We start from the raw sequence: 72,089 nt of genomic DNA on the forward strand, positions 1-72,089 counted from the left end.
TTAATTCAAAAATCCCATTAAATCATGTATTATAGATGTTCTAATAGTCATTGCTCATGTCAAAGTAACATTTTTTTGTTTTATATAAAAAATAATACAGTATGCTGTTGACACGCTGCCATTTGGCGGAGTTGGCGGAAGTGGGTTTGGAAGATACCATGGAAAATACTCTTTTGAAAATTTCAGTCATCAAAAGGCGGTGATGATGAGAGGATATCTTATTGATTTTGGGTTCAGATATCCTCCATGGAACAATAAAAAATTACAACTACTTAAATCAGGATTGCGGTATGATTACGTTAAACTTGTTTTTATTAAAATAGGATTGATAAAGAAAGCTTAAATATGGTCCTTGTATGCTAAATATTTTTATATTTAAATAATCGTGTGAATGGCAGTGGTTTTTTTTATATGTAATGACCGGGACTAAGGATATAAATATAGCAAATGTTACTTTGAAATTCTAAGCAATGGTTTAAGTTGTGAGTAAGTTGTTTTTCCCTAATCATGTGTTAATGAATTAATTAGGGTTATCAATATGGTGCCTTTGTAGTTATTTTGTAAAAAACTGTCTAATCTTAATGGAAAGATATAAAATGAGTCCTTTTTTTATAACGACGAGTTAGAGTTAGTATATGTCCTTTGTTAGAAACACATTGTTATATATCTTGTTAGTCAAGTGGGATAGCCATAACTTCTTCCCTTTTATATCAATAGATTATGTAGAGTAGGGATGTTATTCGATTCGGAATCGGACCGAATCGACCCGAACCCAAATAACCTGAAAACCGAATAAAGATAATTGCATGAAAACCGGACCGATTAACCAATATGGGTTCGGTTCGGTTCGGTTCGGTTCGGTTCGGATATTAATCTATTAGGTTTGATTATTACCCGAACAACCTGAATAAAATGTACAAGATGATTAAGAACCTAATATAACCGAAAAGTACCGAATAAACCGTATTAGGATTTTATAACCCGAATAGTAGAATAACAATATATTTTTATACATCAACATAAAACATTTGAAAACTAACATAACACAATAATGTATTGAAAGACTAGCATTTATATAGTAGATTAACATACTAAAAATTAATTTTTTACTTGAGTTTCTGGAGTTGGAGCCAAAATTTTCATGACTAGACAAAGTAGGAATTCGTGAATCCTTAGAGACAATAGGAAGAGTCAATTTTGGAAAGTTTGAAACAAAATGAAGGATTGACATAAGTGATTTCGAGTTTGAAAATAGTTAAGAATATTGGTTGATTTTGAAACGACGAGAACGAGAGCGTACGGTTTTTTTTTTTTTTTTCTGTTCTAAACGATAAGGAAAGAAGTGTGAATCGTGATTTTGATTTCTATCGATCAGAGCAGGGGGACGAGGAATGTTTATTCGAGTCGTGTATTTTGAACTGAATAAGCTCTTATTTGGGTAATCCAGACCGAATAACCCAACAACCGAATAAGCATAATATAGATACCCGAAATCCGAATTGAATTGCTTATTTGGGCCTAATTCAGTTTGGTTTGGTTCGGGTTTTTCGGGCCAAATTATCATCCCTAATGTAAAGTATAATATCTTATCGACAATATTTAATTACATTATAAGTTTTGGTCTCTTGTATATGATGATAGTTTTTATCTTGACATTGTTGTATAAAAGGTTAATCTTACATAACGAGGAATTTAAGTCCGTGCTACGATTAGGAGTGTTCATTTGGATGGATCGGTTTAATCCGATCCGATCAAGTGAATCCAAATTAATTTCGGTTTTCAAAACGTAGATCCAAATAGTCCAAACTAAATTCAAATCTGATCCGATCCAACCAAATTATAATTCGGTTGGATTGGTTTTTTACAATTCGGTTTTCAAGAATCAAGACATTGAAACAAATATATAACTTTAGTATTAACTTACTCTATAATATAAACTAAAAAATATTGTTTAATTAGTTGTGAACTAAAACTTATAAATAACTATCAAGAAAAATATATTATAGTTTACTACTTTATAGACAATTTTTTTTTATAAGAAGTACATATTAAAGTATTATAATTGATGAAAAATTTTAATATATTAAAAGAATAATTTAGTAAATTTATAATTTTTAAAGATATATATTAAAAAGAACAAAATAATAAATTGTAATTCGGTTTTTTTGGACTATTCGGTTTTTATTTTATAAACCAAAACCAATCCGAAATCCAAAATAATAATTCGGTTTTGCTAAAAACCAATCCAAAAATTCAAATATCCGAACCAAATAGTCCGATCCAAATTGTCCAAATGGACAATTCGGTTTTATCCAAATAGTGAACAGTCCTAGCTACGATAAGATGGACAATTTATATAATTTTGTTACACATTTATCGTTTTTTTTTTTTATTTTGATACAGGGAACATTTATGTAATTTTGTTTTATACATGAAACATTTTCATAGTTTTGTTACACATGGATTATTTCTGTAACTCTCTTATACAATAACCATTTCTACAATTTTGCCTTTCTATAGAGAGACTTTATCTTAGACGATGATGGTTGTTGTAATTTTGTTACACAATAATCATTTTGTAATTTTTCTCAAGCATTGACCAATTTGTAGTTTTGTTTTTTAGAAACATAATAACTTTTCTCTCTCTTAATTTTCAATCTCCTAATTTCTTTATTATTAGGGAACATTAAATGTGAATGATCAAAATTCAAACATATGAGCAAAGGATTTGCAATCTCCTCTTCGTTTTATCTCTATGTATCATGATATACAACAAAATTGTATTTGTTGTTTAATTAGTTAGAAAACTAATAAGTGTCAAATATCAACACTAACCTTTATCTTCTTCATTTTATCTATCCATATCATGATCCGCAACAAAATTGTGTTTGGATTATTTGTCTGGAACACCGTGCTCTAATTCTTCTCTATCCTCTTCCAAAAAATCTTTAAATCCTCGAAACCAGGTGTAATTAAGTCGGTCAACCAACAAGATAATAACTTTCGTTCATTCATCATCATCATCATCTGATTGAAATGACTTTCATTTATTCTTCATCGATGTTACTTATAGTTGTTTTGTACTCTATGTATACTTTAGGGGCCTTTCTGTAACATTGTAATATATATATATATATATATATATATATATATATATATATATATATATATATATATATATATATATATATATATATAGAGAGAGAGAGAGAGAGAGAGTTAGGTTCAAATGTTTCTACTATCTATTATGTGCATGTATGATTGGTTCTGTACCAATCATTTTAGTTATTTTAAAAAAGTAAGTAATGCATATTAAATGTTGAAGATTTAATTAATAGTCATTATATCTTCAACATGTAGTATGCATTAATTACTTTTTTAAAATAACTAAAATGATTGGTACACAATCAATCCTACATGCACACAATAGATAGTTAGAACACAATAACCTAACCCTATATAGACAGTTAAGGAGACTTTTACCCAAATAACATGGTATCAAGCTAAGGTTTTATTCCCCACATGCTACGTGAACCTCTAGCCACCGTTTTTTTTTTTGGGAAATCACGCTCTCCTCCGATGCATTTCTTCTTCACATTCGAACTCCACTAGTGCTCTCCACTGCTTCCAGCTGAAGTCTCATCCATGTCGTTGTTGTCCTTCTTTGCGGTCACAACGTCATCGTGGTTCCTATATCATTGTGGTTCCTTTTTTTCCAGCATATTGTCGATACTGATTGGTGTGTCTAGCAGTCCCTACCCTCATCGCAACAGCCCACCATGTTTCTTTCTTGTTGCCTGAGGTATTATTTCAATGACTACTTCAGGCTCATCTTCGACCCCATCTCCTTCCAAATTTAGTTTTGTGTGCACTCTAACAAATATTTACAATCAATTTAGATTCAAACTTAATGTTGATGGGTCTAGATACAAACTTTGGCATAAAACATTTTCCAATATGTGTTGTGGTACGTTGTGTTATGGTCACATAATCAGTTCCCACAAGTGAAGACGGTGAATAGTGGTATTATGTTGATACTCCTATCAAATCATGGTTCTATAGTACTTGTCATCCCAGTTTGTTGCAAATTTTCTCTAGTGATAATTGTATCGTTAAAGATCTTTAGGATTAGTTAGATGAGTTTTTTAGGAACAACAAGATCTCTCGTATATTGCAATTATAGGACCAATTCCACAATACTAAGAAGGGTTCAAGTTCCAATACTGAGTTCTGTCACATGCTCAAGAATCTAGCCGATGTTCTCAAGGATGTTGATTCTACAATAACCAACGTTGAACTTGATATCCAAATTTTGAGGCAATTACCGCCCTCATATCATATTTTGTTGATGTCATTACAAACGTGAAACCATTTCCCTCGTTTCTTGAAGCTAAAAACATGCTCATATTGTATGAACCTTGTAATGCGGCATCCAATCACCTTCTTGATCCATCAGTGTCTCAAAGTTCGGCTCTTTATGCATCCTCCAACAACTCGAAAAAATCTAAAAATATATGGACAAAGAACCACAACAATGTAAAAAGCAACTCAAAACAAAGCTCTTCCAGGAAATCTAGTGATCATCCCAACTTTGCAAGTGTACTTGGTCATTTTCCTGCCCCGTAACAAGCTTCTACATTTGGACTTGTTGGCTCCGCAACCTCGCTCCAACAACCTCTGTCGAACACACTGATGTTCAGCTCTTATCTGCATCAACATCATCCTATGCAAGTCACGCCTTCGAACTTGCTTCCTTCGCAGATTCTTGGCTTTCAGTACGCATGCATCGACAACGTTCATGGACCTCGTGAATCAGGTATGTAGACCGATGTTGGATCATTCTATGATCGTGTTTATTGATGATATCTTGCTCTATATTAAGAGACCAATGAAAAGCATGAGGAGCACTTGCAAGAGGTCCTCGAAATCTTGAGGATAGAGAGGTTGTATTCCAAATTCTCCAAATATGAGTTATGGTTGTGTGAGGTGCAGTTCTTAGGTTACCTCGTCAATCAGAATGGTATATTGGTTGATCTGGACAAGATTGAGGTGGTGATGTGATGGGAGTTCCAAGGTCTCCATCTGAGAATTCAGAGTTTCTTTGGGTTAGCAGGCTACTACAAGAGATTCATTCAGGATTTCTTCAAGATTACAGTTCTCTTGACTCGGTTGATGAAGAATAATGTTTCTTTTCAGTGGCAACTTAAGTAGCATGCAACATTTGAGGTTTTTATACAAAAGTTATGCAAGGCGCTGGTTTCGACCCTTCCAGAGGGTGTTGAGGATTTTGTGGTTTACTGTGATGCATCGATTTGGGGTTTGGGTATTGTGATTATGTAGAAGGGCCATGTGATTGCATATGCTTCGAGGTATCTAAAGCCTCATGAGGCAAATTATCATACTCAGACTTGGAGCTAGGGGTCGTGGTTTTCGCCCTGAATATTCGGTGACATTACTTATATGAGTTATATGTACTGTTTTCACTAATCATAAGAGTTTACGTTGTCTAATCTATTAGCCAAACATTAACATGTAGGTGGGAACACATATCGATGGATTTTATCACCAATATTCCGAAGACTCCTCGTGACATCGACATTGTCTGGTGATAGCTAACATGTTAACCAAGAGCCGCCATTTGTGTCTATTCAGGAGAGTTCCTCTGTGGAGAAGCTTGCAGGAATTTATGTTAGACATGTAGTTTCCCGGTATGGAGTACTCGTATAAGTAACTTCGTATTGTTGTAACATCCCATAATATAGGTATTAATCTGTAAACAATCAATTTACCACGAACCACAATGTGGTAGGACCTACGACGTAGTGCCTCGATGATTTCAAGTACAAATGAGATCATATTACTCATAAGTGCCTTTGGGATACCACAAAACGCTCGAAAAGTTTACCATCGTCATCAAACAAGAAGCAGTTCAAAAAGCAATAAGATCTGATGCCCTAAAAATCAAATTTTCGCATTTGACCTACATGGGGCCATGAATGATAATATTGGATAGAACATGTTCTCAGGATTCCATGGATATAAAGAATGTCCAAAACAGAGATCGTATAAGAAAGTTATGCACATTTTAAGCTTTTAAACATGTATATACCTTATTTTACCCGATACTGGACACTACACAACTCATTTTAAGGTATCTACACACCTTGTAAATTAATTTTGAGCACGTTCCTGAACTCAGGTTTCGGTCTAGTATTTGATTTTACTATTCCAGTATTTTTATCCCGGACCAAAATCAGATTCAGGAAAAGTGACGAATCTGAACGCGATTAACACGAAACTTCAAACGTCGTTTCACGGAGATCCGTACATCGGATTTGAAATCCATTTGTGTTTTTGGAACCATCATAACCAAGCTATTTAGCATACATTTTTTATATATTTTTATGAGGTCCGGATCGACTGGCATGCAAACCGAGATTACTTGTGTGTGGGTTAAATCAAAGGGAAAACAAAACAAAAAAGGGTTGCATGGGAAAAAGTCAGCTCCTGGACTTTGACTCATGTGAGGTCAACATCCAACCTTTCTCTCACGTCCCTTTTTCTATCTCGTACTCTCTCTCTCTCTCTCTCTCTCTCTCTCTCTCTCTCTCGCTCGCTCGCTCTCTCTTTAACAATCTTACTATCCCACACTCGATCTCTTTCCATCACTCTCTTAATCTATCTCATTCTCAGTACAAAACCCACAACCTGTGAGTTGGATGCCACCTTAAACCCACCATGAAACCACCACCCATCTTCCCACCTTATACCTCCAACGACCAACAGCCCAAACCTTATTCTCTTTTGCAATTCATTATTGCTCTTCTTCCCTTTGTTTTGTCATTGCAAACAACTAGAACAAGACCCATAAAGAGCCGCCGGAAAAGGGTGAATGCCCCTCTCGTTTTGCGATAGCCCAACCACCACCACAATTATTGTCGTCATAATCTTTTTCCTCGACCTCCCTTTCATCTCCAAACTCGCACTCTCTCTCATTCCTCACTCCACAGGCGAAGAGAGCTACCACATATGGTTGTGGTAGCCTCTCTACCTCCTCCTGTCGTAACCCGCCACCACCAAACATCCCAACATCGTTGTTGTTTTCCTTTTCATTTTCTCCTACCACGTGCTGCCAAACATAATGTAACGACCGAAAATACAACCAATTTTAAATTTTTCAAAAACATCTTGATTCCATTAATTCATTACAAAAAGGGTTTTCAATACAAAACATTTAACGTGTTCCCAGAATCACACACTACAAAATCATGAGGAGCGGTACGATCACGCCTTCGCCTTGCCACGATCTCCTGAAGAACCTGAAAAACATGAAACCACAACTGTAAGCCCGAAAGCTTAGTGAGACATCCCCAAAATACCAACCACATATACCATACACGCATAACATGCCATAACATATCCGATCACAGAACAGCCATGCACTTCGGGTCTACTGTGTGACTGGTCCGCCGCACCAGCCTACAGTCCACCTGGTCCACCCTCTGAGTCTATCCACATCCATCGAGTCTACAGTGTGATTGGTCCACCCGGTCCCGGGCCTTCAATCCACCTGGTCCACTCTCTGAGTCTACAGTATGACTGGTCCGCCCGCACCGGGCCTTCAGTCTATCTGGTCCACTCTCCGAGCCTTCGGCACGTCTGGTCCACCCTTTCGGGGCCTACAGCCTATCCGGACCGCTCGCTGGGCCTTCGGGACAACCGGTCCGCCCTGGGTATCTTGGCCTGCAGCACGCAGCAGGACCTGCCTCAACCCAACTCCAGTCCAAACAACCATGTGCACATATACATACAATCATATAGCAATTCACAGGCAACAAGCAGATCAAACAGATCACATAGCATATCATCATCCTAACCAGGATACCGACCTAACAAGTCACTAGCATAGCATCACCCTATCTCTCAGGATACCGACCTCAAACAGGTCTCTATATACCATCCTAGCTCTCAGGATGCCAACATAACATAGCAACAACATAGCAACAACTACCCGGATCTCAATCCGATAAGGGCCGGCCTTGGTGCCTTAGACCCTGTTGATATAGTGAGGATAACTCACCTCGAAACTGCCGACTGAACAGACAACCTGAACTGCCCCGATCACTGATTCGATCTCCACCACTGGACAACCGCCAATGCACTGAACTCAAAACAACAATCAATAATTACCAAAATGCCCCTGGAAACCACTGGTCAACCCTTGGTCAAAGACAAGGTCAAAGTCAACTCCTGACTGACCCTACTCGCCGAGTCAACCCTATGACTCGCCGAGTTCCCATAATCAGAACTTCACTCAATCTGTGACCTAACTCGCCGAGTCACCCCGAGACTCGTCGAGTTCACCAACTCTGAATCCACTCGCATAAAACTCATCGAGTCATCCCTTGACTCGCCGATTCTCGACTCGACCAGAAAATATTGGGACTCTTCGACAAGACTCGCCGAGTCCAAGAACAGACTCGCCGAGTCTAAGGCTATCATCAATCTACTCGGCGAGTTGTTCATACAACTCGCCGAGTTCCAGGCTATCTTCATCCGACTCGCCGAGTTGTTCTTCCGACTCGTCGAGTCCCAGCTCATCTTCAAGCAACTCGTCGAGTTCACCTATGTGACTCGTCGAGTACCACAGATCTGAATCCATTCAGAAGCATTCCAGGCCATGCAATTGATCCAAAACATAGATCTAGCCTCATACAACTCATCCATCACGTAAAGTGGCAAACTTTACGTGAATCCAAAGAGATCTAGGCCTTATTCACTTATAACTAGGGTTTGGGACATGCAAGCTTCACTAAACACTCCAACATAGGGACTTTCATGCTCTCTGATTCTTCTCCATTCCAGATCTGAGGTAGCAACCTCAGATCTAACCTCTAGACTTCCAATTACATCCATAGACAAGATCCCACAAACCCCAAAATGAAGAAACAACATACAATCAGTCCAAGAACGAGATATTACCTCCAATGGACGCCCCAACTGCTATAAAATTCGATTCCAAGCAAAGCCCCTTGCCCCAAGCCTTCAATCTCACAAAATTCCTTCAACAAACTCCTCAAATGCTCCAAATACACTCCAATCTTCTTCAATTGCACTTTCTAGGGTTTATTGACTTCAAAGGGGAATAAAGAGGCTGGGGGAAGAGTATAATGTTCTTTAAATAGGGCTCAACCCTGAGGATTAGGGTTTTCTCCACTCAGCGCCTACTCGCCGAGTCCATCTCACTGACTCCCCGAGTCGGCTACTTAACACGCGACCCAGTCGCGACTCTACTCGCCGAGTCCATCCATGGACTCGCCGAGTCACTCCTTCCCAAATAACACTTTTAGCCCTTCAACTCTACTCTTGCTATTCCGAGATGTTACAATTATCCCCCACTTACATTAGGCTTCGCCCTCGAAGCCTACATCAACTCAACTTCCAAGATACACCCGCAACGCGCCACCTGGCCTCAACCAGACCAGGTCCCTCAACGCATACCCAAACGAAACTCAAATGCACTTTCCCTTTCTCATGGTGTCCTGACCACCGTCTCAAATCGGGCACCAGATTCACCCTCTGATAACTTCATTTAATCACTGAGTACTACTCATAATGAAACACTACTCCAAATCACAACCATCACTCGACTCATAAGGCTAGAAAACCATGAACCATCGAATCCCCGATCCGAATCTCACTTTATCCATTCTGTGATGAAGGAAAGACTCCTTCTCTTTCTCAGAGCAACTCCCATGAGTTCTCCTCTTGCAATTGCATACACATGCTGAACTAGCTCTAGCACCCTCAGGTTTGGAAAACCCGATACACTGATGATATCCTCCAACATCCCTCAGGATGAACCACTAATACACACCCAATACCCTGATCAAAACCGCACTGAGAGCCCAAGACTCTCTCCCTGCATCCCTTCCGAGTCTCTTGGCTCTATATCTGCGGAACTCCCTTCACGATCTCAGCAAACATCCCAAACTGGATGAGCTTTTATTCCACTGCCTCAAACACGCTGCTCAATAACCATACTCGAATTACTCTATTCATGACTCTGCTCTGCCGCTTTCACTTCCGTGAACATGCACTCCCTCTCGGAGTTACACACTTCTCTCACTTCCTTTTCCAAGGAATCCACTTGGCCATATGGCCACTTCAACAAGTGCCACGGTGCTCGCCCAACGCTACACCACCCTTTAGCGTATCCGCTATCCATCCAACACACATACTCTGACTCTCGTCGCAGGGACTCTCAAGCCCATGCACTAACTCCACTATTCAAGATCACTACCCGGGGCCAAACCTTCTAATGCAAACGCACTGCAACGAACACAATCCATATCCTCAAGCTGATCCAACAATACCTGCAGAGTCTTCAGCATGACTGGACCGCCTCACCAGGCCTTCAGCCCATCTGGACCACTCTCTCAGAACCTTCAGCCAATCTGGACCGCTCTCAGTGCCTTCAGTTTGACTGGACCGTTCTCCGAGCCTTCGGCCTGACTGGTACGCCTACCGGCCCTCAGTCTATCCGGACCGCTCATCTAGCATTCAACATTCCGGGCTATCCTCCCGGAAAATCTCCCATGCATACCGTTCTAGCCCTCGAGGGGTTCCGAACTCTAACTCCATCATACATACTTGATCCCGGCCTGCTCCCAGTCCCTCCACAATCAAATGCCCTAGGTCTGTATCCTGCCCCACATGCTCGACACTTACTCCTATCAGCCTACACTCTGGGCTGACAGAATACTTGTTGAATCCCAACAGCTAAGCACCCTTAAATACTCATCAATCTCCCGGAGAATTTTCCAATTCTCCCCCACTTAAAGCACTGACCAGCAACCACCGGTCGCCATCAACGACCTTCCAGAACAACCCTGCACAAGAAGAGAACACTTACACACTGACTGCTTCCCACAAGCATAAACAACCCTTAGCAAAACACATCTCCTCACTGATCAAACCGCTCAAAAGAATCCGATCTCTAATTATCCATTCCACGAATGTAGAGGCTACCCGACATTCAACCTAATGCCGCATCTCCTACTAATAACCCTTACGAACGCTAACCAACGAAAGCACCAAAACACCAAACTATAATCATACCAAACCCTCAGGGAACAACGGATACCAAGACGAAAACCCGAAACACAAATTCATAACTCAAACCACAACCCGCAAAACAATAAATACCGCATCGAAATCCACACAAAGATACCAGCACAAACCAATACACCACAAAATCTCAAGATAACAAGATATCAAGAAAGGGACATACCCGCAGCTGTCTCTGGCACTGCCCTGACCTCCTCTGCAACAAGCTGATAAGCACGACCCTGAGCCCTTGGGGGCTCTGCTCCACCCTGACCTCCACCTGTGATCCTCAAAGTAGCCGGTGCTGGAGCCTGCACCGATCCTGCAGCAAACTGTGGACAGTTGGCCCTCAAATGTCCAGCCTGATGACAATGATAGCAGATCCTCAAATCCCGAACTGGCACTGACTGCTGACAATCCCTCGTATAGTGCCCATCCCTTCCGCACTTGCGGCATGCACCACCGGTCCTACAAACCCCGGTGTGACCCTTCCCACACTTCCCACAAGTATGGATGCTCAAATCCCCCACTCTAACATCAACGGTCTTGGACCGCTTTAGCGCCGATTGCGACTGCACCGGAGCCTGCCTCAACTCACGCACCTGCAACTCAATCTCTAACTCACACCGCCTAGCGGCCTCCTGCAACTCCAACAAGGTCTCGCACCTCTGTGCAGACACAAACTGTCTGATATCCCTCTTGAGCATGCTCAGATATCGGGACATCTGGGCCTGCTCCGAAGCGAACTCTGGGCAAAACATCGCCCTCTCAGTGAACATCCTGGTGATCTCAGTCATCGACTCCGAATCCTGCTTCAGCTCAAGGAACTTCTGAGCCAATCTTTCCCTCTTAACTTGCAGAACATAACGAGTACTGAACATTTCTCTGAACTAATCCCACAAAACCGCAGCCCTCTGCGCATCCGAAAGTGATCCCGTGGTCAATCTCCACCAATCCTTCGCCCCGAGCCTCAACAGGTTCAGAGCACACCTCACCTTATCATCAGCGGGGCATGAACACGTGAAGAAACACCCCTCCACGTCTGACAACCACCTCATAGCAACAATCGGGTCCTGAACTCTGTCGAAGTGGGAGGCTTCGTCTTATCGAAGTCCCGATACTGAAAACCCCGACTAGCTCCTCCCCCTGCCGCGGCTACAACTGCTGTAGCCGACGCGGCAGCCGTCTCAGTGAGAGCCGCATAACGCTCATCAAAATACTCAACCATGACGGTCTTAATCGACCCAAACAGCTCTGGCAACTCAGCCCGGAACAACTCAGCAATCTCGTCACGCAGGATCTCACGAATCCTCGCGTCCAACTCGCTCGTGCTCATCTGACCGATAACCTCGGGCGGCACCGATTCGCCCGGAACTTTCTCTCCAGATCCCGATCCTGACTCGGATCCACTCTCATCATGCCTCGGAATCTCCATATTGAAAAGAAACACCACACAAAATCTCAGACTCTTCCCACATCCTGGGATCCAACTCTCCCTCTCAACCCACCCTAGAGATCATGGTTTCCTTGATACGCGTATGGGTCCTGTGCTTTTAGTAGTACGGGCCCATACTACCTTCCACACCTACCCACATTTGTATGAAGTACTACCACAAAACCCTAGAGAACATGCATAACAACGATCAACCCTCACCACTAGAGAAACACTGAGAATCTCCCATAAGGGACCCTAGGCTACAGACATCACAAATCAGGCAACATATCATGAAATCCTGAAGATCCCTAGCCTAACACTAGCATGCTGTTCTATCAAAGCTCAAAAACAAATAACATGCATGGTATTTTGGGGTTACTTACTGGCTCCGCGTCCTCCTTTACTCATTTTGAAAACCATTTTTAAATACTCTTTTGAAAACTCTCCTCGATTTGAGACTGGAGTCACACGAATGTTTCTCCAATTCACTCAAACCAAGGCTCTGATACCAACTTGTAACGACCAAAAATACAACCAATTTTAAATTTTTCAAAAACATCTCGATTCCATTAATTCATTACAAAAAGGGTTTTCAATACAAAACATTTAACATGTTCCCAGAATCACACACTACAAAATCATGAGGAGCGGTACGATCACGCCTTCGCCTTGCCACGATCTCCTGAAGAACCTGAAAAACATGAAACCACAACTGTAAGCCCGAAAGCTTAGTGAGACATCCCCAAAATACCAACCACAAATACCATACAGGCATAACATGCCATAACATATCCGATCACAGAACAGCCATGCACTTCGGGTCTATTGTGTGACTGGTCCGCCGCACCGGCCTACAGTCCACCTGGTCCACCCTCTGAGTCTATCTACATCCATCGAGTCTACAGTGTGATTGGTCCGCCTGGTCCCGGGCCTTCAATCCACCTGGTCCACTCTCTGAGTCTACAATATGACTGGTCCGCCTGCACCGGGCCTTCAGTCTATCTGGTCCACTCTCCGAGCCTTCGGCACGTCTGGTCCACCCTTTCGGGGCCTACAGCCTATCCGGACCGCTCGCTGGGCCTTCGGGACAACCGGTTCGCCCTGGGTATCTTGGCCTACAGCACGCAGCAGGACCTGCCTCAACCCAACTCCAGTCCAAACAACCATGTGCACATATACATACAATCATATAGCAATTCACAGGTAACAAGCAGATCAAACAGATCACATAGCATATCATCATCCTAACCAGGATACTGACCTAACAGGTCACTAGCATAGCATCACCCTATCTCTCAGGATACCGACCTCAAACAGGTCTCTATATACCATCCTAGCTCTCAGGATGCCAACATAACATAGCAACAACTACCCGGATCTCAATCCGATAAGGGCCGGCCTTGGTGCCTTAGACCCTGTTGATATAGTGAGGATAACTCACCTCGAAACTGCCGACTGAACAGACAACCCGAACTGTCCCGATCACTGATTCGATCTCCACCACTGGACAACCGCCAATGCACTGAACTCAAAACAACAATCAACAATTACCAAAATGCCCCTGGAAACCACTGGTCAACCCTTGGTCAAAGACAAGGTCAAAGTCAACTCCTGACTGACGCTACTCGCCGAGTCAACCCTATGACTCGCCGAGTTCCCATAATCAGAACTTCACTCAATCTGCGACCTAACTCGCCGAGTCACCCCGAGACTCGTCGAGTTCAACAACTCTGAATCCACTCGCATAAAACTCACCGAGTCATCCCTTGACTCGCCGATTCTCGACTCGACCAGAAAATATTGGGACTCTTCGACAAGACTCGCCGAGTCCAAGAACAGACTCGCCGAGTCTAAGGCTATCATCAATCTACTCGGCGAGTTGTTCATACAACTCGCCGAGTTCCAGGCTATCTTCATCCGACTCGCCGAGTTGTTCTTCCAACTCGTCGAGTCCCAGCTCATCTTCAAGCAACTCGTCGAGTTCACCTATGTGACTCGCCGAGTACCACAGATCTGAATCCATTCAGAAGCATTCCATGCCATGCAATTGATCCAAAACATAATCTAGCCTCATACAACTCATCCATCACGTAAAGTGGCAAACTTTACGTGAATCCAAAGAGATCTAGGCCTTATTCACTTATAACTAGGGTTTGGGACATGCAAGCTTCACTAAACACTCCAACATAGGGACTTTCATGCTCTCTGATTCTTCTCCATTCCAGATCTGAGGTAGCAACCTCAGATCTAACCTCTAGACTTCCAATTACATCCATAGACAAGATCCCACAAACCCCAAAATGAAGAAACAACATACAATCAGTCCAAGAACGAGATATTACCTCCAATGGACGCCCCAACTGCTATAAAATTCGATTCCAAGCAAAGCCCCTTGCCCCAAGCCTTCAATCTCACAAAATTCCTTCAACAAACTCCTTAAATGCTCCAAATACACTCCAATCTTCTTCAATTGCACTTTCTAGGGTTTCTTGACTTCAAAGGGGAATAAAGAGGCTGGGGGAAGGGTATAATGTTCTTTAAATAGGGCTCAACCCCGAGGATTAGGGTTTTCTCCACTCAGCGCCTACTCGCCGAGTCCATCTCACTGACTCGCCGAGTCGGCTACTTAACACGCGACCCAGTCGCGACTCTACTCGCCGAGTCCATCCATGGACTCGCCGAGTCACTCCTTCCCAAATAACACTTTTAGCCCTTCAACTCTACTCTTGCTATTCCGGGATGTTACACATAAGAGAGACGAGGCAGTCAGAGCCGTCGTTGCCACCACCGCGGCACCGCCACCCTCTTACCATTGATGACCCACCTCATTGTCGTCGCTATTATTAAAAGTCTGACCATCACCATTGTACTGCAACTGTAACAAAACTAGACTCGGTGGTTCCTTTTAACGCAATGAATGTCATGTAGTGGCTTCTCACGACAAGTTTCACATCACAAATCCAATTCACGGTACAAATGTGAATGCTTACGACCCTTTTTTAACGTTTTATTATTTGGGGGGAGAATACATATGAAAAACATTTATTGATTATGAAATATGCATGCAAAAACTTATATCTAGTTATAATCGATATCTGATCAAAGTTTTATAACGTAATTAATTTATTTTGATATACCTATGACATTGTTGTTTAAACATGCTACAAATTAGAAAATATAACCTATCATTTTTCTAAACGATGTTATGACTTTACAAAATAAATGCATGTCATAAAACGTGTACAACAAATGTCTATCAATTTTGTATCATTATACCTATATCCTGCATGTTTTTATACATATGTTGAAAATGTATGTATCAATGATAACACTCATATATTGGAATTTATACATTCACTTGAGAAACATACCACCTATTTAAGCGAGTAAAATATACTTTTACGGATATATCGAACTTACTCAACTTTTATAAGGAACTTTACCGTATATCATAGTTAATGGCCTTTATATTGAGACACTATTCATTACCTAAGTTTAACTACTTAGTATACCCATTCGACTATAACTGTTAATCCTCAGAGCGAGATACGTATGTATAGATCTATACGGGTTGACACCCCTACCCGCGGTTGCTAGCTACAACCTCGACGGATCAATTGAAGCGAGTGATAGTTATGTTTAGTTTATCAACGACATCCAATGAAGCGTCGTATGGGATTACATCTAGTCACATAGCTCGGTTATAAAACTCACTATATACATTAACTGGACTCTTTATATAGAAACCACAAACTCGGTTTCTCTTTTTATCAAGCATTAATTGGATCATTTATCTAGAAACCATGGATTCAGTTTCTCTCTTTATCAGTCATTTTAGGTATGAATTTACGTATGATATATCTTTTTATCAAACATTTTAAGTATGGATTTACTTATGATTTATCCCCTTATCTAACGTTTTAAGTATTGGAATTACTCATGATTTATCTCCTGGTCAAACATTTCAAGTATGGATTTACTTATGATTTATTCTTTATCAAACATAGTTTTAACCATAGTTTTCATGTATCTCGATCGAAGGAATGCATAGCAGACGAGACTTCTACTGTTCCTTTAGATCATATGTAGGTCGAAAAGTGCTTGAACTATGTAGATAAGTCAGTGGATATTTTGGAAAGGAAGACAAAAAACTTGCACAACAAGGTGAGCAGGCTAGTGAAGGTGCAGTGGCAGCACCATTAGGGTTCAAAATAGACGTGAGATCCACAGGAGGAGATACAAAAGCGTTATCTAGAGTTGTCTGTAGATGTGGATTTCAAGGATGAAATATGATTCAAGTGGGTGGGGGGGAATTGTAATATTCGTATTTTGTTAAAAGTCTTTTATCTTTCCAAGGAGAGGTTTTAGGAATATTTTGCACCACAAAGCGGGAGACATTGATAAATGGTGTCGTGGTGGGGTCCTTACCACAACACGGTGGCGACTGGGGTTCATAATCCTAAACATCGGATCTTGAGCCCTATTTAAGGGATCTAACTTCTAGGGTTGCCTCATTTGGCAACCCCATACTCTGAGATCATCACCCTTGCAAACCCTAGCCCCCATACATGATTCTTGTGCTTTTGTTCTTGTTTTGGTGAATATTGAAGAATAAGGAACTCTATTTTGGTGCAAGGAAGTGTTGTTCTAGGCTTGATCTTGCTTCTACTTCAGATTTTGGGTCCTTTGGAGGTATAAAGTTCTAACATTGATCTTTGCTTTTCTAGATTTAGGTCTATGCATATTCTTGGTGGTTTTGAGTCCCTTTTCTAGATATCCTTGGAGTTAAGCAGCTCTAGGACCTTTTAAGTGACCCAAATGGTTTCTGGAGTGGAGTGTTGAAAGAAATGTGTGTTTGCATGTTTCCTCTTGAAGGCAAACATGTGTATTGGTCCATTTTAAAGTTAGGATTAAAGTTTGGGTATGTTTGAGACAAGACAATAGATAAAGTTAGAAACTTTGTCCATTAAGACCTTTGGAGCTAGGAGATATGAGCTTTTGAGCTCTAGAGATTAAGGGTTAAGTGTTTAATATATTAAGATGTTTTGGACGCTTACAACAACCTGGTGAGTGGGAGCTCGTGGAGCAACGATGCGGTTTGGTCGTGTCTGTTTTATCATCTAGTTACCATGTCACCACTATGGGGTTGGCCACATCGCGGTGGATTGTGATATCCCCATTTTCACGGCCAAAAAAGACTGATTTTGTTTATGCTTTATAAAAATTAGAGTACTTCTTTTCATAAAAATGTTGTGGAATTTGTTCCCAGAAAAATACGATAAAAACGTTATCAAAACATTTTCGAAAAACGTATTTTATTCATTTTAAAACGTTTGGGATGTCATTGTCAATACAGGAACATAATCATAAACGAAACTTACATTTATTTACACTGGTGATCTACATCTATTTAATCTCTCAGTGTAATGTCACTTCATATCGACACCTGTGATATAAATAAACTGAGTGGGTCAGGTTGGGAAACCTGGTGAGTACATAGGGTTTTCAACCCACAATAATATAATTATTATGTTTAATCATCAAACAGTTAACCCAATTACCCATCTTCATTATCTTCTTTATTTTTAAGGATTTACCCTAAGAATCAGCTATTTCTTGTTCGTTCATTCCTAAGGAGTATCCTTAGGAATAGGTACGAATTTCATCGTTGCAAATGACACATCTGTTAAGCACAACTACTAGTTCTGTCACTTAGGCGCGACTGCCAAAATTGTGACATTCTCTATGGGGCGCATCTGCCGGAATAGTCCTTTAGGCGCATCTGTCGGGGTTATGTGGTTCTCTATCAGACGCTTCTGCCGGTAGAGTCCTTTAGGCGCATATGCCAGGGTTTTATTGACAGTATCGTTTTCGAGAGTTCACTCTCAATACATATCAATGGGTTTTTAGAGTACACTGGTGAACACATCATTCACACTGGACTGTCTAGAATAGTCCGTGGTTGTCATCCATACTCTGCTGAATGACGGGGCCATCATTTGGGAAAAAGGCTTCTCACATCGTCCACCTCTCACCCTTACCTCACGGTCTATTTCACCTCTGAACTCATCATCCAACTCATATTTCATCTATTAAATCTACCCATGTCTTACCCTAACATTTCCGTAGATATAAAATACATATACAGTTTAAATCATTTAAAACGTGTATAAAATCGTTCACCCAGCATAGATAGCAAGTATTCAGATAATATGCACACATAGCACGTGATTTATATAAAATACTTCATATCTATGTGTAAGCTGAAAGTAACTATGCACTCACTTGAAAGGTGGTGACTCAGCACTCGGACAACGCTTTGATACTCTCAAAACAATTTTCCTTCGTTAAAATCTAGTACCAATACCACTAGGGTTTAGTCTAACGATAACTGCGACAAATTAATAGCCTGGCTATTAGTACTATTATATAAGCGTTAAATAACACTCAATGTAACTCATAATAATAACCCAAATAATTATTTTAAGGACCTAATAACATTACTATAATTATTTGGAAGCTATATTAAAAATTGTGTAAGCGTAGCTCAATTACAGTGAATTTTAAAGAAAACCGGGCTTTGCTCGGAGCAGCATTTCGAAACCGAAAGACACTTTTTCTCGGGACTCCGGGAGCCTAGGGGCTTCCTTCGGGTGCTAGGGCTTCACCTAGACTTTAGGGAACTCAAAAGGGGCTAGAGGGAGAAAGTTCTTAGAGAGAGAATGGGATTTAGTGCAAGAAAACCGGCTACCCTCGTTGCCTTTTTATAGCCTGCGAGGCCTCGGTTACGCTAGGCGTAATTTCGAGGTACGCTGGGCGTACTCTCCCACCGTACAACATGTGTTGCGGCTTCGGTGGGGCGACGTGGCTTCTTCTGGATCGAGGGAATACTACTGTATGCGGCGCGCAATTCTTTCCGATGCGGGGCGTACTTCGGACGCTAGGCGTCTCTTCGCTACGCTGGGCGTAACCCTCGCACCAGGTGTCACCATCCGAAGCGAGTTCATCCGACGGCTGGGAGTTCGGCCATGTCATCATTTCATGTATCAGCTTCGCAAGTTCATGCTTCAACTTTAAAAATTCGTAACTTTCGCGTACGAGCTTCGTTTTTGACGTTCTTTATATCCACGCGAAGGTGGGAACGTACTTTACAACTTTCGCTTAGACTCCGTCAGCTAATTTTGACTTTATTTTAAAATTTATATTATTAACAGGCCGGGACAGGATTGGTCCGTTAAATCCTCATAACTTCTTCATCCGACGTCCGTTTTCGCCCATATTTTTCTCGTTATGCTAATCTTAACGACATCTTCGATTCTCGTTTAGGTCATGTTGGCTAAAAACCGCTCGATCTAACATTCGAATTTCGGGTTGTACACTGCTAATCCGAAACTTCGAAAAATCATAACTTCCTCATACGAAGTCAGATTTGGGCGTTCTTTTTATCGACGCTCTTAGTTTAACATATTCTATGAATTTCGTTTAGATTGCTAAGGCTAAATCTTGCTCTATCGTAAATTCACTATTTACGCTTCCCGGTGTCGTGCCGGTTCCGTCGCGAAACTTCGACGAGTCGTAACTTCTTCGTTATAACTCGGATTTTGGCGTTCTTTATATGTACGGAAACCTTGTGACATATTCTAAAACTTGGTTAAGATTATTTATTCTAAATAATCTTTTGTCGAAAAGTCGCTTCCGACCCCTATTGCCTCTAAATTAACTAGCCCGGATCTGCGGACGTTACATGGATTAACCGTTGACCATTAACTTTTGACCAGTTTGAATTTGGTCAATCTTTAGGGTTTTAGGTCATAAGTTCAGAGTTAATCTTTTATTTGATGTTTAGGTGGTTCTTAGTACTAGCTTATATGTTCTTGTGAGTTGTGGTGTTTGTCTACTTGACTGCGAGGTAATTTTCACACTATATTATGTTATGACATGGGGTGTCATTGTATGCTTGGTTTCTTTGTGACTCTTGTGTAACACCCATAAATCCAGGGTACATATAATAAGTAAAAATTATTAAGATCAAAATCCTTAAATAGAATAATTTATAGTCATGCGCATTACAGACTATTTAATATAAGTTTCGTATTAAGAAAAATAGGAAAAAAAATCAATTGAATCGTCTGTAAGTCGTAAAATTAGTACGCCAAAACACACACACACACACACACATATATATATATATATATATATATATATATATATATATATATATATATAATATTTAGAAAGTAAGAGTGTCATCCCAACCTTGAAAATATAAATTTCATAGAAATTCGAGTTCATATGAAAGAGATGAATTTTATAAGATATAAAAATCAACCGCGTAATTAAAAATTATTAATGTCAAAAACTACAAAGAGAATGGTTGACTTTTAACTAAAGTTGCAAAAAGGAAAATTATAATACTCTTTAAGGTATTAATTTTGGTAAAAGGAACGTCAAAATTGGAGTTTGCAAAAGAGTCATGATTCTTGCAAAATCATTAAAAAGGAAGTGCTAAAAATAAAAATTAGCAAATACAATCTAAGGGAAAGTTATAGATTTCGTCGAGAGCTTTATGAGGATATAAATAATGTCAAAAACAGTGTTTCTATGAATAAGTTACAAAATTTACAAAATCTACATTTTACGTGGCGCACGGTGCGTGCCAGGTGCATGCTGGGTACGTGAAGTGGACTTCTAGAAAAGTGGAAACGTGGACCACAAAGAGGCTGACATGTGACACAAATGGTTGGGGAGATTCCGCCTTAAAATGCACTACGTGCACGCCATTTGTACATCGTGCACTCCAAAAATCGCCTATAAATAGCTAATTTGTGTTCGTTCTTCCCCACATTGATCTACAAACCCCCCCTCTCTCTCTCTCTTTCAATTTCTCTCAATTTAGTCCGGTTTTTCTTAGAGTTTAGGGTATTTTGGCAACTTCTGAAGTCCATTGGAGCCTGACATCTAGTAGTTATCAGCCCGAAGTTCCACCAGTGCAATTTCCGGACTTTTTTGTCTAGGGAATCTCTGTAAGTTAAATTACACTTATCCTTATTCTAGTGTAATGTATATTTATAGCCATAAACATTTTTATGAACTTATAAATAAGATTTATCGGTGATTTCAAGTCATAATACTAATTTATCTACTTACATGAAAGGTATTTAGAATGGTCATGTTGGCTTGGTTGTTGGATTTCAGAAAAGTCATATGCCGAAATGATCATGCCTCCCAACTATCCTGCTTGGTTGATCTTTACTTGATAGATCTTAATGTAGACATTGAGATTAGTGAGGATCTAGACTATTATTAGTCACCAAAATCATTAGACTAAAACTATGTGTTAATCATACTTAGCTCACGTCAAGGGAATATCTAAGGTAATAGACGAAACTCTGACCAGATCACCAGTTACCCACTTAAGTCAAAGTGAATGCATAGTTCGTTTCTGCTCACATAAATACATGTATTCTAAATGATTAATTTTTATGTGTACTCTTTAGATGTGTTTAATATATCTATGCAATATGATATACTTATTACTCAATTAAACCATATATAAATTATTATACTTAAAATACGATTGGGTAGTAAATGGCAGTGTGAAATAATATATGAGAGGCTGTGATAGGACTTTGTGAACTAGTGATTGTGATAAGTTAGTGAAAGTCGTGTGAAATAATAAGTCGTGTCTATCCCAAGTACTTTTGTACTATCGTTGTTATCCCAAGTACTTTTGAAGATATACACGATGCAATAAGGTTGTATCATATGAATTGTTCACACTGTATACTAATAATAAAATATGTTATTTGTTATTTAAAAAGTTAAAAAAAAATATTGTGTATGTAATTGAAAAATATTAAAAGACTTATATTTTAAATTAATTAATGATGAAAATAAATAACATTAATTTGAAATTCTATAAAATTATAAATACATAAAAATAAAAATCATATTAACTTGATAACGATGGTTGGTGTGTGTGTGTGTGTGTGTGTATATATATATATATATATATATATATATATATATATATATATATATATATATATATATATATATATATATATTGTAACATCCCAAAAATACGAGCCAAAAATTTCATTTTCAAAACATATACTTAGCAAAACATTAGAAATAAAACATTCACCGATCATATCATTTCAGAAAAGATGTTGCATGTCTGAAAACCAATTTATAAAACATAATAAAGTCAGAGTAACAATCCCCAGGAAAATCTCATAGTGCGGAATACAAAGCATGTATGTGATGTGCCGCTACCGTGCCCGCTCTTTCCCCTTCGAAGAAGAGGTACCTGAAACCAAAACTGAAAACTGTAAGCACGAAGCTTAGTGAGTTCCCCCATAATACCTCATACCATACAAACATACAATCAACAGCTAGGAGATACGGGCCTTCGAAGAAGAGGTACCTGAAACCAAAACGGAATACAGAGCATCCCTTAAGAAGATTTGGGGTTCTGGGACTATTGCTACACGTTAAATTGCTAATTCTGCATGCAGATAAGAAGGGTTGGACCTTCAACACTTAAACCCCTCTTACTCAGTGAAAGTTCATATGACTCGCCGAGTTTGAAGAACAACTCGTCGAGTTCCAGGCAATCTTCATAGGACTCGTCGAGTTGTTCATCCAACTCGCCGAGTCTAAGACCATCTTCATAGAACTCACTGAGTTCCACTTTGGGACTCGCCGAGTCCCTTCGACCCACTTCCCATACAGACCAAATCTGAGACATGCAACGCTTCTAAACCATAGATCTATGCTCCTAGGGCATGCTTATCACGTAAAGTTGCAAACTTTACATGCATGCATGACCCTATAAGCTCAAGAAGGAAAATCCAAGCTCTTTAAGAGGTCATACACTCAATAGGGACCTCAATAACCCCAACCACAGAGACTTTATACTTCTAAGATGTCCATAAGATCCCAATCTGAAGTCCTTTCAGAACTTAGAGCATAAATACATGGAGTTTGAGGTTTTAGGGCTTGAAAACCACTAATCTGGGACAAAAAGGGGATCTAATAAACTAATGATCAAGGTAAGAACTTTTCTACCTGAATGGAAGCTTCTCACAGTGTAGATTCCGGATCTACCTCCCCTCCTTGCACACTTCAACCTCCTCTTCCTTCCTCTAAGCTCCAAACCTTCTCCACAAAGCCAAAATCACTCTCAAGAACAATATGGGGGCTAGGGTTTCTTTCTACAGCTCTCTGGAAGTGTTAGGGACAAGGGAGGCCAAGTTAGAGCGTTTTTAGGGTTTTTTTTTCCAAACAGGGTCTACTCGCCGAGTCCAAAGTTCAAACCCCGCGCCTTATCCCGCTCCTACTCTGCGAGTTGGTCCTTCAACTCACCGAGTCCAAGGCAAAAATGCACTAAATTAAAATATTAATCACAAGGAGTACGTACCAGGAACCAGGTGCTATATATATATATATATATATATATATATATATATATATATATATATATATAGAGAGAGAGAGAGAGATGATCATATATAACCATCAAATATTGTGTGAATGTATAACTAAATACAGACCAACTATCTAATAAAGGTATAATAGTAATTTTAATTTTAAATAATTATGGTAAACACTTGCAATTAATAACCATATAAAATTAGATATATCAATACCATTAAAATAGGATATCAGTTTCATTCATCGTCTTTATCCCACCCCTATCGACATCAAACTCCAAGTCTCTAAGCATGTCTCCGTTCAGAAAATCAAGCACCAAAAAGGACATAAGATTGTCTTTCGACCAACAAATGCAACCACCACATGTCGCCCTTTCAACCATCAATCACCTCTTTCATTGTTGATGCATACAACCAACGAAGATAGGTACAACGTCTCTCTATCTATGGTTTTCTTTCTTTCTTTCTGCAATTTAGGGCACTCTAAACTAAAGATGGTTCGACCTTTAATCTATGATTTCACCCTTGAAAATTCTGAATTTGGTTCATTCCATTGGATTTTAGGACACTCTACCACAAATAACTGTTTTAGATATGCAAAATCAAGTTTATGCATCATAATTTTGGTTCATCAGATGTTGAACAATTGCTACGTTCAGTTCCACATCCAAATGAATTGCCAAAACTCCAAATGCTAATTGCGACTTAACAAATGAATATAACAACCAAAGATGATCAACATATCCCACTTATATGAACTTTTTATCTAAATAGTTATGCCCAGTTTCATTGGAATTCTCGGTAGCAGTGATGTAATCTAATCGACTATTAAGTTGCTAATTTCTATAGAGTATGTGAACCCTAGATCGCAGCATCAACAATTTCTCGACACATCACCTAGCTCAAGCTTCCATCGAGGTTTAACTTCTCAATTTCTTAATTTCATATTCAATTGTTTGACTTTCTTTGGTACCTATTTGTATCACTAAGCCTTGTGTTGGAACGATGTCCCCACCACCCTCTGTCACCCTTTCTATCTTATCGACAATCATTCCTTCTCCTCTTGATGTTGTAGTTCATTTTGAAACAACACCTTAGTTATCACTCGCTCCTCCCTGCTTTTTTTAACTGATATAGAGAATTGTAATTTGGTTCGTGGTGTTAGATCTTGAGTTTTTGTGCATAAATTATGAACTTCTGAAGCACATTTCAAGATTATTCAGACTTAGTTGATTGTTGGTGATCCTCGTTTTTTCCTTTTTTCAAATCCTATAAACACCTTTTGTTTATTTTTGTAGGTTTATGGTATAAAAACTCTTGCCCCTCAACTGTTTGTGAAAACGCTATGTATGTGTTCTTGTAAGATGCATTAACATATGTTTTTGTCATTTTTATGGTATCATTATGCTAGTTATTTTTCTTTGAACTCTACAATTAACTTCATGCAGTTAAATTAAATTAGTTTCACTTAGTACTTTTATTGGTATCATAGCAGAACTTGGAATGGTTTGAGTTTCAAGTTTTTTGTTGTTTGTTTTCTTTGATTTGGGTTAAAACAAAAAAAGCAACTATGTTTGTTAAATGTTTTAGTTTGGTCTTAGTAATGAGCTTTTGGTTGTAAGATTCAAATGGGTAAAGATGTTGGTTTTCTCATCCATCTAGAAGCGAGTTGCTAGACTAGACATCAGATGGTTATTTCTTTGTCATCCATGACCGTTTATTGGTGGTATTATCTATTGTAACTTAACATGTTTTAATCTATAGTTTAAATATATGCTTGAAATTTTGGATGAAGTTATATTTTACTTTGTGTTTATAATTTGTACATGAATTGCAGGTGTGTTGTCTATAACTTGGTACGTTAGTGCACCTTGTTGAAAATTCTACTAATGAGAATGAAGATGACGAAGAAACAAGGGCGTGTAAAACCCTTTTTAAAGACATGACATTCTTCTTGAGTCATGAGGTCAAAATTAAGTCAATGTTTGTTTGCGAATTTTTTTTCCTAATTAAAAATATATAATCTTGGTACCAAATGTTCTACCTTTTCTCTTTGTTTTTTTTTTTTTGTAAGAGGAAAACTTAGTTTTAATTGAATGTTTTGTGTGTTTAGGTTAAAACGTAAAAAAGTAAAAATAGAGTCATGTGACAAGCATACAATTGATTCTTTAAAAATACAGACAAATTATTAAAAAATGGTGTGTGTGTGTGTGTGTGTGTATATATATATATATATATATATATATATATATATATATAACATATTAGTCATATCTTGAATTTTAAGAGGTACAGGATACAAAACATTTTATACAAATCAATTATGCATAACAAAACCATTAATACTTGCAAAAATTTTGAAGACTACAATTAAGGAATGTTATTAAAAAATTAATTTGGAGCAAAATAACAATTTTAAAATATTTAATTCATCAATATAAGTTAATTTATTAAAAAAATTAATTGCAAAATAACATGCAATAAAAATATATGTTCTAAACATAAACATTTTAATTAAAAGTTGTAATTTTTATTATTACATAATAACTAATAACAAAATCTAAAAATTATTTTCCCGTAAGAAAACTATTCGTCCAAAAGACTATTTATCGATGTTGCTTTGCGCGGGCACACATCTAGTGTGTGTTTATATACACACACACACATACATACATATATATATATATATATATATATATATATATATATATATATATATATATATATATATATATATATATATATAGGGAAAGGATCAAATGAGAACGCCTAAAAGGTTGAGAACGCGAGAACAAATCGGGTACATTAAATATTTATAATCTAAGGATCTCATTGATCATTAATTTAAAGAAAATAATAAATGAATTTAATTGTTTTTTTAATTAAAAAAATATAAAAGGGTATTCAAGTAATTTTATGATGTCATCCAATTTGAATATATCGGGTAAGTTTGAAAATTAAAAGAAACCGTTCCTATGTTTTAGTAATCGCAGTTAACTTCTAATCTTTTGGATGATTCGATCATATCTTGAATGAAAAATAGCGTCACAGATAAACGATTATACCACATGCGATTAATATTGTTCATCCGTGAAGAGGTATTTTGCATTCAGAACTCTGTGAAGCGTCGAAGGTGGAGGAATGTCGTCGTTGATCAATTGAAGTGGAAGAAGTAAGGTTTCTAATCTTTATTGAATGTCGATTGACTGGAAAACGGGTGTATTAGTGTGTTTAGTTTTTGTTAATGTGTACATTTAACGATTCTTAAAACCCTAGAAGTTGGGTCTTTCGTTTTTTCTTTATATCGTCGATTATGAACTGTAGTGATTCTTCATCTTTGATGAATGTTGATTTAAATGTTGTGTTTTACAAATAACACGTTGGTGTATTTGATTGTTTAAATGAAAATGGTAATTATAGATGAGTTCCGAATTTACGGTATTGTGATATTGAATGTGCTTAAAAGTCAATAGTTTATGATTGTGTTTGATAGTTCTAAGATGCATATACATGTGTAATCGTAGTCGACTACTTTGAATTGAAATAAGGTTACGTAAACCCAAAAATTAGGGCTTTTTTTTACATTATAAGTAGCACAAGAAGAGTAATTGATGTTAGTATTCGATTGTGAATGTTTTTTAGTTGAAAAATAATAACGAAGGGTATAAATGTCATTCAGTACTAATGATTACTTGTAAAATCCGATTGTTTGTGCGACAGAAGTGATGGGTTTTGGTCATAAGACATCCTATGTGCTCATACAAACCCTAATGCTTGGATCTAGGTTTCTCTATTGTACATGCTTTGAATCCAAGACTATAAACCCTAATTCTAGCATATGGAAATCGATATTAACATATAATTAGGTTTATGATATTACCTTGATTGTTATGTAGCAATAACAATCCCAATTCCTCCATGAATTGACTTTGGAAGGCTTAGAGTCACAAATGTCACTCCTCTAATGGCTTACAAACACCAAGAGCAAATGGAGAAGGTATAAGGAGAGACGAGAGGTATTAGAATTCGTCTCTAGGACCTCTTGGGAAGGCATGGACGAATTTATAAGCCTTAGGGGTCTTTATATAGGTGTAGAGATTAGGGTTTTAGTCCTTATCCTTATCTAGTTGCTTGCCCACCAAGTAACCATAAGATAAGCCTTGAAAACCCTTATCCTAGTCGAATTCTAAGGCCTTATCACCTTAAATTCGTCCAACCTATTAATAAGATAATCCTTACCTTATTTTGTAACTATCACATAATTACAATTCAGCCCCTCTAGTTTAATTAATTACATTTGATCACAAAATTAATTCTTAATTAATTATTGACCAATATTAATTAAACAAATATGATTTCTCCTTTAATATATTATTCTTATAACATATTAATAAATCATAATAACCTCTCTCTTTATTTATTTCTCCAATCAAGTTGCTTTGGTGAAGGCAACCCAAAAGGACCATGCACCATCGGGTCAAGTACATACCAAAATAGTTATGGACTTAGACACTAATCCAACAAGAAGTAATTTTCTAGTATTAATCCTTGTTGTTGGTTGTATGTTTTGTATATTGTTAAAGTGATATTCAGTTGTGAATGGGTACTTTATTGAGTATGTATGTGGTTTTGATCTTGTACATGATTTTGTATGTAAAGAATAATGATGTAGGAGTGCCAACTGTTTTATGTGAGTAAGTTTTTGTTGATGATTATTTTAAACATTCCTCTGATTTTAGGGACAAGAGGAGTAATTGATGTTAGTATTCGATTGTGAATGGTGTTTAGTAGAAAAATAATACCGAAGGGTATAAATGTCATTTATTACTAATGATTACTTGTAAAATCCGATTGTTTTTGAGACATAAGTACTTTTTCTAGTATTATTCCTTGTTGTTGGTTGTATGTTTTGTATATTGTTAAAGACATATTCATTTGTGAATAGGTACTTTATTGAGTATGTTTTGTATGTAAAGAATAATGGTGTAGGAGTCCCAACTGTTTTATGTGAGTAAGTTAAGTATACTGTTTGTTTACTGATGATTATTGTAAACATTCCTCTGTTTTTTGGGTATGTGTTTAATCGTGTTTGTGTTTAGTACGTATAATGGATGATTATTTGAGTTGTTAATGATTCAATTATGAGTTATAAATGATTAAGGTATTTTAATTCTATTATTAGGTAGAAAGAAAAGCGAGAGGATATTACTAAAGACGACATTCAGCAAATTCACTAATGAAGAATCCAATCTATTGCTTATTGATATTGAAGATGAAGACAATGAAGGAAACGAACTAGTACAACCTCAGATTAGAAGAGAAGGACAGAAGAAGTGTTCAACACCTAAGAAGAAAACTAAAAAACAAATTGGTGGTGATGGTGATTATATGAAATTAAAAATGTTAAATATCAATTTGAAATTATAGTGATTATGTGTCTTATTTTTTGGACAGGTATGGGGGAACGTGTTAATCGCACACCAGCTCATTCAATGCGAAGGGATCTTAAAGTTGTAGTTTTGAGCTCAGATTCAAGTAATGTACTTGTTTAGAAATAAATTTATTTAGAGTTTGATGTTGTAGTTAGTTTTAATAACTTGTTTGTTTTGTATTTATTAATAGAAAAGAACAGGAAACCCAAAGTCAATGTGAAGAAGTTTGATGGAGGAAATTCAACGTTTTCAAAAGCTAAAAAAAATATACAGAAAAAAAGGTATGAATGATGATTTCATGTAATGTAACTTGTATATTAAAGTATCTTCAGTGATGATTATGTTGTCTAATTATTGGCAGGTTTGATTGAAAGTTATGACTTGACAGAAGACAGTGGACTAAATAGGGAAAATGAATTGAGAACAAAAAGACGTTTTGATAGATGTAAAACAAAAGGTGATGAAGTTGTTGTTATAAAGTCATTTTCAGGTAGTGTTATTTTTTTTAATTAATTTAGTATAGCATTGGTTTGGTAATTTATTTATAATCATTTATTGTGTTAAATATGTCTTAACAGGAAAAGATAATGTTACTGTCAAGAATCTTGACGAAGATGAAGACTCTGATTTTGAAGCTGACAAAACTGTGGTAACAAGGAAAAAGAGAAGGCATCATACTTCATTCAAAGATGATGACAAAGAAAATGTGAAGAAATTTAAAAGACGAAGGAATAAAGAAGGAAATGTATTGAAGCCAAGAAAACTGCCTAAAGTTGTAGCAAGTGGTGCAGAAGAAGCTAGGTGAATACAAGTACGGACATCTCCAAATGTTTTGTACAGTTGTATGCATAACCTTAGCAAGGAACAGGAAGCTTATATTTCTTCTATTGGTCTGGGGCATTTATTGAATATGAAAGTGGATGGGTGTGCATCAATTATGGGGCATTATATCGTCAGGAATTTTAACGCAGATAGGATGGTACTCAAACTTCATCATGGAGAGATACCAATCAATTGGCAAGTTATTCACGAAATGTTGGGTCTGCCTCTGGGACATGTTACAATAAAGTCCATGTCTTATAGAGAAGTCACAGATGACACGATAACTGTTTGGAGAAAACAATTCGAAGATGAAGATAATATTAGACCAATGGCAGTTCAACAAGTTATTATGCAATCAACACATGCATATTTAATGTTTAAAGTAAACATCTTTGTCCTGTTGTGTAATACACTAGGTCAGTCGATGAGCATGGGCACATGTGACCTGTCGATGTTATCAAAAGTGACGAAAGACCTGGATCTAAGTGACATTGATTGGTGTGGATATGTTTTTGATTGCCTTAAGGAGACAAAAAGTGCATGGAATCCAAATAGCAAAAAAGGATTCTATGTTGGGCCAATTATATTACTGCTGGTAAGATTTCTTTTAAATTAAACTGTCATTCAATATTTGTAGCCTTATGTGTGCAGATTCATTAAAGTGTATTTAAGTAATACATTTTTTATTTGTCTTTGTTGTAGTTGCTATACGTAGAAAGTGTTCGATGCGATTCAGTGAAGATTGTACGATGCAGACCAACAATATGTTGTTGGAATGTTGATAAACTACGTGAGCGAGAAAGAGTAGAGTGTAGGACAATTGGTCTGGGTATGGGTGAATTGCAAGATCCATTTCAAGTCATCAATGAAGCATCGGGAACTGGTAATGTAGGGCAAGAAAAAGTTCAGGTAATATTTTATTGTATTGAACAATGCATATGAAATTTATTATTTGTTTATTTGGTATAGTATAAATTAATTACATTCATACATTATTGACAGGGAAATGATGCAGGAGATGTAAGGTGTAAGGTAGTAATATAATATAATCATTACTAAATAATAAGTTATTAGTACAACAACTAATATTATGTTGCTTTTCGTAGGGAAATCAAGGAGATGATATTTTTAGTGGAAGTGGGGAAAGTGTTGAGGTAGTTAATTACCTATTCACATTTGAATAATGAGTTTCTAAAGTATTAATTAATACTAACTGACATATTAATGTTTTTATTTGGTTTGTAACATAATTCTATTGTGGTGACCTAATTAGACAACTATTTCAACAATAAAGGAGATGTACGACATGATATTGCAGCAAAAGAAAGTGTTGGAAGACAATAAATGATGCTGTTAAGAAATATCCTGATAATCAGTTGGTCAAAGAATGGAAAAACAAAGTAAATGATTTGTTTACTGAAGTTTCTGCATCAGAGGAACCAGAACAATCTCAATGGTGGTATGATAACGAGGTTGAAATTGAACGTACGCTGATTCTAGCTACAACTAACAAACAGTTTGACAACTCCCCGATAGCAAAATGTAGTATTCAAATGTCACAGGAATATGCAGACTTCGCGAATAGATCTGGAACAAAATCTTTTAAGAATACACCACCATCTAAAATGGAAATGCCAATTCCTTTGTTTGTAGTACCATTCAATAATGATGAACATTGGGTTAGTAGAAGAGGGTACAGGCCTCGCATGAAATCCGAATATCTAAAATCTCCTTACGTTATGCGGGCTGTTGATATCATCAAAGGAGTTCCACGGCAGGAAAAACGTGTAGCAGAATGGATATTCACTCTCCAGGGAGAGCCAAAGTAAGTTGCATTTAAAATATTTTTAAAATTACTTAATTTTATTGTTTGCTTATTAAAAATAGTATTAATTGTTCACGTCTTTTGCAGTGATATAGTTTTCCACACTTTGGATGGTTTTTCTGCTCAGAGGTTTCACATGGAAAGTTTTTTTCCAACATGTGAACTATTTGGCCATGTCATTGATTGTTGGAGTCAAGTGTTGAATCTTGATGAAAGTAAGTGTGCACCTGAATCGCCTCTGAGAGTTTATTGCAAGACAGATGTGACGGTATAATTTAATATTGTTCAATGTTGATTATACTATTTTTTAAATACAACATATAAAAAAGTTAATGAGTTTTTAAAAATCGATCACAGAATTCGTATCTTGAAAGTGATTTAACAGAAAGTCAACGTAAAGATAAATTCATTGAGAATTTGGTGCTTTCTATTGAAGATATGGACGCAAGCCTACGTTTTGTTGGATTGGTAAGAGATATATCTCCATAGTTTACTTACGTGTGTATTTATCATTGATCAAATATGAATATTAAATAAAGTGAATACAGTTGTAATTAATAAACGTTGCAGCTTTTCCTACCAATCATCCGTTCCTTCCACATTTTCCTTTTTGTGATCAATCTACAACAACCAGAGTTTGTAATCGTTGACAACAACAAAGTTGATGATCCTGATGGTGAGAGATATGGTCAGTTGCCCCAAATCATTGTAAGTGATTAATAAAAATTACTTTACATACTTAATAAAATTTCATATGTGTTGACAATGTTTTTTTTACATTTTCAGAAAGAGTACATAGTTGATTACTTAAAATCTCAGAATCGTCCAAAAGCTGAGATGTTTTCACATGTGATGCCACATAGACTGGAAATGCCTTGGAGAACAATAAACAACAGCATTGATTGTGGTGTGTTTACGATGCGTCACATGGAAACATATATGGGTGGAAGTATGAATGAGTTTAAAGTTGGGTTCAAGAACGAGTCTTCTGCACAAGATGATCAACTTGTTAAACTGAGGACAAAGTATTTATACAAAATCCTCACTCATGAATATAACGTGCAAAAGGATTATGTGCTGCAAAAGGTTGATGAATTCCACAAGATTCCTTCAAAACAATGTTCTCAAATGTTGGTCATTGCAAAGGAAGAAATTTTACTGGAGATTGGATGATTTAAGTTAATTATGTTAAAAAAGTTATTTTAGTTATGACTTCAATGGTTTCTTTTGGATAGTTTAAAAACAATGCTTTTGTATGCTAAGGATGTTAACTTGGGTTGCTGAACGTACAATACTTACTTTTGGTTTGCTAATTTTAGTAATGGACTAGTGATATTTTAGTAGTTATAATTTTACATTAACATTTGAAAAATTAAGTTATGTTAAAAAATGATGATTAACATTGATGGTATAGTTTTAGTGTATATTTAGTAATGATTCTAACTAACAAACATTTGTTAATATGCTATTTTACTATCAACATACAATCAGAATTTTTAATAATTAAAGTGAACATATCTATATTATATAATGATTGTTGGTGGGTTTATATCTTAAAGTATGTTGTTATTTAAATATTTAATAATAACATAAACACTTACTTGAATTATTCCTAACATATTATACTTTAAATGCAAATTGTTTTATCTTAAACAGAAGAGTATTTAACAATTTTCATATCATCAATATGTTGAAAATAATTAATGTATTTATGATGTTATTCATTATTGACTATACTTAAGGGTTTAAAGTCGACCATGGTTAAACTTATGACTAAAATTTACCCAAACGCAAACGTAAATCAATATATGATGTATAGCTGTTTTAAAAGTTAATCGTACAAACATTTGTTATTAAGATATACTACTAACAACATACAATAAACTATGAATACTGCTTGGATTGTATATGACTATAGTATATAATGATTGATGGTTTTATAATTTCAAGAAAGGAAAAGTATATATATTGTAAGTGCGAACTGTTTTAATCTAATAAAAGAGGTTTAAATGCCAGATAATATCATTAATCTGTTAACATTACCAAATTTGGCATTGCTATTATTCATCTATGAATAAAACAAAAACGTTAAAAATAATGAAAGTGGTTTAAGATAACATAACCTACTAAATCATAGAAACATATTCTTATTCATAAATGTAATAGAAAAGTAAAATCTATTGGGAAAACGACTGGGCAATTTTAAGCTGCTTTTGACTCTCGTGCAAGTCTTACTTTGCAAGTCTTCCAATTATGGTTAACATATTGATTGCAACCTGTGCACATTCTGGTTTTTTTCTTTGCAGCTGCAACGACTTTCTCAATAGCACTAACCATTCTTTTCTTAGTTCCACTACCTTTGGTACGTATAGATGCAGGTGGATGGATATTTATTTCATCAGGAATGTTGCTTATTCCAAGCATCCAGATAATTTCTTCTTCATCGTTATCAGATGATGTTTGGTTGGAACTGCCAAACTCCATTGCTGCCTGCTTCAACGTACGTGTTTTTTCAACAAATTCCAACAATTTCTCTTTGCTTCTTTTGAAATGATCCAAGCAGTATTCAATATTGTTGTATGCCTCTGTTAGAAGTTTAAAGGTGTCATCTTCTATTTCCATGGCAACATGTTTCATGGCAAGCAAATGGCTGGAAATTGCATCCCTTCTCCATCTTCTTAGAATATACTGCTCTGGAATCTCTTCAATATGGTTGTTTTTCAATACAGCAAAAATATGACGACACAAAATGCCAGTACGTATGAAGTGATTGCATGAACATTTAACTTCTTTTTCAGGCAACTTTAGTTCAACCTACATTGTATAATAAAAATAATGTATGTTAGTAACTGATTGAAGTAACATATTAGTTGGTGGTTATTGCATAATATTGAAAAAAATATATGTAATTTAAAAATAATGATATAATATACGTGTATGATGACTAATGAAAAGTGTTTAAACGATGAATATAACCTTGCATTTTATCTTCAACTGTTTGCTCTTATCCGTTTGTGTAATCATAACAACTTGCGACCCATCAATCTTTTCAACACTGTCGATAGAACAGTACCAGGATGCTTTAAATATTTTCTTTTTGACCTCATAGAAATTTTTTTTAGTGTAAACCGCAGCTGCATGTTCTAGTAAGCCACTTGGAAGCGTCATTTCATGCTTTGCATTTTTTGTATCATGTTCTAGTTTCTGTTGAGCATTTCGTTGCTTTCCAATTGCGGTGTCATAGTTCATCATGAAATAGATAAGCAAATTACCAGAGTTAGAGTATTTATTAAAAAATGAGTTCACGCTTTCAGACCTTGAAGTAGTTTTCATCAGACCGTGTAGTGGCATGTCTTTAAAATAGGCTGGAATCCAAAGTTTTCGATTCCTCTACATGTCTTTGAACCATCTTTTGTCTTGTAGTTTGAATTTTCTCATAAGCAGTTTCCACCTTGATTCAAACACTTCAGGCTCGATATAGACATTCCAAACAAGCTTTGTAAAATGCTTACGAAAATTAGTGTTTTTCAAAAAATCGGCTGAAACCTAAAAAAAAATAGAAATTTATTAGATTAACTATGAATAAACAATATGTATGCTAATCGTTATTAAAAATATGTAAAACTGTGTAAATCATTGATGAATAAAACATGTTGCGTGTTAACTTAGACCAAAATATACACACCTTGGCTTGTAGTTTTTTCATAATGTGCCACATACATAAACGATGATTAGAAGTAGGAAATATTGCTTCAACGGCCTGTAGAATTGCTGGATCTTGGTCTGTTAACACTAATTGAGGGTGTTTTACATGTGCTTTCAAAAAAGCTTCGAGCAACCAACGATAAGATTCTATTGACTCGTTGCTTAACAAACCTGTCCCAATGTTTATTGAACGTTTGTGGTTATCAATGGCTGTAAACGGCACAAAAATCATTCCATACCTGTATCAAAAAGGTAATTAAAAACAGATTCAATATTGATTACAAAGTCAAAAAAACATCAATATTCATACTTAAATAAAAAAAAATGTGTAATGAGTATAAGAGCATACTTATTTGTTTGGAATGTAGCATCAAATGATATCACATCTCCAAACTCCTTGTAATATAACTTATCGGTTTCATCCGCCCAAAACATTGCGTTTAACACACTATCAACACATTTATACCCAAATGTGTAATTATGTAACTCATCTTTCCTCATGTTCATTTTGTCAACAACCAGCTGTGCATCCTTGTCACCTATAATGTTTCCCACCTTCTGAAATTTTTATAATCAATTGCTTCAGGGCCAACGTTTTCATAACCTCCTTGCAAACTAGCTTGTAACTTGTGTGCCTTTGTTGCACCAATGTTAGATGTTGAAGAACGCACTATAAACTCCTTGTCTTTATAACTAAGTCGTCGTGCACGTTTGGAATACCGTCTTTCTTCTTTAGTCTCTAGGGGGTGGTTGTGATTCTCTTCAAACTCATATATTTTACAAGCATTAGTTTGCATATGTAACCTTTCAAACTTTATCAATGCCTTGCAGTCCGTAATTTTGAAGTTTGAGTTTCATTTATTCCTTCCACTCCCCTCAGGATCCGAAGTGTCAGTTGATCTGTTAGGTATTTTACCCATTTTGTTGCACACTACATACCTTTTTTTAATGGTTTTGTAACCAAACCTCGTTACTGTATTTAACCTGACACCAAAACCTGCTTTATCTGCATATAATTTATACATTTCAACCGCCTCCTCTAATGATTGATATATAGCATCTACATCTGGCATAAAATCTTTAGGAACAATAGGTTTCCACAACTTGGTTTTCCCACCAGGCGAGTCAACAACATTACTATTGAATGATTCCTCTTCAGAATCAGTTCGATTTGTACCTGTTTTTAAGACAACAAAAAACAATAATGCGACATGCAAGACCTGATATAAATTTCTATGAATTACGTATACATAAACTACAAAACTTTATAATCATAATAAACGTCTGTGAAACAGTAACCAGAGTTGAATTGTTTACTTATTTGAGTCGTATTAACGCATAATCACCAATGATTATCAAACTTAATCAACATTGTATTAAACTTAAGAAAAAATCACCAACGAGGGACTCCTGTACAACGATATGTGATATAAACCAGCATTACGTAATTAATACATGCAACGTATATGACTAATCATATACAAATATGTACTCTGGTCTTATTCAACATATAGAAAAATTCAATAACTATTGAAAAACACGATCTGTATTTACAAAATATTGACATTGTTTTCATTATTTACCTTCACTCGCATAATCAGATAATTGATTTCTTCCGTTGTATTGATCATCAGAATTATAAAAATCGTCGTCATCATATTCATTACAGTTGATTTCTTCTTCGCCATATTGATCATCATCTTATGTATCATCGTTACTGTAATCAAAACAGTCCGACATCGATATTGATTTGAATCACGAATGGCATACTGCGTTGTTATCTTCAAACGTAAATGATTAACAATATACAAAATTCGACTGAAATCCCGATTGCTATACTCGAAATCGTCCCTGGAAATCGTATCTTCAATTTAATATCTCCTTGAACGATAACTATGGAATATCCCTTAATTATAGGAAAATATTAATGGATAATATATTGATTATTAATTGTATTATATTAATTAAAAAATAGATTAAATATAAATTTACTTAAATACCCTAATAAAATGATTGCCTGATAAGTGTTATTGCGTTCTCAACCTTTTAGGCGTTCTGATTTGATCCTACTCCAATATATATATATATATATATATATATATATATATATATATATATATATATATATATATATATATATATAGGTTGAAATGTTTCTCAGATCCATTGTGTGCTAAAATGCACCAATAAGAATTTAGTAAAAATTATATGTATATTAAATAATATTCATACTTATAATTCTTTTTATGGAAACTAATTAAACTTTTCATTAATGAACAATAATATTCTTTCAGAATTAATTTGTATCTACAAGAATGAGAGTGCATTATAGCAGAATGGAAGTGTATTATAGCAAAATTTACTCTCGTTGTTCATATTCAATGCAACTTTATTGTATTTTAACCGAGTGAGTCCTAGAACAAAAAATGAACCCATACATAAAAACCTAAATGCGAATTCATTCTGAAAGAATGTTATTGTTGATATCAATAACGGATTTAATTAGTTTTCATAGAAAGATAATTATAATTATGGATATCATTTACTATACATACATTTATAGAAATCATTTAATTTATATCTTTATTTAATTAAATAATTATTTAATTTTACTGAATTTCTATTAGTGCATTGTAACATATATATATATATATATATATATATATATATAACATTTTTATAACATAAAATAAAAAATATACAATAATCTGAATAGTATACAAAACTTGTTATATTATATTATTGAAAAATCTGTCATCATGCTTGAAGAATATATATATATATATATATATATATATATATATATATATATATATATATATATATAGAGAGAGAGAGAGAGAGAGAGAGAGAGAGGTTCAAATGTTTTTCACATCTATTGTGTGCTAGAATGCACCAATAGGAATTTAGTATTAGTTATATGTATATTAAATGCTATCCATACTTATAACTCATTTTTATGGAAACTAATTAAATTCGTCATTAATGTTAACAATAACATTCTTTCAGAATAAATTCATATCTAGAAGAATGAGAGTGTATTGCAGCAGAATGAGAGCGTATTCTAGTAGAATACACTCTCGTTCTTCATATTCCATACAACTTTATTGTATTTTAAGTGATTGAGTCTTGAAACAAAGTACGAACTCATATATAAAACCTCGATGCAAATTCATTCCGAAAGAATGTTATTGCTGGCATTAACGACGAATTTAATTAGTTTCCATAAAAAGAGAATTATAATTATGGATATCATTTAATATACATATAATAATGGAAATCATTTAATATCTATAATTATTTAATTTACTAAATTTCTATTGGTGTATTGTAGCACACAATAAATGTGAAAAACAAAATAACCTTGCCCTATATATATATATATATATATATATATATATATATATAGATAGATAGATAGATAGAGAGAGAGAGAGAAAGAGAGAGAGAAAGAGAGAGAGAGAGAGAGGTGGGTTCAATTGAGAAAATAAAAAAGGTTGAGAATGGGGGAATCATTCTCAGCCACTCATTTATCTAAGCATAAAAAGACACGGTGGCAAACTTGTAAATATGTTAATAACCTTCAATGTCAAATACGTAACTATAGAGAATTCGATAACAATTCGTTAATCCTCAAAATTTCTCCTCCAACCTTCAACAATCATCCAAATTTCTTCAACTAAATCATCATCAATGTCATCCAATGTTAATCAATCATCAATATTCGTAGATGGGAGGTTCGTCGTTCAAGACAAATTCGCAACCCAAATTCATCAATTTCATCGATTTGTTAAAGTTTGGAACTGGAATTTCCCAGATTCGCAAACGAAATCAGTTGGAATCGGAATTTCTTCGTTGTTCATGAAATTGGAATCAGAGTTCTTGACTCGCAGTCACGGTCGACATTGAAGGACTCAGAATCGGTACTCGCAGGTTCCCAATCGGATTTTCGGAAATCAAAATCAAAATGAGAAATCGACCAGACATAGGTGTCGCATCTGAAGTCGAAATCGGAAGTATATGATGATTTGGAATTGATAACTTGATGTTTTTAACATTTTTAAAATAGTTAACTTGTATGCACTCCAACTGTTTGATGAAATGCATAAACTAAATTACCACGTTATATTCATATATGAATATGTTTTCTTACTTGAATCAGTATATGATTATTAAAATAAAAAAACGAATATGCAAGTATGTATGTTATTCATATGTGAATAACATTTAAAAATTATATATATTTGTGAAAACATATTGTAATATTCATATGTGAATATACTGTGTAATATTCATAGGTGAATATATCATCTAATATTCATAAGTGAATATACTATGTATTATTCACATGTGATATACCATGTAATATTATGTAATATTCAGATATGAAAATATTATTTAATATTCATAAGTGAATATATCATCTAATATTCACAAGTGAATATACTATGTAATATTCACAAGTGAATGAATCGTCTAATATTTAAATATGAATATACTATGTTTAGTATATGTTATATTCATATATGAATGATATTTAAAATGTAAAAAAAAAATTAATCATAGTTTTTATTCATAAGTGAATAACGAATGTACTGTAGAAAAAATTTGATTCATTTTTATTCACTTATGAATAACGATAGCTGAAAATATATATAAAAAAAATTATTTTATTTTAAAACTATATCAATATGGATGTCTATTTGTAGAGAATAAAAAATCATGAATTTTGGTATATTTAAAATAATTTTTCGATAAAAATAGCTTTTAAAAATTAAAAAAATGAAAAAGACTATGTTTTTGTATATATATTAAGGTAATTATTAGCATAGTTTAAGGAAATATGTTTTGTTGGAAAAAACATGTCTATTCTTTTCCCATTTCCGCTGGTACGACGGAGGCTTTTACGGCAAAAATAAATGAGTGGCTGAGAATGATTCCCCCATTCTCAACCTTTTTTTTTTTTTCTCAATTGAACTCTCCCCTATATATATATATATATATATATATATATATATATATATATATATATATATATATATATATATGCAATAAATCATATAATTCAATATAAATGTTATAATATAACTTTTAACTTTTCAAACCTTTTAATACACATTTTTTTATAACATTAGTTGTTTTTAACGATATATATTTTTCTAAACTTTTTACAATAAAATTTTATTCTATGCATTGTGTTCGACTAGTTTTACAGCCATGGATGCTAGGTTTGAAAGGAGAAACGGATCCAAAAAATTTGCTCATTGAGGGCATTTATATAGTTATATATGGTTGGCCTGAGTCAATGGTCAACGTAATTAAATCCGACTAAAATATCTAGTTTTAATTCTAATTTAAAGAAATAATCCACAAAACAATCAACTTTTTCGTTACAATGGTTAAAAACCAAACAAAAATCTTATGGTTGATTCATGGTTCCCAAAGGAATCAAAGGAATTGGAATGAAAAAAATTCATTTCCATCAACAAATCAAAATATTAAATTATGTAACTAACTTAGATTATCATTTCTATTCCTTTTATCTGTTATTAAGAATACAAAATTAATATTCCAAACTTTTTTATGTAACAATTTACAATTACATATGTGCTTCAAACCAATTGCCTTTTGATATATTTGACTATTTTTTATAAACAAAACACAAATAAGCTAGGAGTATGCAGTAAAGACAAAATAATAATGCTTATATAATTTTTTGAAGTTGTGTATGAAACAAAAAAAAAAAAAGTATAAAGCCTCTAGGCTCAAGTAGCTTTGTAAATGGGCTAGTATATAAGTTTATAGAGGTAGAGGGCCTATTAATTTACAGTCCAGTTGACAGCCGTTTGGGCTTTGGGGCAGCGTATCGGCGGATCGCCCCCCTCTTGGCATCTTCTTTGTGTTGCCTGTAATTGAAAGAATGGCGGAAATTGGAGCCTCAAGTTCCCGCCATTTTTCTCTCTACAAGCTCTCTCTTTTTCTCTACAACTTCTCTCTCTCTCTCTCTCTCTCTCTCTCTCTCTCTCTCTTGACGTCGTTACCTAACGCTGCAATATCTCCATGGCGGAAACACCGAAGAAGCTTAGGCAAACCACACAAAGAGCACTCAACTCGTCTCCAAAAACTCCCATTCCTCAAACACCACAAACCCTAGCATCACCTCGGCGCTGCTCCCGCTTCATTTCTTCACCACTTCAGCCAGGTCAAACCACATCACCTGCGAACACTCCCAAAAGTTCAGTTAATCGAAAAACCAATGTGTTGAAGAAGAAGCTAGACTCAGACGATTCGATCAAGGACGATGATGAGTTTTCACCTGTGTCTCCTGATAGGACCGAGACGAAGAAGAGGAAAAGTAGATTTGAGAATGTAGCTATCGAAATAAAAGCTAAGGTTTCGAGAAATGATAAACAGAAGGGGAAGAAGAAAGATTCCACAAAACCCAAACGGAGAGTATATTATAAGAAGGTATCTTATGACGGGGGATTGTTTTCAGTTGGAGACGATGTGTATGTGAAGAGGAGAGAGGATGCGAGCTCAGACGATGACGACCCTGAAATTGAGGAGTGCAGGGTGTGTTTCAAGGCTGGCCGACTTTTAATGATCGAGTGTGATGATTGTTTGGGCGGTTTTCATTTGAAATGCTTAAAACCGCCATTGAAAACAGTTCCTGAAGGGGATTGGATTTGTGCGTATTGTGAGGCGAAGAAATTGGGGAAGAAAGTAGAATTACCAGCGGCGCTGAAAGGGAAGAGAAGACGTAGAACTGCAAAAGAAAAGCTTCTTTCAAGCGATTTGTGGGCAGTCCGTATTGAAAGGTACAATTACTCATTTCTGAACTAGAACAACTCGTTTTACCCTTTTGTCATTTTCAACCAGACATCTGGTGTTCTAATTCATGGAGTTTATCAGTTTATGGAAAGATGTCGATGGTAGCTACTGGTTTCGGGGTCAATGGTATATGATTCCCGAGGAAACATCTGCAGGCAGACAGCCACATAATCTGAAACGGGAGCTATATAGAACCAATGACTTTGCTGATAATGAGGTAATGCGTCTTCTCAGTTGTACTGTTGTAGGTTGATAACTTTGTGTATCTTCATTATTGCTTACATTGTTCTTTTGAGTGTCGTCTAGATGGAAACTATCCTTCGCCATTGTTATGTCATGTCTCCAAATGAATATGCCAAGGCTGGAAATGAAGGTGATGATGTGTTCTTATGTGAATACGAATACGATGTGAAGTGGCATAGCTTCAAGCGAATTGCTGAAATAGCAAACAATGAAGAGGTAAGTAATTTAAAGAATTAAGAAATTTGAAGATATCAGAAGACTTGACCACTTCTGATTTTTTAGGATGATGAAGAAGCTGAACATGATGAAGATTGGAGTTGTGATGAAGATTCAGATTCTGAGACTGATGATGACATGGAATATGAAAAGGAAGATACATATAAATCAACACCAACTCACAAAATGGCTGCTGCAGTAAGGATACTTCTTTTATCATCCCTCTTTTTAATCATGTTCTTGATTAAATTTTTAAGATAAATTACTTTCTATTATGCAGAACTCACGAAAGGGCTGCACCTTTGGACTTCAGAAAATTGGGACAAAAAGAATCCCAGAGCATGTGAGATCTCACAAGCAGACTGAACTTGAAAAGGCAAAAGCAACACTTCTGCTAGCAACTTTACCTAAATCTTTGCCTTGTAGGAACAAGTAAGTGATATTTTAGGTGATTTGATTTGATTTGATTTGATTTAGTCTCATTATCACCACCTAAATTTAATGACTTACATTCTCTTATATTGTAGAGAGATGGAAGAAATATCCACATTTATCAAAGGTGCTATATGTGATGATCAATGTCTAGGTCGTTGCCTTTACATCCATGGTGTTCCTGGAACTGGAAAGGTAAAATTTCTTTGCTGCATAAGTATGATGTTTGACTACATTGTTGAGTTTAATGCATCCCAAATACTAATATGCCCTTATTTACAGACAATGAGTGTGCTTTCTGTGATGCGGGGTCTTCGGTCTGAAGTTGATGCAGGAATTACTAAACCTTACTCCTTTGTGGAGATAAATGGCTTGAAATTGGCTACACCAGAGAATATATACAGAGTACTGACTTGTAGTAACTTTAGATGTTTTTGAATTTTAACTGTTCTACATTATATATCCATTTCCTAAAAGGCTAAAACCAAATTCATGGCTGTTTTCAGGTTATTTATGAAGCTTTGACTGGACATAGGGTCAGCTGGAAAAAAGCTCTAAACTTACTGAATGACAGGTTTACAAATGGGGTCAAAAGCAGCAAAGATGATGATCGCCCTTGTATTCTTCTCATTGATGAACTTGATCTTCTAGTAACAAGAAACCAATCGGTATAAACAACGACTCATAACCATAGATCCAAAATCTTCCCTGGATTGATTCTGATACTTGTTTTTCATAGGTGTTGTACAACATTCTTGATTGGCCTACAAAGCCAAATTCCAAACTTATTATAATTGGAATAGCGAACACCATGGACCTTCCAGAAAAGCTGCTTCCAAGAATTTCAAGCCGAATGGGTATACAAAGGCTTTGTTTTGCTCCATACAACTACATGCAGCTTCAAGAAATCATTGGGTGTCGTCTTAAAGGAATTGATGCATTTGAGAAACAAGCTATTGAGTTTGCTTCAAGAAAGGTCCATATTTACACTAATTGCCATCAAATGGATTTAGCAATTGACTTAAAAAAGAAAATCGACTTACACATACAGTGTATTGTTCTTATGTAGGTTGCAGCAGTTTCAGGAGATGCACGTCGTGCCCTTGAGATATGTCGACGTGCAGCAGAGCTTGCAGACTATCGGGTTAAGAATTCAATTTCGATTCCCAAAGCGGGTAAGAATTGTTTTGTTGGCTTGTTGACATATCACGAGTATTCTTAATTTCTTATATTCTACTAAAACATAGTCACATACATAATAAGCTACTAATCGAGCCTAAATTACCATTTTAAGCTTAATACCCAAAAGCCTAATATGTCAAACACACCCAATTATAATACTCCAAGATAAATCCTTAATAATCTTACAAAAACAACTATAGGGATGTTATTCTTTTTCCTATCAAGTCTTATATGTGGTAATGATGTCTGTCTGGATACAGAGCTGTATACATAAGTCTCTTTTCTTATATGCTAAACTAGCAATTATCACAATATTCATCAATTTAATTGTGAGAGGAGCTGAGAGAAAAAGAAGTGCAAATAGGTAAATGGTTAGTGTTTGAATACATTATGTCTGGTTTCTTTTGACTTAATCCATTAAGTCGTTATTTATAGATCAAGTAAAAAAGAAACAACTATATATAGTTATCCAGATTAGGGTGGTGTTTCTTTTTGACTTAATGGACTTGATTTGTAAAAAACTTAACCTAACCACCTATTTGTACTACGTACTGACCTAATCTATCTAACGAGATAATGATTAATGACCATATTGCCCTTAGTAACTAACTGAAGACAAACTATCAAGACTAAACCCAGGCCTACTTAGAAGTTAGAAGTGTAACATGTGTCTGAGTGGGTAAAGTGGGAAGGTCACTTTAGATTTTCAGATGTTACATTTTCCACTTATACCCTCCTTTTTATTCTCTCTCCATACCTTCTACCTCATCTGCTGCTATCTTTTATCAGATTATATACACCAGCAACATTGTTTTAACTTTTCTTATGAAGGATTCATTTTTTTTTTCATATTATTATAATGATCCAATATAGTAAAGATTAATGATTACCAAATGCTATAAAGGAACATTGAAAAAAATGAAGGGAATTTTAGTTCTAAATTTGAGTTTATACTATGCTAAGGTTGGTATAATTTTGATGTTCGACAAATTGTTTGATTAATGAGTACGTTTGTGAGCTTGATAAAAAGTCTTTGAAATTAGATGTTACTAATCGACAGACATTGGTTTATGTTTGTTTGATTTAACATGATACACATTTGATTGTTTTTTTTATCTGTTTGATCCTCAATATGTTTATACTTCAGGTATGCAATAAAATGGTGATTCGAACAATTTAGATTTTTAATTTTTTAATGAGATCATTTACAATGGTTATCAAATAAATGGTCATTTGTTATTTGACAATTTTAAATAGAAGGGTAAAATAGTCATTTATTCAGATTCCGACATTGCGTTCATTTCAAAAAAGAAACAATATTTACAGAAACACTTTATCCTCATTCGGTACGCTTTATTAATTCATCAATTCAAGACTTAATATGCAAAAAAAGAAACAAGGCCTAAGTTCTTAACACATTAAGTCCATTATGTCAAAAATGAACAGCCCCTTATCTATCAACCTATATCATTATATACCACAAACACTATATAAAACAAAATATGTGAAAATGTGATTTCTTCATGTAATGTACCTTTATGAAGCATGATTTCTTTCATTAATCTATGGTGGGTGCATGTTTGCAGGAAAAGCCCTTGTAGGTATGGCTGATGTGGAAGCAGCCATACAGGAGATGTTCCAGGCACCTCATATTCAGGTCAGTAATGATGAATTTTTGGTCAAATTGTAAGCTTATGTCTCTCCAATAAAACCATTATGAATCCTACCATGTCATATAGTTAAAATTCCAATTATGCCCTTTTTCAGGTAATGAGAAATTGTTCTAAACTGAGTAAGGTTTTCTTAGCTGCAATGGTGCATGAGCTTTATAAGACAGGAATGAGTGAAACCACCTTTGAAAAGGTCAGTTTTTTTTTTCTTTTCTTTTGATGATTCATAAATCATAGTCTGCATATTTTTCTTTCTATATTCTCTCTTTTATTTTTCTGATGTTTGTTTTGTGGGTACAGCTGGCGCAAACGGTTTCATGTCTGTGTACAAGCAATGGAATCACATTTCCTGGATGGGACACACTACTGAGAATTGGGTAAGCCAGATTTTTATATTCAAATGTTTATTTGAAATAAAAATTTGTTTTTACATAATTTCAAGATTGTTTCTTTTATTGGCAGGTGTAAGCTTGGTGAATCAAGAATTGTTCTTTGTGAATCAGGGGCGAGTCACAGGTTGCAGAAGTTGCAGCTTAACTTTCCTAGGTTGGTTATTGTAATTACCTTTAGGATTAAAAAGATTTTATATCAATTAACTTTTTATAAACGTTCTGATTTTTCTTTATGGTGGAATGAATGGCAGTGATGATGTGAGTTTTGCACTCAAGGACAGCAATGAACTACCTTGGTTGACCAAATATATGTGATGTGATACGGAAGGCTATAAGTGATTATGAGTTTAATTTATATCTTTAAATTATTCAACACACCACAGATTTTTAATACATTCTTATTTATTTTTTATGGTTGAAATTTTCTCCACAAATGTTTCTGATTAAGGGTAAGGCTATTTGCCTTGATGTTGTCTGTACTTGAATCATTTGGATATTTTATTTGTTTCTTTTATGGATTGTTTTGATAATAATTTTGTTTTGGTTGCACTTTTTCCATTTAGTATTTCTTTCTTATTATTATTATTATTATCAGGAACATTAAGTTGGTAAAAAACTTGAATATTTTTGTTAATATAATAGAGTGAAAGAATGTTTTTGAGCATCTTGAGGTTGATGCTCTTAATCTCTGTTGATGTCTTGTGGCTCAATGCCAATATACATACATTTGTAGATTCTTCATCTGTTTGCTACTAGGACAAAAATTGTTTGTTTGACTTTTTAGTAAAGTCGTCTTTTATAAATCATACATTTTATATTTTGAGAAGCGTAGACTAAACAAAGAAAATGAATTCCCCCAAAATATAACACAAGGTGAAGGCACCACTCACCAGTGCCCAAGAGCCTTCAGCCCACTCCAAACCAATAATAGCAATAATAGCAATGCACTTTGAAGTCTCTCATAGTGATAGCAACCAAGTTTTGAATAGCTTCCAAAATCAAACATCTCAAATTTGGCGCGTTTCACAGAAAACCTGGCATTTGATTTGCGGTTTTAGATCTAGTAGTTATGAAAAAAAAAAAAAAAAAAAAAATTTAAAACAAAATTAAATGTGCTAAATTAGCATGCGAGTCTCGGTTAACGAGCAGGTGCCGAGAATGTCGGGCGATCATCCATTCGTCATTCCCCAATCTCTCTCCAATTCAAACCTTTTTCCGTTCTCGTCCTCCTTACGTCTTCTCTCATTCTCCCGTCCAAATCCACACCAATGGCCATCGCAGCGGTGGTGGTTTTGCCTATCGGCTTACTATTTCTTCTATCTGGACTTATCATCAATTTTCTCCAGGTATTATTTCAATTCATTCATCCAATCTATACGAATTTCGCTTCTACTTGTGTTTTTCTTTTCCTATTGCTTATAAATGATTAGATACACAATTAGAAAGATTTGTTGTTGGGGTGGAGATCGAAGAATTATCAGTATTTGGTAGCAACGGAGGAAATTTGTTATCCAGCGTCGAATTTTCGGAATTCAAATTATGTTTCTATACTTTTTTTTTCGTGTTGCGTTTCAAATTCTGTAAATCATAAAGGCAATGCTCACTTCTAGTGTTAATTTGCTTTAGTTTGTAGGAATTAGGAGGATATGCTTCATTTATTTTCTCCAGTGACATGTAAGTCTAACGGTTACTACATAACATGGTGTCTCTAGGGACACGTTAGTATGTATAGCCCTTCTCCCTAAAGGGATGGGAGCCATTTAATGCTTTATATTGAGGATAAAATTAAGAATATTGTTGCCTTGAATCAGAAACAACTCAGCTTTAATCTCAAACCAACTGGTTTCAACTTCCAAATTGATGAGTTTATGTAAAAATCTTGAGATCCAATTCCAATTCAATTCATTCCACATCATACTTATAAAGAAAATACTAAACTATGGAGGGCATTTCAAATATCTCATTGGTAGTCAAACAATCTCACTAAACTATGTGTTCAGACAAACATTGCATTTATCTTGGGAAGAAGGGAGTAGTAGCTAAGTCTGAAGATTTGAACCTTTATTCAGATCATGTTTATTTGTTTAATGCTAATAATTTGGTTAACTAGTTTATGATTGTACTTTTCAGGCATTCTTCTTTGTCCTTGTTCGTCCATGTTCAAAAAATATGTACAGGAAGATCAATGCTTGTCTTGCACAACTCCTGTGGTTGGAGCTCATATGGCTTTTCGACTGGTGGGCACACATTAAGGTATTGGAAGTTTGATGCTTATTATTCATTCATTGTTTCTTACTCTCATGGTGCAAACTCTACTTCCAGATAGGATATAGTATTTTCTAAAATTTTATGATCATCTTTTGCAGGTTGATCTATTTATAGATTCTGAAACACTTGAATTAATGGGTGAGAGCTCTCCTTAGCCGCTTGTGGTATTATTTCAATAGTTCATATAGTTAGTTACCTTATCACATTTGTATGCAGCCATTGAACAGATTTTACACATCAGCTTATTTTGATTATATATATCTTCAGGTAAGGAGCATGTACTCCTTATTTGCAACCATAAAAGTGACATTGATTGGCTCATTGGATGGGTCTTGGCTCAGGTAATTGTTTGAAAAAATACTTTGACTTTGTCTCTTTGATATTAATATATTATTCATTAATTTTGTTTTTGTTATTGGCAGCGTTCAGGTTGTCTTGGTAGCACTCTTGCTTTGGTTAAAAAATCATTAAAATTTCTTCCGGTATGTTTAAATACATTTTAAATTAGGTCTCAGAAACTCATCGTATATATCATCAAAATAAGAAAAAGAGTGTTTTTTTTTTTTTTTTTTTTTAATGCAGGTTATTGGGTGGTCAATGTGGTTTACTGAATATATCTTTCTGGAAAGAAACTGGTCTAAAGATGAGAATATACTGATGGTGAGATTTCATCATTTCAAGAATCTTTCATAATTTAAATTGGGAATGAATAACGAATGTTGATGATATTTATTTTTTTGTTTTTGTTTGGGGGGAGGGATGAACTGCAGGAAGGCTTTGAAAACCTAAGAGATTTCCCAATGCCTTTCTGGTTAGCTGTTTTTGTAGAAGGGACACGGTTTACACATGCAAAGCTTCTTGCTGCTCAGGAATATGCTATTGCAACAAAGTCACCTGTTCCTAGGAATGTTTTGATCCCTCGAACAAAGGTTTAATTAAAATCTATTTTCTTTTTCTCTCCAAACTCTGAATATATATATATGATATCTGTTGTTTGCTTCTCAAAAACTAATACTTATGGTGTATCTATCATCTAAACTAAAAATGTAAGTATTTTTGTATCTTTCAGGGTTTTGTTGCTGCAGTCAATCACTTGCGCTCATTTGTTCCAGCAATTTACAATTGTACAGTGGCAATTCCTAAAAATGAGCCATTGCCAACAATCTTGAGAATGTTCAGAGGAAGATCTTCCACAGTAAACCCATATATACTTGTCCTTTTTTTTTTTTTTTGATCACATTGACATCTTTACTTTCCCTTGTATAGTTAAATTAGTTTTTTTAGGTTAAATCATTTTCACAAGTTTTGAAAATTAGTTGAGATTATTAGAAGACCATTTGGGAGTCTTCCCACTTGTTATCACATATTCCAGTGTCATTATTTGTTGTAGGTACATGTGCATGTCAAAAGACACTTGATTCGTGAGTTGCCACATACTGATGTCGACATTAGACAATGGTGTAGAGACATATTTCTTGAAAAGGTATTATCAACATTTCACCAAAGATTAATCCCATGATGATTATGAATAATCATGTCAATGTTTTGGATTTTCAGGATGCTTCATTGGAGCTACATCAGTCTGAAAACACATTTGGTGACATGGAATGTCATGGCATTGGTAGACCAAAGAAATCATTATATGTAAGACGACTTTATAACTAATTATTTATTTATTTATTATTTTTTGTTGCTTACCTTACCCTCTTGGTTTTGTTTTTATATCGACAGGTTGTTATTATTTGGTCATGTCTTTTATTATTTGGAGTGTTTAAATTCTTCGAATGGTGTTCATTCTCTTGGGAAGCGATAACATTTTGTGCAATACTCTTGTTGTTTGTTATGATCTGCATGCAAATCCTCATTGTTTTTTCTCAATCTGAACAATCAAATCCTCCCGAAGCATCAACACTTAATACTGAAGACGCCATGAACCAGAAGCTCATTCCATGAAAATTTTGATATTTAAAACTGTCAACCACAGAGGTTATACAATTCGTGAACCCCTAGATAGGCTAACTTTTTCCAACTGTGGTTTGTAAATTTTTTATATCTTCATTCATTTATTCATTTCTTACTCCAAAATCAGGGAAGATTTATTTGACTTCTAACTAATTATACTAGGTTCCATGCCTTGAATCAATAGCCTAATCACAACCCACTTCAACAATTCTTCAAAAATTAAGGACAATATGTTAATAGCAACACACTTTCAATGTTTTCATATTACCTTATGTACATATCCTACATCTGCATTTCTAACATCCTTAATGATACACAACACACCCTTAACAAATGTTAATGAGTTAATAATAATAATAATAAAATCGGTATTAAATCAAAACGTTCAACCTCAATTTATGGTGTTACATCTTTTTCCTTTAGTTTCAGCACGACCGTCTTGTCATACAAAACTCTTGTTGCTCTTCACTTTAATCATCCCACGGCATGTGATGTCATCCTCTTATGAATTATAGAGCATATGTACTTGAAACTCTCAATAGGTTGTAGAACTTGCTCAAATACATACTTTTACTCCTTCACTATTCCGCTTTCCACTGAGATTGCAACATACATATTCCATTTTAACCATGATGACCCGTAGCCCCTTATCTTCCAAAGATACCATCTAGATATCCAACCCTGCATTATGCTTAATCTTAGTCTATAAAACCAAAACAATGTTGTCCATAACAAAACATTCACCATGGTATAACTTCCCGGATCTCATGCAGAAAATTTCGTCTATAGCCAAAGAGAAGATGTAATGACTAAAAACCAATATTTGATGAAGTCCAATTTCCATTGAGAAAAATCTCATCTACAACCTAATGAATCACATGAGAAAAATCTTGTCTAAATAAACGTAGATTTCAAAACCATAAAACACATCATGTTGGATACATATTATGTTTTGTTAAAATTTATATTAAAAATGGTTTTTTTCACCGTTGGTTTCAGATTAAGTTTTATCTGATGCAGAGTCACTATTTTATTTCTTTGAACCAAACAGAGAAAGTTGCTGGGACTTTTTCACTTAACTTGTTTTTTTAACTATTAAATATATAGGGGACTAAGTCCTAATTTTATCGGTTTACAAGTTACCTAAGGTTAGTTGGATGGCTTACATGGAAATGGACAAACCATGTGTTAGACACATCATTGCCACCTCTTCATGGACGTGTTTCCACGATACAACCTTATACACCTATTCGGTACTCCTTCCCATTCATTATTCCCCCTTTTTGAGCAATTGAAACCCCTAAATACTTAGCTCAATGTCTTTGTCTTCCTCTCATCAACGACTATAAGTTGTAACCACTACCAGAGACATTAAGGAATAGAGACAATAAGAAATAATTATGTGATTTTCTTGCCAAGGAATGTTGGAGTTGGGATAACCATGCACGTCACTTATGGAAGTGTTGAAACTCACTGGGGTGGTTCCGATTTTGGTTCTCTAATTTTTTTGCAAATTTTATGCAAAAAATTGTGAAATTTATTTGCAAAAACCCTAATTTTTCGTTTGGACAAACCCTTATTTATTTTTTGTAAACCCTAATATTCGTCTATGTCTCATTCGTTGTCAAACAAGGTACAAGAGCACAGGCGGATCTACATTGGATCCCGGGGTATCCCGGGATTCCCCTCAAAATTTTTTTAGTAGTATAAATTTTTCCGAAAAAATTTGTTTATTTTGCGTTCCTTAATATAAATGTGTTTTGCAAAAAAAATAACAAAAGCTCTAGTTGGTAAAGTTGGCTATGACGACATGGTGTTTTTCCGGAGGTTGGAAGTTTGAATCTTGGGCTTGATATATGTTAATTTTTTTTATCAGTTTCTATCCTATATCCCTTCAACTTCTTTCTTATTTCTTATAATTCTAAATTTGTCCCACATCGGTTATAAAATGAAACATAACCCCTATACATCTGCTATATAAGCAACACAAGATTCTCAATTCTCAACAAGTTAAACCTTTGAATGGGTTTGGGTTTAAACCCGAAACGGAGTTTGGAAAACTGAAAAACTGAGAAACCGAACCCATTGGTTCGGGATACCCCTTTACGTTGACCCTGGCTCCGCCACTGTACAAGAGTTGTGATTACTTTGAGTGGAAAGATGATGAGCCAGGGGAAAGATACTACAAGCGACTTCTCCATGTCATGAAATAACAACTTATCAAGAAGGATTATAATAAGGAAGTGGTGATGTGCAGAAAGAAAATGTTGGAGATGTAGGTATTGATTTCAAACGAAATGGCAGACTAAGCTTGATTGTCGCTTTGATGGGTTGTTACATTAAGATATGGGTTTGATAGTATAAACTAAGGCTTTTTTTATAGGTTTTTGTAATCGATTGATGAATTATAAATCTAACCAACTTTTTGGCAACATTGGTATTGGTGATTTTAGAATCACCAGACATTTTGTGTAATTGAAACTATATATGAGCTAAGGGCTTATTATTTGTACTATATATTATGTGTTTGGTGAGTGTAAAGTGCACACATATATAAGATCGAATGATAAGTCGGTATGATAAAATGACGGGGGTTAAAGGGGTCGTGCCCCCTTGCAGGGTCCTAGAAATAGCACCCCTAGTGGGGTACAAGGAGCAGAACACTGGCGGTGGCCTCAAAAGGTCTTCGGAAATTTGAATTACTATCATAATGTAAAATCCGAATTCTTCGGAAAGCGAAAATACTCGATCTATTAGAATTGTTCTCCACCATAACCCTTGTAAACCCTAACAATTGGTAGGTGGTGATAAGCCGTAGTTTGTTGTAAGGTAGTTATAAACAGTTGTGTAGTTTGTTTGTAAGGTTGGATGATGTCTCCCAACATCCTTTTGTGTGTATATACAATTTAGTACTACCAAATCCCTTGGCTTTCATTGGGATTTTTGTAAAGTAAAGACAACCTTTACAATGGAATTTATATCAAGGATACTATAGTAAACAATTATTTAAGGTAGTATGCACTCTATCACTTTATGGACCATAAAATAAATCTTAATAAACAAATAAGTTAGTCCCTCTTTGTTTGTCATATTCATAACAAAAGTGAGACATTTGTAATATTTTGTAGTTTACTGTAGTCCTTTACAATGTATAGATACATATACACATTGTCTTCAATGTATTTTATGTGGACCATAAAACTCATCAACAAATATAAGTAAGGTACCTTATGAGTCATTATTTCTATGCAACATGTAGCAAAAGATGCATGTTGGCTACATATTCTATGGAATGCATAACCAAACAAAAGAGATTTATGTAACACCCGTTTCTCGTCAACTGGTATTTTTTTAATTTAAATAAATAAATAAGTATATAAATAACTAAATAAAGATAATAGTAAATGCATAAATAAATAAATAAATAAATAAATAAAATTAATAATAGTAAAAGTAAACAAATTGATTAAGTAAATTAAAGTATATGAAAATATGTAGAATATTTAGATGTAGGGTCCTTTTTGTCAATTTTAGAAACTTGGTTTGTAAAAGAATTCAAGTTCAGGGTGTAATACGTAATTATGGTATAGATCGAGGACCATAGTTGCCAAAAATCACAACTTGTGTCTTCTTCTCCCTTGCATCGATGACATTCGATGCAGCAACGGGAGAACTAACAAAAGTTTGTTCAAAAAATGTTGTTGTCAATTTCATCAAGTCCTAGCCCTAGTTTATGTCATTTCTGGGTTCCTTTAACACTAAGCAACAAGTTCGTACTACTGGAAAAAAGATTTGTCATCTCGTAATGCTCTTGGAGTTACATTTTGCATGTTTATCGAGTTTTTAGGTCTAAATCGGATCTTGTTAGTTTTCGAGTTCTTGGATTTGTTTCAGACCTTGCTCAAGGTCACTAGGACTCGTACTTGACTTCCATAGCTCACTTGGTTTCATATGAGTGCCTTGAACCAAGAAATGACTCCTTCTTACTTGAGTTTTTTTTGTCCCGGATCTCACAAACTGAAGAACTTCATTTTGGGAATGTTTTGTCCCATGAAACCAGATTTTGGCTAAGTATTACACTCTTAGTGTTAAAAAGATAACCCACTCTTCATGTATACTAGTTGGTTGGATTTGGGTCTTAGTGATGGGCAAAATGGTCTTTTGCTCTTGGAATAGCCTTTAAATAGACCTAGACTCAATAAAGAAATATAAAATATATGTTTTTACCATAATTATTAAAATAAGGTTACTTATTGTGTAGTTTTGGGGAAGACTTGATACATCCAGCTTGAGCGTGTAGATTATGTCTTTCTTGAGTTCTCAAGAACTTACTTATTATATGGACTATGTGATTATGTTCTGTGAAACTATGAAAAACATCTTAATTGAGGGAAGTGGTTATGGATTGGACAACTTGAGAAAAGCCTCGCAGAAAGGGAATCTAGTTGTTTAGTCTGGATGGCCATACATGGATGGTCGAGCACGCGAAACCGCTTTGAGAAGATGGTCTATGTAGGGCATGCAGCTAGAGAAAAGTCTATTAAGTGAGGGAATCTAGTTGTGACCAGTGAACATAATGCTAGCATACATTATGTGTTTATATATATATATATATATATATATATATATATATATATATATATATATATATATATATATATATATATATATATATATATATATGATAAAATGTAAGTGGTATGTGATTTATTACTTGAAGTTCATGTGTTATTATGTGTATTGCATATGATCTGTATAATGGGTGAGTGTTGTTATTACTCACTAAGCCTTAGGATTACAATTGCTACTTTATGTCTTTAGTTGTAGGTCCTTCGGGTTTGAAGGGCATGGAGCTAGTTTGATAGGGAGTTCTGGACATTCTCAGGGGCATGTCATTCATTTATGTATCTTTTGTGTTATAAATTTCAAAACTAAAACCCAGCTTCCGCATTTTGATGATGTTTGTGATACATTGGTTTTATGATTGTTATGGTTTGAACCCTTATTTTGGTTATGACATGGTTGATGTCACACCCCGAAAATCAAAGGCGGAAACATTTCCGGGGTTGACTCCAAGTTGTGTATCAAATCCAATGTACATAGTAATCACAGTAAACAACCATTACATTACATATATATGAAAGTTTACATTTGGTTCAAAAGTAAATTGTACAAAAGTTATACATATATCATATGAACAAAACGTGACGAGTCTTCTGAGCACTCCGTCTTCACCAAAAGATATCGCCGGGTACCTGTCTAACTTGGACCTGAGAATACAAGCAGTTTGAAAATCAGCATAAAGCTGGTGAGTTCATAAGCGGTTTTGTTTTATGAAAATGTATCGGTTTCCTTTAATTTTCCGAAAATTTTTGTTATCCAAGAAAATCCCATATTTTCTTATATATTGAGCAGTTTAGTTATCTTTCATTACAGTTCAGTTACGTGTTATAAGTTATCCCCAGGAAAATCCCATATTTTCCTAAATGCAAGATTGATTGAATAACACAGAGTATAGTTTAATACACAAACTATATATTGAAAATCATAGGATTACTATCCTGAATTAGTTAAGAATACCATAATATACACGAACTGTAGATAGAAAATAGTTTGAAAACCTTGGGACTAACATCCTGAACTAGTTACAAGATAGTTTGATATACTAGGAAATATAGATTGAAAACCATGGGACTACTATCCCGAATCTGATATAGGATTGTTTGATAAAACCATGGGATCACTATCCCGAATTTGATATAAGTTAGTTGGATAAAGTCATGGGATTACCATCCCGTACAAGATATAGATACAAAACCATGGGATTACCATCCCGAACGAGATATAGATATAAGACCATGGGATTATCATCCCGAACAAGATATAGATTCTAAACAAAATCTCAGCTGTGAATAAGTTTATATTAATACATATTGTGAGTCGGGTAACCATGCTGATACGACAACGAGACCTCCTTGACGTAGTCAGACATCGGACGATATACAGAATTTGTCACCCCAGGCGTGCCCGCCTAACTGTAGCTAGCAGTTAAGGTGTGGGATTGTCAGTCCCGAATAGATCTATTCACAAACTCCTCGTTCTCCCTCCAGGAGACTCTGGTTACACTTCCGGGGAGGATTTACTGATCATCCATAAAGGGTAGTGACTATCTCACAAACTAGTACTAAATTATTCACAGGGTTCTCATACGATACTAAACATACAAAGATTATGAAACATGATACAGTGAAAATAGATACATACAATGAGATTATCTGGCAATACATACAAATAATACAGAGATAAACTGAATCAGACATATTTTATCTAATAACTTTATATAGATATAAAACAAACGTTAAAGAATCCCAAATTATTCCCATAATAATTTGATTAGTTTGGTTGTTTTCTTAACTAAAATCCATTTAGTTGTAATTGATAAATCATTCCTTATGCTCAACATAATACATAAGGAGTAAAGGTGTTTATAAGTTTGCCAGATATTATTTGAAACACATCAATGTTATAATTCAAAAACAGTTATAGTTTTGCTTGTATTCCCCCCTGAAAACATTGAAAAACACGGAAAAGGCGTAGGGGTATGAACTCACCGGACGAGGAATGTGACGATTTAGATGCTAAGCGTTGATTCGGGGCTTGTAAATGCACGAGGTCCCTAAGTATAATGTAAAGATACACATTTGTATCTAATTAGGATTTAGATTGATTATTTGATAGGGACAATTGCTTCTAGTCGCGAAAACACCCCGATACAAGTGTTTGGAGGGACCCGGGTGACATTTAGGGACACATATAGTTAGGATAATGAATTGGGACTTCAAAGGAACACTCCTTAGGGAGTTTACGGCCACAATGACCCTCTCCCCATGAGTTTACGGCCGTAAACTCATGGTGGAGTGAGTTATGGCTCAATTTGGCTTGAAACACTTAGGGATAAATGTTAGACTTTGTTTTAAGAGCTTGGAATTATTTTTAAACACCAAAATGACACATTTAAGGGAGTTTACGGCCTAGCATAGGCTCCTGGCCGTAAACTCCTAAATACCCAAGAAAAATTGTGTTTTTGGTTTCCAAACAAATCACATGTGATAGCTAAAATTATTCCAAGGCCTAACATGATTTTTTATGGGAGTTTTGAGGGGTTTTTGGAGTTTACGGCCTATGAGACCCCCCTCATGGCCGTAAACTCTTCTATAGGATGATTCAAGATGTTTTAAGGCTAAAAACTTGCATGTAAGGGCTTCTAAAATTCATCTAAAGGCTTTAGGGGTGTTTAGTTGGCATTCTAACACCATGAATCAAGGAGTTTACGGCCCAAGCACAAGCCTTGGCCGTAAACTCATATAAATCCCTCAAATAATGTGTTTAAGGTCCTTAAACTATTTTTGGTTGGTCCTATGATTTATTCCAAGGCTTTTGGTGGTGTTGGATGGCTTTCTAACACCTTGAAATTGAATTTATACCATGTTTTAAGGAGTTTACGGCCCAAGCACTTGCCTTGGCCGTAAACTCACAATAATGCCTCAAAAATTATGTTTCAAGTGTCCAAATGCTAAAACCAATATTCTATAATTCATATCTAAGCCATATTAGTGATTTGGAAGGGTTTAACGTCAAGAAAACCCCATAAATATGAGTTTACGGCCCAAGCTTGTGCCTTGGCCGTAAACTCCTTCAAATCCATCAAAATCCATGTTTTAAATGTTATAAGTTCAATTCATGAAGCCATTAAGCCATATCTAAAGTCCAAAATTGTCTAGGAAGGGGTTTAAGGGCTCAAAACCCTTCAAACTTAGTGTTTACAGCCTAGGTAGCTTCTTGGGCCGTAAACTCATATATTGTGTCCAATTTCATGTTTAAATCTCGAATTTGGAAGCCAAATGTGCTATAGATTAAGGTTAGGAAGGTACCTTAGGGATTTGAGGCCTTAAAATTGAGTTTTGGACCCTTAGACTTTGGATTTAGGAGAGAGGTTAGAGAGAGAGTAGAGAGAGGAAGAAAAAGCTTCAAATGAATGTTTAAACACGTTTATATAGTTCCCAAAACTTGGATACGGTGGAATTCTACCCGATACCAGCCTTAAACGAGGCTTTAGGTCGCACCCGATTAAGCTTCCGTCACCCGGCGGGGACATTTCTAAAAATTATGAAATAAATATTTTTGGGCTAGATTCATGAGTTCCTAAATGGTTTGGACACTCATTGGATTAAAATAAACCTATAAATTTAATTAACTAAACCCAAAAATGAAATCGGAACGTTTCGACATACGACAAGTTATACGGGTAGAATGGGTTTTCGGCGATGAACAACTTCGGGTTGTTACAGTTGATTTTCAAAAAAAATTATAAGCGTATTTTTGGGATATCACAAATTAACTGTCTACACGATTGTCTTGCTTAACCTAAAATAACAACAAAATTTCCTAGCATCTAGAACAGAACATGGCAACATTGTTCTAGTTAACCCAATATGACCACACTAGGAACATTAATATAGATTAACTGCCTTTTCCATGGAATTTCCAGGTGCATCTGACCCACACATTCTTTTTCCCAATTGCAACTTTAGAATCCTTTCCAACTTCTTCCTTTTGTTTTTTTTTTAATTTCTTGAATTAGTGTGAGTTGCTCATCCTCTTTCACTGGTACATTCACATCCTCATGTTGTACTTCTTCAACTGTAATAAGAACCTCTTCAAAAGGTTTTAGATCCATTTGCTCTTGACCTACACTCCCATGATGTTAACCAACAACCTTATGCTCTTGACCAACAACCCATGCTCTTCATCAACAAGTGTAGTTCTCTACGAGCAATAAATCAAAATTTAGTATTTAACTATTTATACACACAACCCAATTTCAAAATAAAGGTATACAAACATGCACAACTCTTTGTCTCTTTTTGTTTCTCACATTTACTTTTGGTGGCCTTTCAACCCTACAATTAGATTTATTATGACATCTCTCCTTACAAATGCAATACTTCCCTTTATTTCCAGCTTTAGAAATTTTGTGTCTACTTTCATTTTTAATAAAATCCTTTTTTCTTTTAGTGGTATGTCTTCCAAGAATTCTTCTAGCCAATGTAGAGGTGGTATGTATGATGTTTATGGTCATATTGAACTCCCATTCAGCCTTGTAACTATATAGTTGTATGCTTTCTTGTAGGTAATGGTAGTGACCATATTATCCATATAGGATTCCACATCCCTATTTAGGTAGCAAACACATGCTATGGAATGGACACAACCATAACCATTAAGTTGCCACAATCTACATGAGCATGTTCTTCTTTTGTAATACTCTATTTTGGTTTAAAATGTTCTTAGAGGAATATAAATTTTAGAATAATTAATTGCAAAGAACGAGGAGTCATTAGCATTCTAATTAATTTGAAAATGTATTTATAGGAATTTTGCTACATTCTGTAATAATTATATAAGTAAATAAGGTTTAATAATAATAATAATAATAATAATAATAATAATAATAATAATAATAATAATAAATCAATTTACTTAAATAAATTAGGAATTATAAGTCCCCGGTCTGTTTCTGAAACTATATATGTTAAGAGAATCAAGAGTAGGGTGCTTTCTGTCAATACACCAAAACTAGAGGTTCAAAGCAGCCAGTTTTCTCTAAATAGAGAGAGGAAAAGTTCGATGGGTGTGGATAGGGGTGCAAACGAGCCAAGCTACTCGCGAGCTATTTAGGATCGGCTCGTTAAAAGCTCGACTCGAAACCGGTTTTAACAAGCCCGAGCCGAGCTCGAGCTTAATATTAAGCTCGTTTATTAAACGAGCTCGAGCTCGAGCCTATGTCACTAAGCTCGATTAGGCTCGCGGGCCTAAACGAGCCTTTATATAATATAATTTATTATTATTTTCATTTATTAAAATAAAAACATATTTGAGAAATTATAGATTTCGGGTATTAGTAAACGAGTTTCTTAACGAGCTTGAGCTGAGCTTAAGCTTATTGAGGCATATCAAACGAAAAACGAGTCGAGCCCGAGCCCGAGCCCGAGCCGAACTTGTATAATTCTTTACGAGCTCAAGCCGAGCTCGGTAAAAGAAGACTCGAATTGAATCGAGCCGAGCTCGAGCCTCGTATAACTTAAACGAGCCCGAGCCGAGCCTGACGGCTCGTCTCGTTTGCACCCCTAGGTGTAGAGGTGAGATTGCTAATAAATGGGTAATTTCTAAATAGAGTGTGTTAGAGGTTTGCTATTGTTACTCAAGCAGAATATCTTAGATTCTTATTAGTCTCTAGAGTCTCTAGAGGGAGATTGACTCATTGGCTATGCTTTGAGAGAGGGATTCATCCCTGGGTAATCATCCTATCACGAGATTGTATTCTCTATTTTGTTTCATTCAATCTTCACTATCAATTCCGGTTTTCTTTATCAATCATCCATTGTTTGTTTGTTCTGTTTCAATTCTTCATCGTTGGTCCGACCTGCTACGACCTGCCTTTGTTTCCCCATGTTTGATATCAATGAGTTTCACCAAGCAAGGTCAGATCGAGAGTAGTCGGCGGAGAAGATCGGGTTAAAAGTCCGAACGCAAGAGGGATTCTTCGATGAAGCTGGGTCGATGGTATGTGGTGTTCGTGGCCTTCGGGGTATGCTCTTGGGATGACACCGGGCTATGCATGAGTTGACTCCTCGCCGCCGGGGTCGGAATCATCGACGTAGGAGAGATTAGCCAGAGAAGAACGAGTTTCCGGCCACAAGTGAGGGTTTGTGCGCGGAAGCGAACTAGATAGCCTCTTTGACCATATTTGACTTTCATTTGGATTAATTGAAGTTGAAGGCGTTAGTATCTTGGACCAACTTTAGGTTAGATTGTATCTTGGATCAATTTTATGGACTTAGACATTTTTGGGTTGATTCATATGGGCTACACTATTTTCAACTTTCAATTAAACTCAAAACCATTTAGGAAAACAATATTTAAGGATTTGATTATTGAGTTAAAAATAAGAGATAATCATGTCTAATTGGAGATTATATCAATTAAATGGTTAAGTATGTTATATGGATATATGGATCGGTTTAAACCAAAAGTAGAGTAATTTATATTTTAAAATAAATAAATATATAACGTTTTGAATAATATATTGGATTTATGAAATGATAATGTAACATAGTTGGAAATAAATTCTAGAAGATATTCGGAGACATGTTTATAATTAATAGGAGGGGTAAAATGGTCATTATAATTAATGTGTTATTTTAAAGATAACCAAAATTAAGTATTTAATAAATATTATAATATAATACTTGAATTTTGAGCGTAGTAGAGACTATTGTTGGGATGTAGACGATCAAGGAGCTGGACAATTCATTTTACCCACTTTAGTTGTTTTATCTTGTGTTTTTGCTGCTTCGGGTGAGTTTTCATGAACTTATTTATTATATGGACTATGCGATATTATATGTGTATGTTACACCATTAAAGGTCCCAATGTGGGTAGATGGTGTAATATTCAGACCATGGAAGGTCCCAGTATGGGTAGGTGGCCGACCACTGAAGGTCCCAGTGTGGGTAGGTGGTCAAGATGGGAATCAAATGGTACTATCTGGAGTATGTATGCTAGCATTTATGTGACATGATTGGAATCTAGTGGTACCATCTAGCGCATGCATGTTAACATTTATGTGATAGGATGAGAATCTAGTGGTACCATCTGGAGTATGTATGCTAGCATTTATATGATAGAATGTACGTATTATGTGATTTATTACTTGATGTTTATATGTGTTATGTGTATTGCATATGATCTATATAATGAGTGCGTGTTGTGATGACTCACTAAGCCTTAGACTTACAGTTGCTACTTTATATTTTTAGTTGCAAGTCCTTCATGTTTAAAGGACAGAGAGCTGACATGATTGGGATATATGGATATTCTCGGAAGGGAATTGCATCTAGCTACATGTTTTTTATTACATTATGGTTTTCAAAACACAACATAGCTTACACAATTTTATTATGATTGTATTAATATAACGTAAAATGACAACTTATTATTTTTCTAATGATTATCAATAAAACCTTTTGGTAAAAAGATATACTCTGATTTTCAAAATATTTAAGGTTGGATTTTTGGGATGTTACATCTTTCAAGATCAACTTTAATGCATCACACGTCCCGTAACTTCAAATTGATTTAAGTCACTAGGTAGCACCTAAAAATTCCCATGGTGAATGTTATGTTCATTAAATATCTCCATAATGGTTGGACATACCTGATTTTCCTATGTCTGCCCCTTTAGCTTCAGATTGTACAACCTCTCCATCACATACACTCTTAATTCCTCAAAAATTGTGATTATTGGCGTTTTCCTAGCATCAACTATTAGAGCATTAAAGCTATCAGATATTCCACTTTTCATATAATCACAACATATACCAGTTTGGTAAAATGCTCTTGACTGAGTCTTTGGGTCTTTATCCATCAAGTAATTATGAACACTTAGGTGATGTTTGTTTTTCTGAGGCAAAATGTATGCAGTCTGCGGACCACGTCTGTAGACCTCTTCAGTAGAAGAGGTGGACCAAACGTCTGCAGTTTGAAAAAAGAAGATTGTTTGTTTTTTTAACATCTGCGGGCTATTAAAATAAACTGAAATCTAAATAAACTGATTTTTTTTAAACTTCAAAGTGATTTTTTAATATTTTTATGACTTTGTTATAAATAATCAACGAATCTAGATCAACTTTTATGTATTATTGTGTAAAAAATAAAAATAAAAATGATATAAATTAATGTATATATTTGATAAAAACCAACAACTTTGGTTGCAAAGTTATAAGTAAACATTATAATTAGTGATCAAAAAATTTGATACATAAATAGATGCAAATAAACTTTGATTTTTTCAATTAAATCCATTAAAAAAGTACCATAAATATTTTCTCGAGAAATTGACGATATTGTATTAAATAATGTTTTACAAAATTTGGCAAAAAAATATAAGAATATATTATGATTTTTTTGTCATATTTATATAAACAACTTCAACGACTATTATTATAATAAATTTTTATTTATAAATTTGTCAAAAATATAATGTTTGTATCGTCGAACGTTTTTTTAAGTTTTGTAATTTTTTTTTCAAGTTGTTCATCATTAATAAAGTTGGAATATATAAATTCAAAAAAAAAAAAAAAAAAACTTGAAAAAGATAAAGATATATATATGTTTTTTTAGGCTAGAAGATGTCTGAAGATGTTAGAAGACTCTGGTCCACGTCTGCGCCAAGAAGAGGGCGCGCATACATTTTTAGGTTTGCAGTCTTCAAAAAAACAAACAGTCTGCGAAGGCTAATGTCTGCACGTGGTCTGCGCGGTGCAGACAGAAGAGGTCACGCAGATCTGCGGACAAAAAACAAACACTACCTTAGATTCAATGCATTAATTTCCTTCATGGTAGCTTTGAATGTTGGTTCGGTTGAAGCTTTGGATGCTCTCTAAAATAAAGTTTATAGTGGGCACCATTATATATTTTCTTCAATTTCTCACAAATATGTCTACATAGTGTTTGTACTCTGCAGAGGGTAACATTTCTTTCGCTGCCTTTATCAGACCCTGTTAAGAAAACAAATAAGTTATGACAACTCATGTTTAAATAAAAAAATAAAAATGTAAAAATTAACAATTACCTTGTGTGGATACGACATCAAAGTATAGCCATTTCCTAAATTCAGTTGTAGGTCAACGAGATTATCCAAAAACCACTTCCAATTGTCCTTGTTCTCTACACAGACAATTGTTCATGTCATATGGTAAATTTGGTTGTTTGCATCCCCGCCACTAACACTAATCAATTCTCCTCTGTAAATTCCCTTTAAAAAACACCCATCAAGACCTATTATTTTTGTACAACTCTCTATCTATCCCTTGTTTACTCCCTAAAAGCACACTTATAATTTACTAAAATAGTTTTTCCTACCCGGCATGCAATTGACATCAAGCTTCACAAAAGACCCTGGATTTGATCTCCTTATTTCTTTATCGTAGGACCATAATGTTGCATAGTGTTCCACAATATATTCTTCAATAAGTTGCAATGCATACTTTTTAGCTCTTCTACATTGTCCAAGACTTGAATACCAAACTTCTTTATTACTTTCAATCTAAGTTTCCTTACACTAATCTTCTACATATGTAAAATTTAGTTACTATAGTGACTCCCTATTCATGTGTATGTAACAAGTGACCATAAGTTAAAGTTTCTTGCAAAATTATGCTCACTCTTCAAAGATTTTATCTGTAAAGTCTCTTCATCACTCATTCAGGATGCACATAACCTGAATGTGCAAGAACCCTTATAACATAAAACTAATTGTCTTTTCCTATCATTCTTTTAAACGAAGTTGGTACTCAATGGCCAAAACATAATTTCACAACATGGTTTCACTTGCCTTGAGTCCTTAAACCCCATACCAAGTACATGCTTTTTCTTTTTCCAATATAAAGATTCATTAAAAATGGCATATACCTAGTCTCACTTACCCTCATCAACTTCATCATTGTTAATGTTGAAGTCCTCTCCCTCTTGAGCAATTTACTCAGAAATTCTCCATTTGATGTTATGTTCATAAGTAATGTTTCCTCAGTATAATCAACATAAAGTTCACCCATATTAGCTACTTCTTCCTCATTTCCCCACCCATGATTCATGGATCACGTTCATTTTATTCATTGACTTCATTAGCAAACAATTCCTCTATTCTAACATCGATATGGTCCACATAGAGAGAAATTTTACCATTTGTTTCATAAGCATAAAAATTGAAAGATGCATAGTCTATATCATTTGCAATAGGAAGAATCTCATCCAACAATGTTTCATCTGGCACACAATAGTAAAGTTTATTGCACTATTCTTGCATGAAACGTTCAAGCCAGATCACACACTCAAAGTATGTCATACCAGCAAAATCATGATTGTCAATGGTAAAGGTGAAACCATTAGCATAAAAGGAGATCACAAACAAAAGCCCATCATAATTGAGCTCCCCCTTTGCATAAACTCCATCAGGATGTGGATTTGTCACGTTCACTGCTTAGATGCTTTTACACTTAAAAAACCCCTAGTTTTTTTTGTTTGTTCTACTTTTTTGTTTATGGAACAAACCGATGGAAGAAACTATACCACCTTTATATCGATACCTCATTTAAACGATGTCGAATTACTTACATGTCATTAAAAATATATATTTAGTATCATCAACTCAACAAAATTGGATGATTGCTTCACATTTCTCAAAATGGTTCAGTTGACACGTGAATTCATACATAAATGACCTATTGTGCAAAAACGAAATACATTAAGGACCTACTCAAGACGAAATTAATTAATTAATGTTCTCCAATGTCATTTTCCCATTTATTTGAACAAAAAAAAGAGAGAGAGAAGTTCGGAGAAAGACAGTGAAGAAGTGTTGAAGCTTCTTCTACAATGGGATAAGACTCAAGAGAATGTCAATGACATGAGAAGGTTGGGTCGAGTATTGGGGATGAAAGCCAATGGCCTGCTACAACCAAACTTCTTGCCAAGTATTGTTGTCAAATTGGGACTCATGTGATAGAGTCTGAATCGCCCAACAATGAATGAATGGTCAAGGCCGAGGTTTGTCTTGTCTTCCTTCTTAAATAAAATAAGACTTGCATTTATTTGTTTGTGTATTTATTATTCTCTAGATTCACATTCACTCTGAGAAAGAATCGCATTATCATGGGATTTTGAATGGGAAGATTTAGGCTACTTATGAAATAAATGGAAAATTTTATAAGGAATTATTAGTCTTCTCTTCATCGGGTGCTATCTATCTATCTATATCGTCTTTAACAGAGAGTGTAGTATTGACAAGATAGAATACATAAAATCATATCATATTTCCTTATGCAAGCAAGGCTCTCCTTATCTTCACCACAAGTACAAACAAACATTGTGTGTGTGTGTCTGCGGGACCTACCTACATTATCTTCCATCTTCCATCTTTGGCAAATGGCAAATGGCAATGCCCTAAAATGAAAATCTGTCATGTCATGTCATCCATCAAAACCCGAATGGTGATTTCCTCCTGCTTCCGCCTTCTCCATATTGCTCGTTCCATTTTCTGAGTTCATTCATGCTTGTTGCATCATAAGCAACAGATGGGCCCACCTATAAATATAAATATAAATATATATATCATCCAACAATTTTAAGTTTATAAGCAACCGAAAAGACAATGGAAGTGAAGTGTTTTTTGAGTTGTTGGAAAGTGTACCTTGGCTTTGGATTGAATAAAATCATCCAAATTAAGCGCTCTTAATGCTGCTGCTGGAGTTGTGTCGTGTTTCTTTCCCTGTGAAATGGGAATGGGATTGATGTATAAACAAAAACATATACAGGACTACAATGAGTTAGTTATAAAGCTGAAAGAAAAAAGCTTACTTTCTTTTCTTCATCTAAAAGTTCTTGAACGGGTCTATATGCCGCAGCAATACACAGATTCTGCACAAAACAAAAAAAAAAAAGCATAACAAAGTCAAATTATCAGATGCGCCCCCCATTCCCATTGTTTATTTTCTCAAGTATTTTTTAAGCATCATATCATATCATATTATAATACAGATGAGATTTAGATGATTGATTACCTTCAAATCACTCCCGGAGTATCCTTCAGTTGCATTTGCAAGAGCTCTGATATCAAAACCAGGTGCTACATTCTCTTGGGCAAGAAATATTTTCAGTATCTTCAGTCTATTATCCGCATCTGGCAGGTCCACATATATCCTAAAAACAAAACCCAATCAATATAAGCAAACATTACATTAAATTGTAAAAATATGGTATGTTAAATGTTACCTTCTTGGTAATCTACGGATGACAGCATCATCAAGATCAAAGGGTCGATTTGTGGCCCCAAGAATGAGAATCCTCTGACTGTCTTTTGATCTCAGTCCATCCCATGCTGCCATGAACTCGTTCCTCATTCTTCGAGTTGCCTCATGCTCAAACCCCCCTCCACGCGCTCCAAGCAGACTGTCTACCTGTTTGTTTGTTGTTCAACATCCACACCCACCAAATAATGTTAAAAAAGAAAAAAACTAAACTGAAACATAAGGATCATGTTATTGATTTGAAAAATAAACATGACCTCATCAACAAAAACAATAACAGGGGCCAACTTGCTGGCAAAGGAGAAGAGGGCCTTTGTAAGCTTTTCCGCATCACCAAACCACTGCGCATACATACATACAACAATAAATATCAGAAAAACAGGAGCCAATCATTCCCACCAGAGAAGGAAAAATATGACTTGGTAATTTGGTATTTATTTATGGATTGGGTGGAAATGCAAGTAGAGTAGAGTAGAGTACCTTGGATGTAAGTGTGGAACCAGTTATGCTGATAAAGTTAGCTCCTGCTTCAGTTGCAAGTGCTTTTGCAAGAAGTGTTTTCCCAGTTCCAGGAGGCCCGAAAAGCAATATTCCTTTGCAAGGCTGGTAAGGTTGACGACAACAACAAAAAATCATAAAAAAATAAAGGAATGCTTTTTTTGTTAGCTGCCTACACAAAGTCAACAGCCATTCAAAAGATAAAATAAAATAAAAAAATACGGACCCTGAGTAGATTTCCACGAGAGAAAAGCTCGGGTCTTTTCATTGGAAGAATGGCAAGTTCATGCAATGCAGTTTTCACATCCTCAAGGGCACCAATGTCATCAAACTTTATACCGATTTCACCCGGAGGCACCACTGCTGAAATGAAGTTGCTCTCATACTCATCCTTTGCAAGGTTCTGTGGCATTCATACATTCATTCGTGTTTCTTATATAACATATATGTTCAAAATTATATTTATATTGTGTATGAATGATACAAGAAAGATTTTGTGTAGTGATCAAAAATCAGATAGATCTCATCTGTATCTGTATATAAGCTGCTTACTTTATTTATAACTGGCAAACAGCATTCTTAATTGAAATAATGACCACATGATGATGCCATTTATCTGATGGTTATTGAAATAATTTTATAATACTTGAATATGGGATAAGATCACACAGCAAGCAACAGATAAAAAGTACATTGTTATGTTATGATCTTATCCTTTAAAAACACACACCATGCTTATAACTATTCTATTGTCATGAAAAGCATATAAAAAGGCCTTCTAAAAGCATTTATACATTTAATCAAGATGAAATAAAGCAAAGAACAAACCTTTAGGTTTTGTGCAGGCTTCTTGGAGATCAATTCCTGCTCCGTTAGTCTCATAATTGCAATTTCAAGGCTTCATGTTTCAAAAGATAAGTCAGTTAAATAAAGTGAGCTGATTAATTTAGCCAAATACTGTTTCAGTTTTCAACTTTACTTTGTGGTCCCCAGTCCCACATCATTAGTCAATGCCCACAAAATGTAAGTCAGAAATGAAACTAATCAAAAGCACCTACAATACCTTTCACGGGGCAAATTTAATCTATCAGACTTGACAGACGGAAGATCACAAGTGGACAGATAATGATTTTTAGCCCAACCAACAACATTCTCAGCTTCTACAAAAAAAAACACAACAGAATTTCAATATAAGTGTTTCTTTTTGACTTATTGCAGAGAGAACAACTTAATAAAGAAAGTCAAGGAAATGAGGCTTTCTCCATTTAGCCCCAACTTTTTCCCTACATCACTTACTGGAAGAAAAAAAGAAAAGAAAAAGAAACAGGTCTTACTCTTTGTTGTCAGTATCACTCCATCAGTATTTACATGCAAGAGGTCCACACAAGAGAGTTCATTTTCCTCAAGAACCTGAAACAGATTTGTAGTTTAAATACCCATAAACAGAAAACACTAATAAAAAAAAACAAGTAACGCATGCATGAAATTATCACATTAAAAAAGAGAGAAAAGATGTATATACCTTATGCAATTCATTTATATTGCTCCTTGATATCACAATCCGTCTGTCTTCATCAATTTGTTTATTAAACACTCTAAGTGGATCTTCCTCCTGGAATGAAAAAGACCAAGAATAATAAACGAGTCTGTAACTGTAAATCTGTTAAATGGAATTCTACTAAGCTTCCAGTTTGTTAATTACCTTTGGAGGATGCAAAGACATGATATTAGTGAATATCTTGTATATATCATTGTCCTCTGGCCTTCTCGTTGGCTTTAGTCCCTCAGTAAGTCGCTTTAAAGAGAGAGGCTGAATAAGAATACAAGTTCCAATTGCAGTTAATGAATGTCAACTCATAAAATGTTGCATCTTTTGGTCCCAAAAATGAAATGTCATTGCATAGAATATATAATCTGTTTTGAATAAAATAAGTGATAACACAGAGTATTCTGAGAAAATATACCAGTTTTGCAAGGCGACCTAAATTTGGAAGGATCATAGTCTGCTAACAAAACAAAAGCATTACCAAATCTTTTTAGTATGAAAGATATAAGAAAGGCAAGAAACATGACAAGAGAAAACAAAACTTACAAATTTCTCTTTCTCTTTTGATCCAGTAGCAACTTTATTTTGCCCACATATAAAAACAACGGGGCCCGATATCTGGTCAAACATTTCCTGAAGCCTATTCACAAATTCTTTTCGGTTTGACTTAGAAACAGCTCGTGACAACCATAAAGATGAGTCTGGGAAATACACAATAAGAGGTTGCACAGACTTCAACACCTGCAGCCAATCATAATAAGATAATTAACAAACAAACAAACAAAATACTTGTTTTACTTGTCATTTTTTATGTTATAATGAACATAGTCTGAACTATAGAAAGAAGCATGTATGCAACCTCAGATAATGCCTGCATTGCAATATAACAGTCTTCAGCTTCAGTATCAAAATCACGCTCAACATGCTTAACTGCATATAAACAACATTTACATTTTCATTTTCATCTTCATCTTCATTATAGCATTCAATAATGTTGTTAGATATACAAAAAGAAAATTACCAAGAAGCCAATATATTGATGGTTTTGCAGATTGATCATTGTCTTCTGTGCTATCAAGGATAACTGCAACTCTTTCCCCACTAATCTCATAAATCTCCCCACGTTGACCAGTGCCTAAAGGTCTGAAAAAGAAAATAAAAATCACCAGATGTAAAATTAACACCAATAACTCTATTTGTAAAAAATTTAAGTTTTATAACTACGTTCACAATCATAAACAAGCAAAACCAAAAGCAAATCAAGAAAGAACGAAAGATTTAAGTACATGAAACTATTGGAAAATTGATATACGTACATTTATCAATAGTTGTTTTTCTTTTAATTTTTATTATTATTTCATACAACTTACCAACCCACCTGCGTGAAATAACGGTATATGCATTTGTGGGACCATCAGACGTTGCTATCGACCCCAATTTTATCCTGTGATGCATTCAACTACTAATTGAACATAAAGTAATTACAGCAACTAGGGTTTCAAATTTCAATACTTGAGTTGATTTTAATGTATTCAAGAAACTTAACACAGCAAGCAATAGCAAATAAAGTAATTGCATTTGCAGCAACTAATTGGGAGAGAGATAACTGAAAAAGAAGAAGAAGAAGACAATAACCTGTTATCTTCTTCCACATGGACAGAAGGCCCAACATACTTCACACGATCCCCTGGTTGAACCATATGAAAAATAAATTAGGTGTTACCAAACAAAAAATGAATTTATAATTAATTACTTAATAGAAAATGAAAATCTACCTTTCTTTAATGGCTCCTTTGTGTCCTCAGAACACTCGGTGTCCTGTTTTGATGATTCAGGAGGAATCTCCCCAACAACAGCAATGTTCTGTTATAGAATATAGATAGAAGTGTGAAATGAAGTTTTTGAAAAAGGTAATTAACTAATTACAAATGTACCCTTGTTATGTAAGGTCTTACTTTTGTAAAATCTTCAAGGTTCCCAGGAACAAGTTTCTTCAAGGCTTCAGCTGCACGAGCTTCAACATCTTCATCATCTGACCCTGGCTCACCACTGCTAGTCCACTCTTCTTCATTGCTTGCTTCATCATCAACTTCTGATTCTGATGTCATCTCTTCACCTGATTCACCATGTTCATCATCTGACTCGTTTTCAGAGTTA

At 35.2% G+C, this 72,089-nt stretch overlaps 4 protein-coding genes, 1 long non-coding RNA gene, 1 other non-coding gene and 1 pseudogene across 9 annotated transcripts in view; 5 read left to right on the forward strand and 2 right to left on the reverse strand.

Annotated features, from left to right (window-relative positions):
* LOC145087960 (aldehyde dehydrogenase family 3 member F1-like) overlaps window positions 1–461 on the forward strand; it is a 4,444-nt gene extending 3,983 nt beyond the window's left edge. Inside the window, exon 10 of the mRNA XM_079026118.1 lies at window positions 101–461. Within this exon, the coding sequence (XP_078882244.1) occupies window positions 101–343 (243 nt within the window). The 3' untranslated portion in view covers window positions 344–461. The remainder of the gene's footprint in view (window positions 1–100) is intronic.
* A 31,766-nt stretch (window positions 462–32,227) lies between these two features.
* LOC145090682 (uncharacterized) lies at window positions 32,228–32,732 on the forward strand. Its single transcript, XR_013701711.1, has 3 exons — window positions 32,228–32,329; window positions 32,419–32,529; window positions 32,632–32,732. It is a non-coding gene; the product is annotated as an uncharacterized LOC145090682 (long non-coding RNA).
* Window positions 32,733–34,263: 1,531 nt separating this feature from the next.
* On the reverse strand, window positions 34,264–37,454 carry LOC145089917 (protein FAR1-RELATED SEQUENCE 5-like; annotated as a pseudogene).
* A 4,232-nt stretch (window positions 37,455–41,686) lies between these two features.
* On the forward strand, window positions 41,687–47,265 carry LOC145087961 (origin of replication complex subunit 1A-like). Its single transcript, XM_079026120.1, has 15 exons — window positions 41,687–42,584; window positions 42,679–42,814; window positions 42,904–43,056; window positions 43,123–43,254; window positions 43,337–43,488; window positions 43,584–43,683; window positions 43,771–43,893; window positions 43,995–44,156; window positions 44,228–44,464; window positions 44,558–44,663; window positions 46,257–46,327; window positions 46,438–46,533; window positions 46,641–46,717; window positions 46,803–46,886; window positions 46,984–47,265. The coding sequence occupies exons 1-15, from the start codon at window positions 41,827–41,829 to the stop codon at window positions 47,045–47,047; spliced, it is 2,451 nt and encodes an 816-aa protein (XP_078882246.1). The 5' UTR covers window positions 41,687–41,826; the 3' UTR covers window positions 47,048–47,265.
* LOC145090977 (small nucleolar RNA snoR28) lies at window positions 42,964–43,041 on the forward strand. Its single transcript, XR_013701896.1, has one exon. It is a non-coding gene; the product is annotated as a small nucleolar RNA snoR28 (small nucleolar RNA).
* A 576-nt stretch (window positions 47,266–47,841) lies between the features above and the next one.
* LOC145090683 (1-acyl-sn-glycerol-3-phosphate acyltransferase 2-like) lies at window positions 47,842–51,077 on the forward strand. The gene is made up of 11 exons (XM_079028803.1): window positions 47,842–48,078; window positions 48,863–48,985; window positions 49,099–49,138; window positions 49,268–49,341; window positions 49,423–49,482; window positions 49,583–49,660; window positions 49,771–49,929; window positions 50,070–50,195; window positions 50,391–50,483; window positions 50,558–50,644; window positions 50,732–51,077. Exons 1-11 carry the CDS (start codon window positions 48,001–48,003, stop codon window positions 50,951–50,953), a joined length of 1,140 nt encoding a protein of 379 aa, XP_078884929.1. The 5' UTR covers window positions 47,842–48,000; the 3' UTR covers window positions 50,954–51,077.
* A 15,688-nt stretch (window positions 51,078–66,765) lies between these two features.
* The window catches only part of LOC145087962 (uncharacterized), a 7,397-nt gene continuing 2,073 nt past the window's right edge, over window positions 66,766–72,089 (reverse strand). The window contains exons 5-25 of one of the 4 annotated variants that reach the window (XM_079026121.1): window positions 71,888–72,089; window positions 71,708–71,795; window positions 71,568–71,619; window positions 71,311–71,376; window positions 70,954–71,075; window positions 70,792–70,862; window positions 70,479–70,673; window positions 70,351–70,392; window positions 70,089–70,196; window positions 69,909–69,998; window positions 69,721–69,796; window positions 69,450–69,546; window positions 69,215–69,284; window positions 68,613–68,789; window positions 68,369–68,491; window positions 68,146–68,229; window positions 67,854–68,038; window positions 67,643–67,781; window positions 67,440–67,499; window positions 67,273–67,350; window positions 66,766–67,166 (exon numbers count right to left, since the gene is read on the reverse strand). The exon at window positions 71,888–72,089 is cut by the window's right edge and continues 14 nt beyond it. In XM_079026121.1, coding sequence (XP_078882247.1) covers window positions 67,059–67,166; window positions 67,273–67,350; window positions 67,440–67,499; window positions 67,643–67,781; window positions 67,854–68,038; window positions 68,146–68,229; window positions 68,369–68,491; window positions 68,613–68,789; window positions 69,215–69,284; window positions 69,450–69,546; window positions 69,721–69,796; window positions 69,909–69,998; window positions 70,089–70,196; window positions 70,351–70,392; window positions 70,479–70,673; window positions 70,792–70,862; window positions 70,954–71,075; window positions 71,311–71,376; window positions 71,568–71,619; window positions 71,708–71,795; window positions 71,888–72,089 — 2,233 coding nt within the window. In that variant the 3' untranslated portion in view covers window positions 66,766–67,058. The remainder of the gene's footprint in view (window positions 67,167–67,272; window positions 67,351–67,439; window positions 67,500–67,642; window positions 67,782–67,853; window positions 68,039–68,145; window positions 68,230–68,368; window positions 68,492–68,612; window positions 68,790–69,214; window positions 69,285–69,449; window positions 69,547–69,720; window positions 69,797–69,908; window positions 69,999–70,088; window positions 70,197–70,350; window positions 70,393–70,478; window positions 70,674–70,791; window positions 70,863–70,953; window positions 71,076–71,310; window positions 71,377–71,567; window positions 71,620–71,707; window positions 71,796–71,887) is intronic. The other 3 variants (XM_079026122.1, XM_079026123.1, XM_079026124.1) reach the window with 3 other exon arrangements.

Source organism: Lactuca serriola, chromosome 2 (genome assembly GCF_051521515.1).
Source record: "Lactuca serriola cultivar US96UC23 chromosome 2, Lser_US96UC23_V15, whole genome shotgun sequence".
Classification (NCBI taxonomy): Eukaryota; Viridiplantae; Streptophyta; class Magnoliopsida; order Asterales; family Asteraceae; genus Lactuca; species Lactuca serriola.

Coding starts and splice junctions, on each gene's coding strand:
- LOC145087961 (XM_079026120.1), top strand. CDS start 41,827: ATGGCGGAAACACCGAAGAAGCTTAGGCAAACCACACAAAGAGCACTC. Junction 42,585..42,678: donor TGGGCAGTCCGTATTGAAAG/GTACAATTACTC, acceptor GGAGTTTATCAG/TTTATGGAAAGATGTCGATG. Junction 44,664..46,256: donor AATTTCGATTCCCAAAGCGG/GTAAGAATTGTT, acceptor GCATGTTTGCAG/GAAAAGCCCTTGTAGGTATG.
- LOC145090683 (XM_079028803.1), top strand. CDS start 48,001: ATGGCCATCGCAGCGGTGGTGGTTTTGCCTATCGGCTTACTATTTCTT. Junction 50,196..50,390: donor TCAGAGGAAGATCTTCCACA/GTAAACCCATAT, acceptor TATTTGTTGTAG/GTACATGTGCATGTCAAAAG. Junction 50,484..50,557: donor GAGACATATTTCTTGAAAAG/GTATTATCAACA, acceptor TTGGATTTTCAG/GATGCTTCATTGGAGCTACA.